The sequence below is a fragment of the Pleurodeles waltl genome, chromosome 3_1 (assembly GCF_031143425.1).
Source record: "Pleurodeles waltl isolate 20211129_DDA chromosome 3_1, aPleWal1.hap1.20221129, whole genome shotgun sequence".
In the NCBI taxonomy this organism is placed as follows: Eukaryota; Metazoa; Chordata; class Amphibia; order Caudata; family Salamandridae; genus Pleurodeles; species Pleurodeles waltl.
Window position 1 is genome coordinate 833,216,828 of NC_090440.1, and position 72,089 is coordinate 833,288,916.

The 72,089-nt window shown below is 44.8% G+C and overlaps 1 long non-coding RNA gene across 2 annotated transcripts; it reads left to right on the forward strand.

Annotated features, from left to right (window-relative positions):
- Positions 1–3,040: 3,040 nt before the first annotated feature.
- Positions 3,041–54,427, forward strand: LOC138284675 (uncharacterized). Of its 2 annotated transcripts, none has more exons than XR_011201441.1 (4): positions 3,041–3,147; positions 12,305–12,362; positions 12,801–12,896; positions 53,286–54,427. It is a non-coding gene; the product is annotated as an uncharacterized lncRNA (long non-coding RNA). The 2 variants fall into 2 exon arrangements; XR_011201442.1 differs by lacking the exon at positions 53,286–54,427 and adding an exon at positions 48,223–48,869.
- The last annotated feature ends 17,662 nt before the right edge of the window (positions 54,428–72,089 follow it).

Sequence of the window (72,089 nt, forward strand, 5' to 3'; positions counted from 1 at the left end):
TACAGCAGTTTAAAAAAAGTACTTTTCAAGGGGTTGGCCAATATGCTGCTGATGGTGGAAGTGGCAAAAACTTTCTTGTGCTCTATACGGAGTATAAATGAGGGGCAGGACAGTAGTTTAAGCAGTTGAAAGGCTGACAGGTTTAATACTCATAGCTCATAAGCATAAGGATCATGAGATATGCAGATGCCTCGCTTATACCCTAGGAGATATGGTTGCCATGTCAAGTCACCGTTACTGGGTTTGTTGGGGGCGGGGGGTGTTGCTGGATAGGTCGGTGGAGGCAGGGGCACTTGGTGGGGCTGAAGGGGGTAGTGATCTTAGAGTCCCCAAACAGGGGACCTCAGGTGCAGGTTTCTCAGGGAGGGAAGGTGGATGCACAGCGAAGGGGTGTGTATGGGCATCAGAGGGTATGCGTCGTGGAGAGGAAAAAGAAATGAGATCTTAAAACTGTTTCATTGCATGTGGCCAATGTATCTTCTTCAAACTAAGGCAGTGGCCCTATAAAGCTGGGCAGTGCACAAGGATATGGATAGTATTGGGTGCAGGCCAGGGAGGATGATGGTGGAGGGCAGGAGATATGTTCTGCACTTTTTCAGCCGGGTTCTCCTGAGATTAGACAGCACATTTAACTTTGGCATTTTTAAGGCAACAACACTTTGTCTTGGAAGTCTGAATTACAGTCATTTTAAGCGTATGTACACCATTATTATATTTGCTCTTGATTCTTCTACCTAACTAGCTATGCCCTTTGTGGGCAGCGCAATAGCCATATATCAGAGCAACACTTTAGTGACTTTAGCGTCTTTTTTTTGCATGTCTGAATGGTTAAATTCAACTGTATTGTTAAGGTAGCCTCTCTGAATGTGAATGGTCTGAATAATAGAAAGAAGGAGGGTGCAATTGAAGAGTGGATTAAAGCTGAGAATCCCTCTTTTGTATTGCTGCAAAAGACCCATGTTCCAACTAAGAGACTCCTGGAATTCTCTATGTTTAAAAATTCAGCATATTTTCAAGGTTTCTCTACTGCCCAAGTCGCATATAGATGAGGCCCTGAGAGAAGGGTGGATTTGTAAAAAGGAGTATGATTTTCCAAACCAAGGTAACACGCGTACACCTCTTATGTATATCCTTCCAAAGATTCACAAAGAGTTAGATAATCCACCTGGAAGACCAATAATCTCAGCATGTGGATACATTTTAGAACCTTTGGCACAATACATTGATACCTTTTTGAAACCAATAGTGTGGGTGACTCAAGCATATGTACGAGATTTGATGCACATGATAAATACATTAGAGGGCAGTGCCTTTGATGAACAAACACATATGCTTGTTACATTAGATATTGAGGCACTGTACACAAATATCCCACAAGACGAAGCTTTGGAAGTAATGAAGACATGTCTGAAGAATAGAGATCTACCACACAAAGTCCCAACAGCATTTATCTTGACCCTGGCTAGATTATGTCTCAAGAGTAACTTTTTTTCACATTTGGGAAAGACATGTATCTACAAATTAAAGGTGCAGCTATGGGTTGTAGCTTCGCCCCAGAAATTGCAAATTTAGTGATGGATTATTTTGAAAAAAAGTGGGTTTATGATAGAAACAACCCTTTTCAAAAACAAGTAAAACGATGGGTAAGATATATTGACGATATCTTCATGGTATGGGAAGGCGATGTGGAGTCACTTTCAGCCTTCCACGAATGGATTATTCATCACTCTCCTGATTTAAAATGTAGGATGGCATCAGATCCAAGACGGATTAACTTTTTGGATCTGTGGATTGAGTCAAAAGAGAGCCAAATTGTAGTCAATTTATAAAAGAAACCTACAGATAGAAATACTTTAATACATTTCTCTAGTTACCATCCATGCAATCTAAGGGAAAACGTACCTTATGGACCTTCCTGAGGATGTGCAGAAATTGTACCAATAAGGAGGATTATTTCAACAATGCAGAGAATTTTGTCACTAGATTGCTGGACCCCAGGAAAATAGTGAAAGGAGAATACAAGAGAGCATGGTACACTCCGAGGGAAAAGAAAAAGGAGGTTCCATTGATCTGTGTTTTGATTAATAATCCCAAAGCCAACAGGATTAAGTCTATTATAGAAAAAATTGGAAAATACTGTACCCATTAGGGATACAGAAACCTCTCTTTTCATTCAAAAGAGGATGCAATATACGTGATGTATTGATGTATGCCTCTTTCTCTGGCGCTGGAAAGAGAAAGAATGATCTTAGGAAAATGTTAGATCTGCCTCCATTGATTGGTCATTTTAAATGTAACAATTGTACGGCATGCAAGTAAACAGAGAACACCAAGAATATTGAAGTGAATAGAAAAATACACCAACAGCTTTGGTTCTCAAATTGCAAAACAAGAAACGTGATTTACTGTATTAACTGTGCCTGTACATTGATATATATAGGACAGACTGTACAACCAGTAAAAGCTTGGATTCTACAACACATGTCTAGGATTAGATGTGAAGTACGTGGTGCACCTATGGTAGAACATTATATAGAAAAAGGACATAAAGATGAAGATATAAGGTGGTCAATACTGTATGTGGCAGAAACAACACAAACAGCAAATAAGTGCACTTCCATTCTAGCTAGAATGGAGGCGAGACTCATTGAAATGTACGGTACGGCCAGATGAGGTTTAAATAACCTCAATGAAATGTGGGCTCTAAGTAGGAATTAACAAACAATCAGAGACTGGCGGCAGTCTCAATTGACTTTTGAAGGGGATGAAAAAATAATTCCCATTGATTAGATCTTGTAGCTGGGAATCACAGTACACATATGTGTCAATAATATCCAGACCCATTGGTAAGAATGGTGAGGATAATCTTGAGGTCCCGAATACAAAAAGGGAAAGAGGCATGAAATACCAGCTTCACCCCTTAACTTTATAGGTATTAGGAGACATGTTAAAATGGCCGCCACAGAAACAGATAACCGAGCAGCATAGGAAGGGAGGAGCCTCTCTTTCAAATTTGTTAGATGTTCATTACACGAGCTGACGTACAAGCACAGAACAAACACGGACGCTTCAAGCGGCAGGCTGTATAGCCAAATGAAAGCAAGTTAACGATATCACACGTGGTGCTCGTTAGACCAAACAAAAAACGTAAGTAAACAATGAAACACTACCTGTGTCTAAGTATATGATGAGTCATGGATCATGGTAAAACTATGATATTTCCATTTAACCGATGGCAAGAGTATGAATAATGGCCTAACGGTGAAGGTTGAAAAGGTTGCTTGAGCTGTCAAATGTCTTGCGAAAGGGAATATGATCAGTTGGAAACAAATAGAAGGTCAGCCAAGAAGCATGTGCATGGTTAAATTAAACTAAATAAAATAAGGACTACAAAATAGATAGAGGATACACGAAAGAGGTGGAATATGAGACATTTGTGTACAATGCAGGTATTCACCGGTTGTGTAGTAAAAAAGTGCACTACTACAACAAACTATAAATAGAATACAGATAAATATTTATGAGTTAATGTGCATGTTAGTGAGATTTTCTGGTATGGATACTGAAGGAATCACGATTAGAGTTGGACTAGATGTAATGGTGAACAGGGTTTGTAATGGCCCTTGTGGCAATGACAGTTGTAGCACTGAGCTAATTAGGATAAGAGAGTAATATACTGTAAAATTGCATATATAGGCACTGTTTCCAATGTCCTAAGGAGGCTAGAAGTTGAAAGGCCGAAACACGTTGACTATTTAGTTGAGGAGTGTTGTATGAATTGTGGAATAAAGAGATGATGAAAATGGGATAGTACCACATATAACCATCAGGAACAAAGAGCCTAGAAAAGGTGGTACTGAATATCACTACCTCAGTCGAAGGACTGCGTGCCTGAAAAGGTTTAGCAGCGGAGATATTTAAGAAATTTTGATTGGAAGCTGTCAGTGCAAAAGATTTCTCAGAACTTTAAATGCCAAGTGGCATTTGTATTATGGATGGAGATGTTTATAGTTATATGTGTAGATGTTTGTATATATTGTATGTGATTAAGATGTATGTCTTTTTTTATGTTAATTACTCAAACTAAGAGAGCGAGACAAAGAGAGACAAATATTAAAGAATAAAAAGAAGGAAAATAATTAAATTCGCTCAGTGACTAATTCATAATTTCACTGTGATATAAAGTATGTATATATTAATCCACTCTGTATAGCAATATTTTTTGTGTTGATATATGGCCCAAATACAGCGGGGATATAAGGGCTCCCCTAGATGGTTTAGACAAGTCGCATATAGAGGCACAGCAGTATTCTTGGCCAAAAGACTTGGGCTCATGTAATAGATTTTGCCAGTGACAAAAATGGGTGCTGGTGCTGGGTACACTGCTCTGTGTCCTCTAAGGGACTCACATTTATTAGTTTTTATGCCCCAGTGGAATATAGTCCAGGACCCTAAGATGAACTTTTTAAATTGCTAATACAAATCCCTGGGGAGATTATTATAGGAGTGGACTTTCATTTTCTCCAAGATCCTGGCTTAGACTCCACAGTAAAATGCAGAAAAATAGTTAAAAATTAGCATTGCACAAGTTTTTTGGACCTATTTAAACATGCTGACACTTAGATTTTAATGGTCAGCAGACGGTTCCCAGTGGTTTCTCAGACCATGCCATTCTTGTTCTTGAAGTGGCGCTAGAGCGTGACACGCCTCAACCCCGGGAGGTCGTTTTTTTATAAGCTGCATCTTCAAGAGGAAGGCTGCGTTCACATTTTCAGAGAAGAGATTCAATAGTTTCTTGGTAGGAACCACTGCACAGCCCCCCCAAGTATTGTATGGGATTTGTTGAAAGCTTACTTAAGAGGGATCGTGATTGCAAGGGATACGGCCAACAGTCGTGGCATCAGAAAATGGACGTGGACCCTAGAAGGGAGGGTGCAGGAAAGCTTAGAAAAGTTATTAAGGAACCCCTCAAGTGTAAATAAGAAAAGCTTTGATCAGGCCAAGCAGGCTTTTAGTGACCAGTTCGTGAGTCGGTATGAAGCAGTAAGCCCACCAGACCCATAGGCAGAAGATTTATGAGGATAGAAATTTTACGTGCTGATTCTTGGCATGGCAAGCATGCGAGCAGGCCACCAAATAGGATTTCTGCACTGAAATGTCAGAATTCTGGGCAAGACATACGGAGTATAGTAAGATAGGGGAAGTTATGTTAGAATATTATAGGTGGATTTATAGCCTGAATCAAACGGTTGATAGCAAAGCATTAGGAAAATTCTTAGCTGGACTCACTAACCTCACTCTTTCTAAGGAAGACAGGGAAAGTATTTCCTGTCCTTTTACCAAGGTTGAACTGGTGGAGGTGGTTAAGAACCTCCTGAATGGAAAGGCGTGCGCTCCAGACGGCTTACCAGCGGAATTAATTAAAACCTGTATAGATGTCTTGGCAGACTATTTGTTGCTGGGGGCCAATTTAGTACTGCAGTTGGGCACTGCGCCAACATCGTTCTGCACAGGAAATATTGTTTGTTTCTTAAAAAAAAGACATAGATAGTGAAGATCCAAATTCATATCATCCGATCACGCTTCTAAATTCTGACTATAAGATCATCATGAAACTTTTGCTAACCACTTTAACCCGATTGCCACCAAATTGATTAATCATGATCAGAATGGGTTTGTTGCTGGTCCACGGTTGGCAGCCAATACATACGTCCTAACCAAGTCCAAGGAGTACTTCTCTGTCGACAGTATTCCAGCTGTCATTATTTTACTGGATGCAGAAAAAGCCTTTGACCTGGTGGTGTGGGAGACACTGTTTGACATCTTAATGAAATTTGGGGTTTCCTCCCAGATTACCCTAGATGTATCAGAGTGCTGAAGCCAATTTTATGATAAACTCTGCAGATGTGGGTAAAATGCAAGTTTTCCGGGGAATCCAGAAAGTGTGCCCTGCTCGCCAATATTGTTTGCTTTCTTTATTGAGCCTCTAGCTATTTCTATGAGACAGAATGCTACGATCTGCCCCCGTCAAGCAGATTGGGAAGATTAAACTATATGCTGATGATATTATTCTATTCTTAGTTAAAAACAGGAGCTCACAGGAAAACGCTTTTAAGATATTCTCACAGTTTGAGAAAGTGGGGGTATACAAGATCAACAGGAAAAAACAGAAATTACCCTAGGCAGATGTGGGTCAGACAAATTACTAGCTGAATTGTCTCCCTGCTTGAGTTCTCAACCAAAGAGGTACTTGGAGGTCAGATTTTCTTCAAGAATTGAAGACCTTTATGATCTCAATTTTGCCCCTCTCCTCACAAAAATTCAGACAATACTATCACAGTGGGGCTTGCTTCCTCTGACAATTTTAGACAGGGCTGCTCTGGTTAAAATGTCTATATTGGAATCATCCAACTTTCTTCTGATGGCCATCCCATATGTTTTAGCTACTTTAGAAAAGTAGAATCTATGTTTGCCTCCTTTATTTGGTAAAACAAGATAGCTTGAATTGCACTGAGCACTTTATAGGCCCAACCGGAGAAGGGGGGGGGGCCTGGCACTTCGTAATATTAAAGAGTATTACTTTGCATACTTTGCACAATATATGGCCAGATTCAATAGAAAGTTGCAATATTGAGCTCTTTTCCCGCAGGTCTTCGTAGAAGTAATCTGCAAGGAGTACAATGTATGGGACGTGGTAAAATTATCGAAATCCCCAAAGAAAGTTTGCTATATTATCCTTAGGTGGCTGTCCAGGAAGTGGGATGATCTATATTGTAGGTACTCAATACCTCATAATAATATCTTCACCCCTTTGTCAGAATTGTTAACTGAATCCGGCACCCGGGTAGATCTTGACATGATAAGAAACTGGGAGCGTGACGGATTCCGGAAACTTGGTGACTTTATGGCTGGGGATAAGTGGAAAAGCCTTTTGGAAATGTGGGTAGCAGTGTGAGGGGGATTTCATGATTTTAGGGTCTTATAAAAAGATGCTCGATAACTTTGTTGGTTTCCAGTGCAGCAGATGCCGGACAGCCAAAGCAAAGTCAAAGAGCTGGTTGATCCATTGGGTTATAAGTGGGCGGGTGAGTGGAAAAGGCTGCTCATAGAGCTGAAGGGCTCTGACTGTTGTCTAAAAGTGATCAGAAAATGGGGCAAATATGAAGTGGTAAAATTAACTGTGAAAATGTGGGCAGAAATTAATCGGTTGAACCTTAACATATTGAGAGGAGCCAACTGACGCATAATGCAATATTTTAGTAAATGGCTGTTCTATTGGACCCCGCAATTTCTAGCACAGGTTAATCCTAATCAGTCCGGGCATCATTTTCGATGTAAAGCTACAGTCATCACAAACTGGACTCACGTCATAGGTCTCATTCAAGAATTCTGGAACAAGGTTGTTAGGTCACTTGAAACAGCCTTACAGATAACAATTGTTCCCAGTATCTGTCTGTTAGTGTTGGGTTATGGTCATATTGAAAAGTGAGACCCCAAAGTTACTAAATTGTTATACTTCACAATGGCAGTGGCTAGATCTCTCTTATTACAAAAGTGGTGTACTTCAGTAATCCCCACTTTTGAGAAATGAGTCACCAAAATGCATCAAGTCAGGAAACAAGAACTGCTGTATGCACTGAGATGCGTGAGGAACAATAGATTCTCAAAAATTTGGGGAAAGTTTATGAAGACACTATAGCATAATAAATAACGTTTTAGGGGATGGTGGGACAATTGTTCAATGCTATCATCAGAGGTGGTTGTGTTGTAAAATCCCCTTGAGGCAGTTGCTTAGGAAAAGGGATTTGCAATAAAATATGACTTCAGGAAATTGGAGGTCCCAGGTGCTTCTGGTGATAATTGTGCAATATAAAATGCTTCATATAGATGTTCTGGCCCATATTTATACTTCTTTAGCGCCGTTTTTGTGCTGCTTTTTGATGCAAAAACTTTGCAAACTTACAAAATACAATTGTATTTTGTAAGTTTGTGCCGTTTTTGCATCAAAAAGTGGCGCAAATGCGGCGCTAAAAAAGTATAAATATGGGCCTCTGTTTTTTCTGTTTCTTTATGCCACTATTTGTGGAACATGTGCAATGTATCTTGGTACTGGATCTCAATAAAAATATAAAAGAAAAATAAGTTGAACCCATAAATTGAGCACAATGTGACCTTAGACCCATCAACTATATACCCTGCCAGCACCCAACAACCAAATTTATCAGTGAATCTCCGGATCGGTTCTACCATTTCATTATGGGCAGGCACAGATACCTCTTTAGTAGTGGTCCCCTACGTAGTATATGCCAGTAGTTGGTGGCCAGAAAACTCCAACAAATGTTTCTTGAAACTTATAATATGTGTCTCCTGCATGCATATAACATCAGCACTGACTGATTTTAAGCCTTCCACCACATATCCCCTTTTGTTACTGTTGTTCAATCCACAAATCTTTAACATAGCAATTCGTAAACTACTTATTCGGGCCATTTATATTTTGCCACCGGACAATAAAGAGAAGTGTATCTGTTTTTCATTGTCTTCCATTGCATGTTTTCCATGTTTTGCCCTTACTTCTCTTGTGCACTTCCCCCTTGACCCACCCCCTCTGTCCCCTTCATGCCCCCCTACCCACTACCCCTCCCAAAACAACCAAACCTTCCCCATAACCAGCCACACGAGATAGCCAGACCACTTGGTCTGTAAGATGGATTGCTTGCCTAACCCCTTCCTAACATACAATTACGAAGCTCATCTTGTACTATTAGTGAATGACCCAAAAAAGAGAAAAAATGCTTATACCAGAAACTCAAAACCAAGCATGAAATCTCAATTTGCCCACTAATTGACACTTACAATTGGGCAGAGGACAAGTTTTTAACCCCATCATGGTATAACTCACCACCTTGCTATAGCACATTCAGCAATTCATAACCTCATTAAGGTAGTTCTTCCAAGTACTCTTTAGCCTTTATTTCTGAAGTCAACACATGCACAGCACTTTTGTACACAGTTTTTAGTCAAGCAGGATTCAATGAACATGTTTCCGCCCCTTACCACTAAAAGGGGTTAATAAGTTTTCTCAATCACCATAATTTCTCCACTGTTTTGTGACAGTAATCTGATCCAGTAAAAAAGGAAATCCTGTCAAAATGTCCCTTAGAGTCAGGGAGGGCCTTCTCAAATGCAGCCTTCCTTAATAAAAAATTGCCAAAAATATGCAATAATGGCCATGGGTTGCACCTGACTATCATCAGCTTCACCCCTTGGCCTTCTTGTAAGGAGTGGTAACCAATGGGCCCTTTGTACCTCCAACTCCATGTTCCAATTCTCGACTCAGGAAAGACGCCTTTAAATAGTTTATTTAGAAATGTCCTCATATTGTTGCCCTCCACACCTTCATCAATCCTTAATATGCGCAGATTATTGCACAATTGATGATTTTCAAAATCATCTGGTTTCCACTGGATATCCGTAATCTGCAATTCTTACTTGGAGGACTGTTTCAACACTGCATTTACATCAGTCTCCAATGTCATGGTTCGAGTTTCAGTTGCTGTTATATGTTCACCAATCTCTGTACAGGCCTTGGCAATTCTCCTCAGAGATGCTTGACGTTTCTTATTGGCAACCCTAGCTTTTCTATTGTCACATTCATGTTCTTCATGGTTTTGCATCAAGGTACGATAAATCAAATCAAGAGACTGAGACTCTAAAGACCCGACTGGGTGCATAAGAGAATCTTGTGAAGGATCATCGCAGTTTACATAGGTTTTTTGGGTTGAGGAATAGTCCCACTTCATCACATGAACATCAGGCTTTCTAGTCCTTCTCCTTTCCATTTTTCCCTTCAAAGATTTCCTTGAGCTTGCTTTCTCTAAAGGCCTCCCCTGATTGAGGTACTTTAGCTGCCATCGAAATAATGCTCAACCAAAAACCTGGAGTCACCTGAGTCCCTGGAACAGACCGACAAGGAAACAAATTCTATCCAGACTCTACCGGTCCAATGTCAGCTGATATAACCACTTCAGACCCCGTAATGCTAGGTAGATCAGACAGACAAATACACATTTGAAGCTGAAAGCGAGCTATCATGCACACTGACCTGAGGTGGATGCCCATAGCAACTGTTTGCAACCATAGGCCCTGTGCAACTGGATCCACATTAAATCCATGAGTGGGGTTTGGTTCTTCTTCCTTTGCCATTCCCTTCTGCTGATCCTCTGAAGGGGGACAACACAGTCCAATGGCTCTATCTCTCGCAGCTCTGTTACTTGTTTCAACACGCTAGGAACCTTAAAGATATCTGCTATTGCAGGTCTCTTTCCATTCTTCACTGAGGCTGTCTCGCTGGGTCTGACTGCCGAATGAATGTGGTCCGACAAACTAAAATGTAACTTGTTCTCAATTTGCAAGGTTCTGCACAGTAATTTCATCACTTCACTCTTGCAGTGTGTACCTTTATTTGATTTTAAAGAAATTTGCAAACTGAATCTAAGTATCAATTCCCTCATCATTGGTTTGGCTATTGTCATGCTGTCAGCTTACTTAGTTCAGCAGGCTTCCGCCCACCTGGAAAATAAGCATGCAATTATAAGAATGCACTCAAGACTATTGTGAACAGGCATCTCCATGACGTCTAATTGAATCTTACTAAACGGGCCTACAGACTTGCATATATGACTCACTGATCAAAGTTCTGTTCCCAGCATGTTCTGCTAGGAAGTAACACGGCATTGACACAAACCTTCAGCTACAGATTTAAAGTGAGGGTTGTACCAATGTTTATGAAAGAGCCTTACCATTAAATCTTCAAAAATATGAGTTGGAACATGAGTTAGCCTAGGTATAGGAAACAACATAGAATTGGACAGAACATATTGTTTTTCAGCTGTTATCCATACATCATTATGGTCCTTTGTACAACCTGCTCTTTCCTATTTTTCATTCTTATCTTCTGATGCCTCACCCCGGAGTTCCCCTTAGCTCACTCAATGCCTGATTCACAAAGGTAAACATTCACTCTTGTGTAAGTTTACATTTGTTTTGGAATACACAAAACTTCAGTTTATTAGTAAGACTACAAATACGAAGCCTGCGCAGTTGGGGTGTAGTACTCCACCTAATAAAATATAGCCTTGTCATATCTTTTTATGTGCGGCTTACTCCGCCACGACTGTAGAGCCTTTGCGCTCATAAACTTACCATTAAAATGTAGGTTTGTAAATTTTAGAACAAATGAAAACTTATACAAAAGTTTAGGTTAATCTTTTTGATTCATATTCTCATTGTCTGAACTGAAGTGAACAAGAAACAATTTGTATTCTTATTTACATTGTCAATCTGATTATCAATAAAAGTTTATTTTTAATTGATTGTCACACATTCACAAGCAAAATACTTTGCAACCTTATCTGCATAACAGTTGCCTATCCTTATCTGTATAACATATCGCTCCCAGTTTGCGATTTGCAAAAGTGTTGCCTGATTCAGGGTATTCCATCTTCTCATCCTTCATCGGGTCGTGGCATGCTTATAATAAAAGATCTCCGCCACAGAGCCCCCTTGCAGGGGCCCGTCAGGCATTGCAGTACCAGCCCGATGAGGAGCACACCCAATGATGAAGCATGACATCCAATGGATGTGTGAGGGTTCTAGCTTCTAAATTTAGAAGTACCCATGCGTCTTCTCTCTTCTTAGGAGCAGTGTGGCCAGCTTGATTGTTAGCTTTCTGTATACCCTTGTGGAGTATGACTCTGCACGAAAACTTTAATTAAAAATTTTAATGCAAAACTCTGGTGATTTTATTTTAAATTCAGTCTTCAGCCTGCATTTGAATTGTCAGGCCATCCAGTGTGCAATAAATCACACTATTCATCTTGCAGAGAAGATCCCTACCTAATACCTTTACAGGACGTATTTCACATATTATGAACTTATGATTATTTTCCAGTGGGTCAAGTTTTTACAGGAACATTTGCTGAAACCTGATTAGTAATCAATTTATTGCTAATGCCTACCACTTGGACTTCTTTTTCTAAAAAGGGTAGATATGGAACCTCCAAGGGATCACCCATGAAGTATATAGCATATATAACGATTATAAATAATACTGGGTGGACTTTCACCTGTAGGTGCTGTAGGAGGTATGGTTAAATATATGGTCTTGGAGGCTGTGTTAATTTAGTAATCTTGACAATCTTTTGGTATTACAGTACTGACAAACAGATATAAGTTTGTTCCTCCAGGATGGGTATAGGAGATGACGTAGGTTGTTTGTTTTTTCTCTCCCCTCTCTCTGAAGGTCTTTGGACGAGGTTGACATTGCCAGTAACCTCAGGGGAAAATAAGTAAAAGGTGTGGTATGTAAAATCTTACTTATGGGGTTTCTGTCTCCCTTGAACATATCACCTGTGAGTTCATACCCAGGCCTAAAATAGCACGGTTTGTTTTCATCATGTCCTCAGAGCAATAGGAATGCCCAACTCCCGGGGTGAAAAGCGAATACTCCTTTCACCAATTTGCTAACCATTTGCTTACTGACTTATTGTGGTACAGAGGGGGTCTGGACCTTTTGATGAACAGTGCCCTTAATTCTCCCCAAAGCAGAACAACAACCTGTCTTGGTGTCTTTCCTTGAGATCCTGCTGCACGCTGTCCCCATACTCATTCCTTCCTTTTAGATCTGTTGCTCTGCCTCCCTGCACCAGGAAAAGGAGTCCTTCCTTAGTGTTTGTGATGCTTTTGTTTGTCCTAGCCCCTCCTGTGCCTTAACTTCTGTTTTCTCATTCATTTCCTAGGTATGATTGGAGTTCCTGTATTGAGAGGATGTACTCCCCGCATATCCTAACCGTAGGTTTTCTGCCTGCCTGGGAAGGGGGCTCTCCACAAGGCAGGTATGGTCTACCACTAGTACACCAAACAATCTTCCTCCCCTTCAGATACAGTTGTTGTGACTGATTCAGTCCAGTAGGAAGCAGTGCTTGAAATGGAAAAATTAAAGTGCCGGTACTCTGTACTAGAGTACCTGCTTGTTTCTAAGAAGTGCCGGTACTCCCCAATTGAAAGTATTACGTTTTTCTTGAGATGTGCCGGTACTCTCCTTCTCAAAATAAAAAAGTGCCGGTACTCAGTACCGGACAGTACCGGCCCATTTAAAGCACTGGTAGGAAGTATGAAATTAATTGAAATCTGAGGAAAATTATTAGTAGTCATTAAACCACTTTGTTTAAAACCGTCAGTCTGTTGCATTTTATTTCTCATGTTTTGCTGCATCACTGGAGCACCAGGTATACTCACATTGAACTGCCACTGGTTCTGCATAGAAATCAAGTGGGCTGAGGCAGTCGACTGTACCATCCCTTTTTCTGTGCTATGCGGTGTGGAGACTGCTGCATTTGGGACACAAAATCATTTTGAATTTGATCTTGATTCTGACTACATTCCCCTTTCCAGCTCCCAAGATGGCCAGAAATAGTAACACAGAGTTTTTTTCAACAACATTTTAACATTCACATTAAATCTGTTTGAATTATTCACAAAACGTCTACCTCTACCATGAGGAGCAACATTCAACACACTATTTCCCTGCACACTTGGGGCCATATGTATGGCATGGTTTGCGTCACTCTTGCACTACGGACCGTGGTACAAGAGAGACGCAAACCTTAAGTGAGATTTATGAAGCCACGCAAGGCCACCTTGCGTGGCAACATAAATCTCGAGTAATGTAACATAGCACAAATCACTGCAATACAATACTCTGTGCCAGGGAGGTGCTTCCATGTGTGTTGTGTGGAAACACCCACACAACACTCATGGATTTTGAAGCATTCCCAAATTTACCAGAAGTGGTAGACCAGGGCATGCCCCAAAAACCTACACCTCCCCAGGTGAGGCGTAAGGCACTCTGCAGCACACATACAAAGAAGCAAGCGCCTCTCAGGATTATTTATATGAAGGAATAAGTCTCTTCCTGCACAAGAACAATCCTGATGCAACACAGACACTCTTGGACCATGGTGTTGACGGTAGGCTACCAAAAGGGCACCAGAGCAGGGGGGAAGGACAGGAATGCACTGTATTGGAGAAATACAGTGAATTTCTGCCCTTCTCAGTGACACAGGGCAGCGCAGCAAAGTGACTTGCTGTGCTGCCCTGCACCACAAAGCCCATAAATATGGTCCTTAGTCCCTGAAAGCTCAAGCTTGTACTATAATTTGCATGATCATCAAAAGTTGAATCAACATCCGAATCCATCACCTGATTCTTACCATTTATCTGGAAATGCTTTATCTATGCAGTCAATACTTTTTTTTAACTTTCCCTGCTTTGTGTTGAAGCAATCATTACAGTCCTGGGTAAATTTAAAAATGTCATCAATATTCTTAGTCTACCAACACATCATACTCTGCTGTATTTAGAAACTAAGCTCTGGATGCAAGACATCATGAAAACCAATATGAATTCTGCTAATGCCTTTTCTATCGAATCTACAACTCCAGTATACCTTCTATAAATATGCATTAGTCTCTCACAATATGCATGCACTAATTCCTTTCGAGAAGCTCTCAAAATCTTTGAACAATTCACTTCTATCGCTGGAACTTTCTACTTTAAATGAGTAATCACTTCTTGATATATTCTTCTATAATAGAAGGAAATGGACCATTATGTGTAAGTGTTCTTGGAAGTTCTTCTGCTAGCCATGCTACTGCTGCTTTAAACTCAGCCCACTAATACTTCGGGACAATACTTTCAAATAACATATTCAAATCTACCCAATGCACCTTGGAAGTTGTCAATAGTCAGTCCACCTCTGTATACCATTTATCTGGATCCTCTCTAAGCTTTGGCAAGTTGTTTCAAATGCAAGGATTTCTGACCTGTGCCAAGGAGCACACATATAATCATCTTCATGCACCTCTCTCAAAGGAAATCCAGACACAACAATCCCATTTCAGGTTCACACATATTTGCTTTGGGCTCTATTCTTGCTTGAGTCTTTTTCTTTGCCCTGACACCACCTTTCTCATTCCATTTATTCTTGTATCTTCTCAAATCTGACCAACTGTTAGTGCTATTAATCAATTTTTTAATGTGTGCTCGTATAGACAGCAAGCCCATTTCATTCACGTCTTCATCACCCAATCCATTCTGTAATTTCTATGTCACTCTTTTTGTCTTCATCACCCAAATCCATTCTTTAATTTCTATGTCACTCTTTTCGTTTAAATTGATCATACCCTTCCACCAACTCTTCAAATTAAGCAAATACATCACATGCAGCCCTAGTTACTTCTTTTCTCTGGAAAATCTTAGTTCAAGTTCATTATATATAGACAGTTTTTTATGATAATCTATGCAATTGTACCCTGCAATATATCTTCAAATTCATCTTACAATTGAGGGATTTTATCTTCTCTCCTTGTATGGTTCCATTGGTTGTAGTGTAGTCAGAGTAGTGTCTGTTTCAATAGTGGAGTAACTAAGCCAACAGTAGGTATAATGACAGTAGTAACAATCCTGCTGGTATCTGCTTTGTTTTTGGGAGTTGTAGTTGGCACTCCCAGTGAATGTGTACCCATACTTGGCTCTCCTTTCCCCATATCCTGACACAGTCTCAGCACTTTTGAACCTTTATATGGACGAGATTTTGAGTCTAATAAATCATCTAAAATCTATCCACATTAGAATCCTTTTGTATGTTTTATGTTTTTTTTCTTTTTCTTTATCATTTTTAATTTAATCATTCCCACTGTCTAAATTCTCCTTATTTGTCTGTTTGACCTACCCTCTCCAAGTATCATAACCTCTCTTGACCCTCTTTTTGTATTCACAATCTGAAATCTAGCCAGGGACTCACAGTGTTTTTAACCTGGCTTTTCATTTTCTTTCATTCATTCTCAATTGCTACACAGTTCCATTCAATCAATGCCTCAAACTGTACACGTGGAGGTTGTGGTTTTCTCTAATACAATGTACACCTCACGTGCTTAAGCTTTTCAACATTAAAATTAAACTCTAAATGAAATTATTTACCACCGCTTTCATGAATCTTCTCAAAAGTTTCAAAACTTATACTTTGCTAAGTTTAGCTTCTATCTTGAAAGTTTTGGGGTGATCTGTCAAGCGGGGGCAGAGAAAAAGGGGGTCCCAAAACGTGTTTTCCCATTCATTTTTCAATAGGACCTTTAGACACATTTACAGCCGGAAACACCAAACGGAATTATACCAAATTTGGCAAGAAGCTAGATTCTGTTCTGGAGATCATGCTTTTTGTAATTTGGTGCAAATCCATTCCGTAGTTTCAGAGACATTTAAGGGTAAAAAAATAGATGGAGAGGGATGCAGATCCTCTGTGGATCTAACTGCCCCCATGCTGATATCTGATTGGCTGGCAACACTTTAGCAAGGAAAAAAACAAAAAAAAAGTAAAGGGGCCAGGGTAGAGCCACCCTGACCCCTTAGCCCTGCGCTAAAAAACTTTTTTTTTAAAACATCGGAAAACTCCGTGGATGGATCAATTTTTTTTATTTGCTCCAGGTGGGTCAGGTCCCGATGGCATCATAGAGGAGGGGGGTCGATGGGGCCCTCTCCTTGGACTTTAATAAGTCCCAGGGACCGCTACCTCCCTGGTCCAAATGTGCAAATAAGAGTGGGGACCACAGCCCCCACGCCCTGGGGATCACCACATCCCAGGGCAAAAATGTTTTAAAGTAAGTGGAGGAGGCCCAATGGCCTCTCCCACAGCCCCAGGAACGGCCACTTTTGTGGGGCTATTCATGTAATTAATGCAGGGGGTATGTGCCCCCCCCATGACCCAGGGACCACCACCCCCCTGTGCTACACTTTATTTGGAGGGGGGGTGCGCCCCATGCGCTGCCACAGGGACCACAACCCCCAGGTTAAAATCCAAACAATTTGAAGGGGGCCATGTGCCTCTCTCTTGCGGCCCCTGGGACCACTTCCCCTGTGGCAAATCTTTAATCAAAAAAAGGGGGTCTCTATGGGAGCCTCTGGGACCACCACCCCCAGAATGGGGCCATTGATGGTTTTGGGGACCGCCATCCCACAGGGCCGGCTTCTGGTATGTCCTGGGGTTGCCAACTCCTGAGACATCGCTGTTTGCTGCAGCTTGGCTGCAGCACTGCAGCCAAGCCACAGCAAACACTCTGCTGTTTGACAGCGGGACCTTTAAAGCAGGCCCGCTGTCAAACAGCAGAGCTTTCATGTGTGCAGGGGACAGAGATTAAATGCTTCAGCAAGCACGGAGCTGCTTTCAAAGCTCTGGGGGTTTGAGTCCAGCTTTTTAAAAATAATAAATATATTTTTGAATTTAGATTGTACACAGAAATGCCAATGTAACTACATCAGACATCAAACCCTCAAAAAACTCTTTCTCTCTCCTCAATTTCTCTTTCTCTTTCTGTCTCTCTTTCAGTCAATTTCTCCTACTCACACACCCACTCAGACACTTATACACCCACTTATACACCCACAAACAGACCCACTCATACCCTCATGAACTTTCTCACAACCCCAGTCAGACCCTCAAGCACCCATTCTCAGACAAACTCACACAGTTACGCACCCACTCACACACCCACTCACTGACACCCTTTTACGCCCACTCACAGACCCAGGCACCCACTACAACACTGATGTACGCACTCTCACACCCAGACAGACAATCTGACAGCCACTCTCGCCCCCAGATATGCCCTCTCACACCTATTATCACACCCAGAGGGGCCGTGGACAATTCCCCCCAAGCATGGCCAAAGGGCAATGCGTAGTATGCGGTTGGGTGGTTAGGGAGGTTGGATGCAGGGTCTGGCTGCAGGCCAGGTTTTGTTGACAATCCGCTGCACATTGGTGAAGGCAGTGCATGGTGTTAGGATAGGTTGTTATAGGGTGTTGGCCACAGGGCCTGATCGCAACTGCAGAAGGCTGTGCGCGGCAGTGTTTGGATTAACGCATAGTATTGAAAATTACTATGCGTTAAAAAAAGATAGAAATTAATTGAAAAATCAAAGGTTACAGGGATGTTATAGATAGGAAATAGAATTTTTTTAAAACACAGAAATTCACAAAAAAAAAGTTACGGGGTGTAATAGTTAGGCTCACATTTTAAACATACAATGATTACATCATTGAGAATATATCAATGTAATTTTTGCAGTAACATGTTTGATGAAAAAAACTGCATGCAGGAATGCAAGTTATAGTTACATTAGGGCACGAGCTATAGTTACTTGAAATAACTCTAACTATAACTGGCACATTTCTAAGGTTTTGTACATTTAAAATGTGAGCCTGACTATAACGTCCTTGTAACCTTTGTTTTTTTCAGTGAAAATATATATATTGGAGCAGAGGGAAATACAATTTGCAAAGTGCAGTGATCTTATTTTAGGTGCAAAATGCATCTGATGTTAAGCACACATTTAATATTTGAAACGGCTTCCTCAGTGGTTAGACTGTTAAGAATGAACCTCAGAAGAACTAACCTCATGTCTGCCCCATTTCTTCTATTGACATCCAGTAGCAGTAGGCTAGGTTTGGGGGTTCATTGATGAGATGTCTCCACCTAAATGTCAGTGGTCTGCAAAGTAGTATTATCTTCATATAAACTGTTTAGAACTGCTTACAAGTTCCATTGTGATACAGGTTTTCAGAAGAAAATGCCCATTGCTCCATGATCCTATGCATGGACAACTTCCCAGCTGTCCAATACATAAAACATTTAGGGGACTCCATCAAACATTATAGCGTCCCTAGCCAATGTTCTGTGTGAGACACTCGCCTTAATTCAAGAGGTTCTGATGTGGCAATGACGATTCCCCAATCCCGGGGAGAAGTAATATGACTGGGATGAATACATTGCCCCCTCGCAAGTCCTCAAGGGGAAGGGGGTTTTGGGAAGAGAAAAAGAGAAAATGCCAGCTCCTTCTTTGTAGACTGCAGAACTGGACTGCTGGATCCCAAACTGCATGTCATATTGGGCGTCAGGACTTCTGATTTCTCAAAATACTGGGTTCTTGGGTTTAAGGATTCTGAGCTGCAAAAGAATAACTTCATTAATACATTGAACTCGCATAAACAATTGCAAAATTATACATTGTTGGTACATTGTGCATATGTTTCTATAAGGCTGAACAAGTCTCTTCCTCTTTTTACAATACTTTCAGAGTCTCTGAAGCAATGCCCAAACTCAAAAACAATCAACTTGACTAATGAGCTTCTTTGTGTCCTGGTGTAATCTCTTGCCAATTATAGTTTTGATAAACTTGCTCTATTTCCAATCTCCTAATTCTCAGGGGAGCGCTTGTTACCGGAAATACATCTTTCCTTAATGTCTGTTTAGTGGTATCTTGGATTCCCACCCAAACGATAACTCACGCTGGTTCTCTGTTTTATTTCATTTAAGCGATTAATCTTTATTTACCTTGAAATAAAGTTACTTGCTTGAAAATTTCAGAAGAACCCAAACTCATTTTTTTCACCTTTCTTATTTTCTCTCCTTTACAGGAAATATGGGATTGTGGACAGAAGATGGAAGAGGAGAGCTGGAACTCAGCAGGAAGCCATTTGGAGGGCGAGGATCGCCGAAACGCAACTGGAGGCTTTCCAAAGGGCGAGAAATGCTGGAACTCGATTGGGAGCTCGTCGGAGAACGAGGAACAATGAGACTCGACTGGAGGCAGGTTGGAGGACAAGGGACTTGGCTTGCACTGGAACACAACTGGAGGCAAGCTGGAGGACAAGGAACTTGACTTGACTGGAAACAGGTGAGCAGAGCAATAGGTACGCAGCCAAGTAAGGCCTCAGACTCACAAGCTTCCTTAAATAATCAAATGTGCACATGTGCCTTTTGGCAGTTAATTGCTTGTTAAGTAAATGAGCAATTGTCCTCCTGATTGTTGCACATGTTCAATACAGATCATATTGTGAAGAGCACATGTTTTGGCAGTTACAGTTGGAGCAGGTGGAAAGGCAGTTGGTTGCTTGTTAAGGAAATCAGCAATTATCCTCCTGATTGTGGCACAGGTTTAATACAAATCACATTGCGCATAGCACATGTTTTTCCAGTTACAGTTAGCACACGTCGGATACGATGTGCATAATCAACAAGCATTGGTTATAATAAATAAGACATTTAACAAGTATTGGTTATTGCAAACTTGATATTCAAGGATGCAATGAATATACTCAAATAAGTCTGAATGTTGCAAACAACAACATTTTACTGTAATCGGGCTCTTGGATGTGCTAGTGTACCCACAACAGCCAAACAGTTCTGGGAATATTGAATAGCTCACCATATGCCTGTGACAGAAGAATGCTTACCAGGTCACCTCAATGAGATTGTCCATTATTATCTCACATACCACAGCAATTGACAATGACACCCTCCTCGTTTTCAAGCCATTGAGCAACTCCAGGGTTCATTATCAATAGATCTCTTTGCATCTTTGGATCATGACTCAGGCCAGAATCCGGCACCTCAATTCTTCAGTTGGGGACCAGATCAATTGGAGGTAAAAACAGATGTTTTTCTTCAACAATGGGACATAGGTCTACCTTATGCCTTTGCTCCAATTCACATGAGTCCACGGTGCCTAGACAAGGTCAGGAAAGACATGGTAGTTCTAGTTTTAGTGATGGCCCTTTGGATGTATCAATAGATTATCTTGATTACTGTTGTATGTATATTATCTTCTACTTAACCATCTGAATGAACCACACAACCTAGTCTTATGAGGTCATCTTCAATTGATGGGGTGGAGAATTTGAAGCATAATATAATTGCAGAAAGTCTTTCAAAGGATCTTTCGGACTAATCAGCAAAGCTTTTGCTTCCCCCACTCCAGAGTCTATAAGTAAGATGTTCAGTATGGTCTTGCTAGTGAATCAAATTTCAACCCTTTTTCTTCACACCTTTCCACCATAATGTATTATCTAACTCCTTTAGAGATTTCAGGTACATCTTACAAGAAAGTAAACACACATGGATCAGCAATGTCCCTGAATCATCAATATATTAAAGACTCAATTGTTGGACACATGCAGACATCTTTGTGGGATAAGGATGTCATCGTCTTGATGCTAATATTCAATAATATAGAATTTCAAAACTGTTCTTCAATTCTTTATTAATTGACAAGAACCTGATTTCTTCAGTTTGAAATGTCTTTCTCATAAACATACTATGTTGTTATGCCCAGCATCTTTAAAAAGAGATTTAGACATCGAAGCATCAGATTTATTGACTAGGCGGTGTACTCCTTCTAGAGTTTATTCTATATTTCTAGAAGAACTAAGACTTTGGTTTAATCAGTGAAGTACTCATCCTTCAGAAACCAAAGTTTTCTGCTGTATGATTCCTCAAATAAGGCAAGAAAAGAACAGTTGCACCCAGATCATCTTCTTATCAAATATTGATAACCTCTGTTAAACCTCATTTTATAGTATCTTCAGCTACTCTCGCTAGATGAATGAAATGGATTATTACTCAGGCCAGAATGGATATTTCTCAATTTGTAGCACATTTGTCTAGAACAATGGATTCAAAAGCTCTTGTATGTGGTGCAAGTTTGGAAGATATTCTGAAATTAGCTGACTTCTACTTTTAAATGTTTTCATCATAAACCTATAACCCATGGGCATTTTCCTTCTATTAATTTGCTTTGTAGTAGCATAATATTAAGGCTCTCTGTGAGAAAACAGGGCTGATTTCAGAGCCCCCTTAACTTTTTGCCCCCATTTCCCACTTTTGGCTGGTGTTTTCCTGACTCTGATGGTGCCCTGGGTACTGCTAACCAGTCCCAGGGCCTGTGCTATGTGTAAAATCAATATGCAAATTAGGCTAATTATAATTGGCTAAGTCAACCTACCTATAAGTCCCTAGTATATGGTAGGGCATGTAGTTTTAGGGACCACAGCATAGGTAGTGCACCCATAGGTGCACTGCTGAGGTGTCCAGTGTCATTTTCAAGGCAAGCCTATGCAAATTCGACTTTGGAATTAAAAGTAGTTCCAAAGTCTTAAAATACTGTGGGCCAGATGTAGCAACTTACAAATTTGCGAGGTGCAAAGTGCGAGTCCATGCGACTCGCAATTTGCACCTCGCAAATTGGTTTGCAGTACGGTGTCTCAGACACCGACTGCAACTCGCTATGGGGTCGCAATGACCCACCTCATGAATATTCATGAGGTGGGTCGCAAATTGCGGCCCCATAGCGAGTATAGGCACTCGCAAACATGGAGGCCTGCTGTCGTCAGCAGACCTCCATGTTCGTGACTGCTTTCAATAAAGCATTTTTTTTTTTTTTTTAAGTGTAGCCCGTTTTCCTTAAAGGAAAACGAGCTGCACTTAAAAAAAAAAAACGAAACCTTTAGTTTCGGTATTTTTTCAGGGCAGGGAGTGGTCCCTGGGACCACTCCCTGCCCTGATAAAATATTTTTGGGTCCATTCACAAAGTGGAAGGGGTCCCATGGGGACCCCTTCCAATTTGCGAGTGGGTTACCATCCACTTGAAGTGGATGGTAACTGCGATACCATTTGCGACCGCGTACGTGGTCGCAAATGGTATTGCATACCACTCAGACTCGCAAATAGGAAGGGAACACCCCTTCCTATTTGCGATTCTGAAATGCATATTGCGAGTTGGTACCGACTCGCAATATGCATTTCTGCATTGGGAAACGCATTTAGCGAGTCGCAAACGGCAATTTTTGCCGTTTGCGACTCGCTAAACGTTTCCTACATCTGGCCCCTTATCTTTACATATAAGTCACCCCTAAGGTGTGCCCTATGTGCCCCTGGGGCTGGGTGCCATGTAACTATAAGCAGGGATCTTATAAAAATAGTTTTATAAGCCCTGGTGAGGTAAAAACAGCCAAATCTGTTTTTCCCTCATTGTAGTGAATGGCCTTCATAGGCTAGAATGGGGAGACTTTATTTTAATTTTTAAAGTCCCCTTAAATGACAGATACCAAGAGTTTGGTATCAAATTAATTGTTATAATAAATCCCACAACTTCCAGTTGTTGGATTTAATATAACTTGTTCAGGTAAAGAGTTTTAAACTTTACCTGAAAAGTTGCCAATTTCAGCCCTGCATTGTTTTTGCTGCTGTGCTCTGATTGGCCAGCCTCTGGCAGCCTGGCCAGGCTGCCTTGATGAGGTGTGAAGTGGCCTGGCTCCACACAAAGAGATCTGCCTGTGGGAGGAGATCTCCCCTCAGCAGATTGTGAAGCAGGAAGGGGGAAGGCTGCCAAACTGGTCTTCAAAGGCAGAGAAGGACATTTGGAGCAACCCAGCAACACCCCGACATCCTGCAACCCCAGACAACTAAGTGCCCCCTTGATTAGATTAATAGAGGGCAGAAGAGGGGTGTGTTTATGATTTTTAGCCACACCAGTGGGTGGGCTCAGCCAGATGTAACCTCCAAAAATAATTTTCAGCCATGATGGATTTTTGAAGAATGTTGCGTCCTGGGACTGATTTTTGCCACAGTTCCCAGGAATTGGCCATCAGAGGGGTAACGACCGTGCCCCTGATTGGAGAACCAGGACCCCCCTGTTTTTCACCAAGGAGCAAGGATAAAACTGGCAGACCTACACCCACACCTCAGATCCCCATCAGATTCCAACAAGGAAGATCCAAAGGAGAAGAAGGACTGCCCTGCTGGATCCCTGGCCTGCACCTGGACTCTGCACTCTGAAGGACTGCACCAGCTGCACACCTGGGCTTCACCACAAGAAGGACTTTGCCTGGCTTCAACTGGTTCAAGGAGGGACTCCCTGTTTGCTACAGGTGAAAAATTGATAACCAGAGTCCCCTGCACCAACTCCTGAAGAAATCAACCAGCTGACCACTGCCTAGTGGCCAAAAAGGAGTTTGTGCCAGGTGCACTCTGGGAGTTGTAGTCCGCACCCCCAAGGACCATCTCAGAACTTCTGGACCCTTGGGGTGAGCAGTGGACCCCAAAAGAACCTTAAGGGAACATCTGGGAGAAGATCCTGAAGTTTGGAGAAGTTTGGAGAACTTCTGAAAAAAAAGCTCCACAGAGGGACCGACATGCTGCGGCAACTCTAGCCGGCTTGCCTCAACCGCAACCCGGCCTGATTTGCAGGTTCGTCCCGGTGAAGAAAATCTCCAAAAAAAAGACTACGTCCGAACGTACAAAGTTGACGGGACCTCCCAGCCAGCGTATCCGAGGAGGGCTCCAAGGACGTCGGATCAAGATTCAGGTTTACCTTGGTCGAAGGATTTTCCCCTCGAAAAAACGACTAATTGCGAAGGTAAAAATCTCCACCGAGGATTCCCGCGACACGTATCCGGAGAAGGGTTCCAGGAGGTTGGATTGGACTGGCAGGTTCGTCCTGCTGAAGAAAATCTTCAGAAAAACGACTAAGTGCGAAGGAAACTTTTGACCGAGGCCTCCCGCAGCATGTAGCCGACAAAACTGACAGAAAACAGGCACAACCACAAATCTGCCAGACCCACTGAAGGTGATAAACTGTTTGTACTACTACCCATGCCATTACGCCACCAATATTACGTCCTTCAAATCATGACCCACAAATCACCATAGTGGACATTCAATGGTGGTAGACCATTGGCGGTGAACACCACCGCGACGGATATGGCCACCTAAATACAAAACAAGACAACGTTGGCCGGAACAAAAAACCCACACCTGACACAAATACACACACCCACCAACAGCACTATAAAACACACACCCACATCACCCACAATCCTTTGCTAACACAAGAAAACGGCTACACTTTCCAACACTAATCCAAAAGAGAACTGCACACACATATCATGACTACCAATTCATCCCACACACATCACATACCACACACCCCACCACATCACACATCATCCTCTGAACAACATACAAACACCACACAACACCCATGTCCCCACAAAGGCACCACCGTTTCACCGATGAGGACTTGCGGTCATGGTTGAGGAAATAGTCATGGTAGAACCACAGCTGTTTGGAGCACAGGTCCAGCAGATATCTATTGCCATGAAGATGAAGCTATGGCGGAGAATTTTGGACAGGGTGAACGCCGTGGGACTACATCCACACACAAGGGATGACATAAGGAAGAGGTGGAACAACCTACGGGGGAAGGTGCATGACATTGCAGCAAGGCACTAGCTTGCCATCAGGAGGACTGGCAGTGGGCCCCCAACTCCTTCCCCACAGCTGCCAGAATGGGAGGAGCAAGTCTTGGCAATCCTGCATCCTGAGGGACTCACTGGAGTAGCCGGAGGACCGGACACTGGTGAGTCAACATTTACTACCTATCACCCTCCCACCTGCATGCTACCACAACCCCTCACCCTGAAACCCATCACCCCACTGCATCCCACACAGTGCACCACCACAATTACCAAAAATGAAATGTCAAGCCCTGCTTGCCATACCCGCTGCATGAACATCCCTTCCAGCCTGCATGTACACCCACCACCAATGCATGCACAGCATGGAGAATTAACAATCCCACAACCCATCACCATACACAACCAAAGGTGGCAGGGCAACAGCAATAATATAGGGGAAACCAGTGATGCAGAATATGTCACAGACATGTAGCATAATACACCACTTACATCCCCACAGGTGCCCCAGCCAATCTCAGTGGCGAGGAGGTGCCATGGCTACCCAGACCCCCACCAGAAGATGCACCCAGTGATGGCAGTAACTCTGGAGCTCTGGATCGAGATGAACTCCCTGGCCCATAAGGGACCACTGATCAGTCGGCTACCTCATCCCACACTGAGACCACTACAGAGCCTCCCCCCTCAGAATCCAACAACACCGCAGCCACCCAACGTCCCCAGGACGCGTCAATCAGTAGTGTTCCCACCTGTACAGGGACTCCAGTACACACCTCATAGGCAAGACAATGAGGATCCTGGGGTCAGTGGGAGTGGGCACACCATTCAGGGGACACAGGCACAGGGGGCAAGGGGCGGTCGGAGGACAGCTGTACGCCACAGGGAGGACGGGCCCAGGGAACCGACCGACCGGGAGGCAGTCACTTATGTACTGGGGTCTTACCAACAATCCCAGGACAAGATGGGTCAGGTGGTAAACATCATGCAGGAGAACCAGTGGCTTCAGGGGAACACTACCAGGAGATCAAGCAAGCATTGCAGGCCCTGAATACCACCCTGGTTTCCATTGCAGGGATGCTGGGTGACATTGGCAACATCATGAGGGACTACACAGCAAAGGAATGGGCCCCTTCCACTAGCCAGTGTACTGACCAGCCCTCCACATCTGCTGCAGCTAGTGGACAGGAGGCACTGCCACAGGACCCACAGGCAACCAGCACCCCTCCCCCTGCAGAAGGTGAACCACCCCGAAAACAGTCCCTGCGACCCAGACAGACACCAGAGACAGTTGCCAAGACCAAGACCACTGCCAGGAAATGAGCCCCTTCTGAATGTCCCCCTTGTGTCACACTGTGTCGCCTTGTCCACTTAGAACTGTCATTGCTCCCCCTTCTAATGGGCCCTTGGACATGGACCTGTAGAACAAACAGACTGGCCCACTACACTGGACTTTTCCCAACCATCACCCCACTCTATTGCACTATGCATTGTATACCAATTGCTTATAAACTCCCTTGGACACAACTTGAGTAATAGTGCTTTATCTGAAGTTAATGTACAATGTATTGAACTGTAATGCACTGCTTAATTATATGTATCCTTTTGTCCACATCCCCCTCCTCTTCCTCCTCCTCACTGTCCACAGTGTCCACTGCTGCCACAGCTGCATTGTCACCCCCCTCCTCCTGCAGATAGGGCACATGGCGTCTGAGGGCCAAGTTGTGCAAAATGCAGCACACAAGAACAATCCTACAGACCTTCTCAGGGGAGTAGCATAGGGATCCACCTATCAGATGGAGGCACCTGAACCTGGCCTTCAGGAGACTAAAGGTCCTTTCAACAATCCTCCTGGTAAGCCCATGAGCATCATTGTGCCTATTCTCAGCCCCTTTTCTTGGATTCCTAACAGGGTTCAGGAGCCAGGACAGGTTTGGTAGCTGGAATCACTTGCAAGAAGTGAAGGACACACATTAGCCCTGCACAATGGCATGGGGGATGACTCCTGAAAGCATACACTGACATAGATTGGGTGGGGACTCAGGCTCACCTATAAGCCACACTCTCTGCCTCTGTGGTTGTGCCATCAGCTGTGGGATGCTTCTATTCCTCAGGACAAAGGCATCATGCACCGACGCAGGATACTTGGAAGTGACGTGGGAGATGTACTGGTCCGCTAAGGCATACCATCTGGACATTGAGGTAGTGGAAACTCTTCTTATTCCTGTACACTTGTTCATTGGCCCTGGGGGGACTAAGGCAATATGGGTCCCGTCAATGGCCTCAATAACATGTGGTATATTGTCCCATTTTCATAGAATACAGCCTTCACAGTGGGTAATTCATCTACCTGGGGGAATGCAATGTACCTGCACATGTGTTTGAGCAAAGCTGCCAAAACCCTTGCAAGCACATTAGAGAACATTGGCTGTGACATTCCTGCAGCTAATCCCACTGTCACCTGGAAAGAGCCAGTTGCCAGGAAATGGAGCACTGAGAGTACCTGCACAAGAGGAGTTATTACTGTTGTGCAACGGATAGCAGGTAGCAGATGAGGCTCCAATTGTGCACACAGCTCTGTGATTGTGGCCCTGTCCAGACGATAGGTGAGTATGATGTGCCTGTCCTCTAGTGTAGCCAAGTCCACAAGGGGTCTGTACACAGGTGTTCGCCTCCTCCTCTTATTCCTCTGCAGTGGATGGTACCTAAGGGACCCAAAAGTAAGAAGGAAGTAACAACGGGAACTATGAACACACTACACCAGTGTACACAGAGCATGCTTGTATGTTGGACACTGGAATTGTCTAGGTGTGTACATCCAACTACAGTGACGCGCTTTTAAATCTGTACATGTGTTCTAGCAGTAGAAAATGGCAACCACCTGTCCTGTACGCAGGGACAGATGGAAGTGACCTCACTCCGCCGGCGTTTGCGTCATGGCAGGAGGCAGTCTGCACCACTGTGCAATTCATCATTGACTAACATGGCCCTCTATGGAGTATCGGAACCAATGATGATCAACGCCGGTGGTGACGCTGTTCACCACATCGGCTGTGACCACCATTTTATTTCTACCACTGCACTTGATTCCTGACTTTACACAGGATGACATCTCCCATGCGTGTGCTGCTGTGACCTGTGTCTGGAACCTGCCATGGCCTGTGCAGCAGGGGAAAGGGCCCCAGCCTTCACGTTGGAGGATTTCGAGAAGTTCGTGGATGGGGTCCTACCCCTGTTTGGGCAGTTGTATGGGCCTCCCGACCAACAGGTGACTGCACTATGGGTACGTTGCATGCGGCATGGCTGCATGTAGATGTGTGTTTTTGCTGGCAGTGTATCATTTTGGAGGGCATGGCTGGTGGCAGAGTAAATGCAGAGGTACGGGTCATGTGTGTGTCTGATGAGGGGCAAATGCAGTTTGTAGGCCATATATGTGACAGGCTGGATTGTCTGGTTCATGGTGTCCCTCTGTGTGTGTTTTCTTTGCAGGTCAGCACCCATCAGAAGAAGGAGTTGTGGCGTGGCATCACCAAGGACATGTAGGCCCTGGGAGTCCATAAGAGGCGGAGCAGCCACTGCAGGAAACAGTGGGAGGACTTGAGATGCTGGGCTCGGAAGACGGCGGAGGCCCAGCTGGGGATGGCCTCCCAATGAGGGAGTGCCTGTCAGAACTTGAGCCCCCGATGGCCCGCATACTGGTGGTGGACTACCCAGAGCTGGATGGGCGCTTGAGGGCATCGCAACAGCCACAAGGGGGTGAGTACAGTGTGTTTGACAACTATCTCTGTTGTCTTGCATGGGATTTGGGTGCAGGGTATTAGTCAGTGGATGCCTAAATATACCAGTTTAGAAATTGCTGCATGGTCCAGTTTAGGATTATTGGGTAAAATTCATGTTTTTGATAGCTAGGTAGCTGGCTTTCCATGGCAGACAGGGCTTAGTTGGTCTCAGCTGGTGGGCAGATGGTAGTGTTTGGCTCCTGCCTGCTGTGGTACTTAGCCAGTGGTATGCCATTGTGGTCCATACAGACCATTCATAGTCTCAGTGTGTGACAGTGATGTGTATGCCATCTGTGCTGTTGGTGCTGTGATTGACCCTGTGCTCCCTTTCTTTCTTCCCCCTCTTCTGTGCCATCCTGTCCATGTGTACATTAGCATCATCTGGCGAAGGAGCGGGGGCACCGGCAAGAGAGGGAGCTGCAGTCCATGGGACCCAGGAGGCAGAGTCCACCAATGGTGAGGGGATCAGTGGGATGGAGGGATGGAGGGAGAGGGGAGTACCACAGCAGGGACAGGCGCTGGTACCACTGACTCTGATTCTTCCTCTGATGGGAACTCCCTGGTGATGGCGAACCCCTCTGTGACCACCCCAGCTACAGGTTCCTGCGCCACCCCCTGTACCAGCACCACCATTCCAGTAGCCCTCCACTGAGTTGCCCATGCCGTTCATCCAGGAGGGTGGGCATCTCCTTCACCACAGGCACCTCAAGTCTTGCCTCAGTCAGCCCTGCTGCCCTCAGTGAGGAGTCTATTGGCCTCCTGAGATCCATCTCTGTAGGGCAGTCAACCATAGTGAATGCCATCTAGGGGCTGGCATCCCAGATGCATCAATCCACTGCCTTCCTGGAGGGCATTCATGGTGGCCTGGAGGCCCTACAGAGATCGTTTCAGGCTCTGGCCTCTTCACTGACGGCAGGCAGTGTCTCTATTTCTTCTGTCCCCCTTCTAACTACATCGTCCCAGTCCCAGTCTCCTCACCTTAAACCCATCCCATGCACACATTCTGACACCCATGCACACAAGACATCAGACAAGACTTGCACAGACACAGGCAGCACACTTCAGTCCACAAGCACTCACAAAGCCAACACACAGATGCACACACATCATCCACCGCCTCCACTGTCTCCCCCTCCTCCTCCTCCTCTCTCACAGTCACATCCACACTCCCACCTGCATGCACTGCAGCAGCCATCCCTGAACCTGCCACCTGCACAGCCTTGCCCACAGTCACCACAACAGCAGACCCGCAGACATGAACCCCACACACCACATGAGCAGTCACCACCACCACCATCACCACCTCATGCAGCACACCCACCTCACTTGTAGACACCACAACATCCATCCACATGTCCTTTTTGACCTCCCCATCCTTTCTGCCCCCTCCAAAGACACACAAACGATTGCACTCAGACCCCCAATAGCCATCCACCTCACACATGCACACTGTCGATGCACCTGCACCCAAGTCCAGCATACCTCCTCCTCCTACAACCACTCCCTCTACCTCCACTCCCATCCCTCCGCCCACATCCTTCCCCATTGACCCTAAGAAGCTTTTCCTTTTCTGCCTTGACATCTTCCCTCCTTCTCCCCCTCCCCCGTCCTGCCCATAAGAGGAAGGTCCCACCCCCTAGCCCAATACCTCCAGCCACCCAGTCTGACCCTGTTCCACCCCCAAAGTCTCCAGCTGCCACTAAGGGGCACATGAGTGCGATGCTGGCTCCCCACCCCAAGGACACTCCTCCACCACCAAAATGGAGGGCTAAAGTTCCGCCCTCTACTAAACAAACAACCAAAACATGGAACCACCTCCAAAACCAAAGGCCAAGGAGTTCCCTCCCAAAACAAAAGCCAAAGAGACCCCTCCGAAAACAAAGGCCAAGGAGACCTCTCCCAAAACAAAGGCCAAGGGGACCCCTCCCAAAACAAAGGCCAAGGAGACCCCTCCCAAGAAAAGGCCAGGAGACCCCTCCCAAAACTAAGGCCAAGGAGCTCCCTCCCAATGGGAAGCACCCACCCCCCACACCACCCCACCCCCTGTCCCCTGAGGTGTCTGCCCATTTCCAACATTATGCCCCTGAACAGTGGAGTCCCGATGTTGTCAGGAGTCAAGCTGGGGCTTGGACTTTGCCCTGTGGACATTACAGACTTTGAACTGGCCATTGGGACTTCATGTAAATATGCAGTTCTGTATTTTTTGGATTTGGGCTCTTCAGCTAACAGAATTACAGTGGTTGGAAAAGAGGTATGTGTCCTGGCTTTCTTTGTTCCTGGGTCCTGTTTACATCGATTTACTCTGCAGCTGGTTCTGGGTGTATGGTGTGTGTGTATGATGTGTGTTGTGCGTGTGTGTGTCACTGTCCCATCCCACCCTCCCTCCATTGTGTACTAGGCGGCTGTACTCACTGTCGTCATCTTCATCGGCGTTGGTGCCCCAGGACGGCCATGGTCTGGTACTCCTCTGTGTCCCTGGAGGTGAGTGTCTCATTTTATATGATGTGTTTCCGCCAGGCTTTTGCTGGCATTGCTTCCGGCCCAGAAATCCTGGTGGTGTGCTATGTCATAATATGGTGGGCAGATCCTTGTCTTCTGCCTGCCTGTAGGTGGCTACCGCCATGTTCAGTGGTCGTACTGCGCTGGCGGTTGGTGTGGTACATTGGATGGCAATGGGAGGGATCACCACCATGGTCATTATTTGGTGGTCATTACTGCAGCCTGGCGACGGTACTACCAACTAAGGGGCATATTTATACTCCATCTGCACCGATTGTGCGTCAAAATATTTGATGCACAATCAGCGCAAACGTTGCCCCGTATTTAAACTTTGACACCCGAGCCCACGGATGACAAAATTCCGCTGTGTGCGTCATTTTTGGATGCGGCAACCCGCCTTGCATTAATTATATGCAGGATAGGCGTTCCTGTCAAAAAAATGGCTTAAAGGGCCGTGCGTTGTATTTATGCTTTCGGGCAAAAATGACACACGGCCGAGAGGCGGAGCCAGAAAATGATGCACAGCCCGATTTACGTCAAAAATTAACGCCTGGGTCAGGGCAGGCGTTAAAATTGGGCAAACACACCTGTATTTAATCAGAACACACAGAACAAACAGCAGAACAGCAGAACAGCAGAACAGCAGAGCAGCAGAGAAGCAACAGGGAGCCATGGAGGTGATTCTAATGCAGCATGCACGCAGACGCAGAGCCCAGCAGCAACAACAGCAGCTACAACAACACCAGCAGGGACCCCAAAGGCAGCGCAGAAGGCAGGAGAGGATATTCCGCCCAAAAACAACCCTTCAGGGCCTCAGGGAACACAACATCATCCAGAGGTACCGGTTGAACTGGCAGGCCATTCAGCAGCTGCTGCGAAACATTGAACAGCAGTTGGCCCCCACTATGGTGACACCCCGCACCATCCCAACAGAAACAAAGCTGCTTGCCGTACTTCACATGCTGGCAAGTGGCTCTTTTCAAACAACTGGTGCCCTGGTTGGCAGAATATCACAACCATCATTCTCTGCCTTTTTGCCCAAAGTACTGGACGCCATAATTCGACTGACACCCCACCATATCTGCTTCCCTAACACACTGCAGAAGCAGCAGGAAACTAAACAGGGGTTCTACGCAATCAGTGGCTTCCCACACGTCCTTGGTGCAATCGACTGCACACATGTACGCCTTGTGCCACCTGCTGCAACTGAACACCTCTACCGCAACAGGAAGCACACACATTCCATCAACGTGCAGGCCATAGTCGATCACCAAGGATTGATCACCAACATCGTGGCTAAATATCCTGGGAGTGTACATGACTCATACATCTTCCGTCACTGCACCATCAATGAACACTTCCAGGATGGACGGTATGGAAATGGACTACTTGTTGGTAAGTACAAAAACCTACTTATATACACACTGCACAGCAACCCTCTAGGACACACAACACATACGCCACAACAGCAACATGTCGACAGAAACACACTGAGGTCGTGACATCACTAGCCATGTTTCTTAAGCCACCATTGAACTTGTCACACATCGGAAATTACTGTACAGCCTAATGTTAAGAAGTCAAAGATCACAACGTGTGGAGTGGGTTGCCCAAATGTCACCTTGCAAAATGTAAGTGTCGCAATGACCTTTACATTAATCCATTGCATAAGTCTAAAGGTATGGGATGTCCAGGGTACTTTGATATGAACGTGTTAACAACACTTTCAATTTTAACTGTGCATGGAAGTATCATCTCACCCCCAGTGAAGACACACGTACACCTGTATCACAAGTCACAATGCTAGGGAGGGCACACTGTACTGAAAATCCCAAAACATACTGCTGACAAACGGTTAGCAGAAAAACACTTGTTCAGCCAAGGAAACAACACAATGCAGATGGTATAGCCTACAAGCATAGGATGTCACATTAGTACACAAAAGAGTCACAGACAACACAAGACAACTACTGCCATTAAAGGTCTTTTCAATAGTGCCATCTACATCAACATGATCCCATTCATTTTCTTTTGCAGCTGATCGGGGGTATGGCATCCAGCCATGGATTATGACAACATTTGGCAACCCGAGTACAGCTGCAAAGCGTGCATACAACGAGGCCCATAGGAGGACACGCAGCATTGTCGGCATCCTCAAGTCAAGGTTCCGTTGCCTCGACATCACTGGTGGTAGCCTCCTATATTCCCCCAAGTTGGTCTGTAGGATCATCCTCACATGTGCAATATTGCACAACATTGGTATCAGAAGAAACATTCCCCTCCTGGAACCAGAGCCACACATGCCTGAGGAGGAGGAAGAGGAGGATGCTGGCCTGCAACAGGAGGGGGAACTACAGAACACAGCTGCTGGTATACGCAGGCGGCAACAGATTGTAAATAATTAATTCTAAATATGATCATCTTCACCACTTTAGTTAACTAATGTAAATAAACACCTATTATAATCACCATATCATGGTCTGGCTATTCCTTTTTACACACCTTCATCTCTACTTATCAGAATAAGAGTGTTGCCTCATGGAGCATTGCTGAGATACTGAGTAGGACACGGAACATCCCAGAGCTTATGTGATGCCTAACATACAATGGTCACATACACACACACTCTTAATGACATATATCATGTACATATCTCCTTTGAAGGCCTATAGCAGAGGACCACAACTATTTCACACATACATGTTGAAAGCAAGGTCCAATGCAGCATATAGCACACAACTATGACACCATCACTCAATAAGGGGAAAACAAGCCTCACTAACAGGAATGTCTGACAAGACCCTTGACAGCAGTAAGTCCAACTGCATCCAATATTTGCAAGGAATATCTGTGAGTAGAGTTCCCTAGAAGCAGAACATAGACAGCACAAGTGCCACACATATGACATGCATTGCGCACATGACATTCCATGTACATGTCAGCCTATTTCCTAACTCCTGACACACCCATGCACCTGGTCACAACCCACCTGTCGGAAGAGGTCCCTGGAATACTAAGATGTGTACCCTGATAATACCTCCTCTACAAACACAGACCAACATTAGCAAACCAGTGTGCTACACCCTTTCCTAAGGTATGCCATTGTCAAAGAACATCTGACTGCATGGATGTCAGGTCAATTTATACACTGTCTTCTAGTTTCAAAGCCCTGTTAGGACATATAGGGGGTCATTCTGACCCTGGCGGTCATTGACCGCCAGGGTCAACGACCGCGGGAGCACCGGCAACAGGCTGGCGGTGCTCCCAAGGGCATTCTGACCGCAGAAACGGAAAACCGGCGGTCTCCCGGCGGTTTTCCGCTGCCCTGAGGAATCCTCCATGGCGGCGCAGCTTGCTGCGCCGCCATGGGGATTCCGACCCCCTCACCGCCATCCTGTTCCTGGCGGTTGTGACCGCCAGGAACAGGATGGCGTTGAGGAGTGTCGTGGGGCCCCTGTAAGAGGGCCCCTAAAAGATTTTCAGTGTCTGCCATGCAGACACTGAAAATCGCGACGGATGCTACTGCACCCGTCGCACCCTTCCCACTCCGCCGGCTCCATTCGGAGCCGGCTTCCTCGTGGGAAGGGGTTTCCCGCTGGGCTGGCGGGCGGCCTTCTGGCGGTCGCCCGCCAGCCCAGCGGGAAACACAGAATAACCGCGGTGGTCTTCTGACCGCGCAGCGGTATTCTGGCGGCTCCCGCCGGCACCGCGGTTACCGCGGCCGGCGGAAGTCAGAATGACCCCCATAGATTGCTTCCCCTTGTGAAAATGTCTGTTGGCCCTTAGAATGCAAGTCTCACCTACAGGACTGGTGAGAAACAGATGCAGCCCACACCAGTGATCACCTCCATGCACACCACCCATTACAAAAAGCACTGCCCTGATGATGCCTGGAACAGCATAGGAGTTGCCATTATGTCAAATACATCGTCAACCATTGATAGTAATTAAGCCGTGTAACACAGCCCTTGGGTTCATTTGTCACCTTCAAAAACACATTACATACACAGATTGACATGTCAACTGTCTAGTTTGCCCTCCAAACAGTCTCAGTCAGACCACTGATTATGTAACTTGTCCAGTAGCTGGCTCCTGAATCATCTTGCATTCTGTCAGCCTGACTGGCAACTGTCTGTGCGTCACACTAAAGTATCCCTGTGTCTACATATGTTCCACACTTGCGTTAGCAAACCTGCCATTCATCAGGGGGCATTGGGCATGGGCTTCTACCATGCATACACAAATACATTGTATAGCATCATCTGCCTTTTAACCGTACCATTTGAGTTAAATCCTCTTGGAAATGCAAAATTCATGGCCCATCCCTTTTCTGGGTTGCATTTATGCATGAATGACAAAGTGTGACAGTGTCCCAGGGTCATAGGCAGGGCTTGGGTACGGAGCTTTCAGCACAACCAGCAACCTCTGATAATGTACATGACTAATACACAAATGTCAGAACCATGACAGTTCACACACAGCATCACAGTGCGCACAACATAGTGATGGGCCGTGTGTGGTGAATAGCTGCGAGAATAAACAGCACAGAGGCTATGATGTTCCCAGATGCAGTGGGAATTGCAGAGGCCAACCTGTGTACAAATGTTGTAATGACACCTGCCGGAACATGACAATTGAGACATTATCTAACTCAGCACACCAAGGTTGCCCTGCTGACTGTCTCATTACACGTCTTTAGTGACAGGGTGGGACCATCCACATGTTGGTTCACATGTCCACATCTACTTTACTCACATTGATCAACAAAGGATACTCAGTAGTTACAGGAATAGCTGCCACTGACTCATGATGAGTCCTGGTCCGAACTGTGACAAATTACATCCCAAACAATCTACAGGATCATCATTGGACCACACACATGAACAAGACACCTTTGTGCAATTGATCACTGGAAATATGTGGACACGTGCTGTCTTGTATGCTGGTCCATCACAGCCACTTGATAGTTGGGGCTTACTTCTATGGCCTCAACTGTGGTGTCATCATACATATGAGATTGACCATTGTCTGTCTGTGCAAACAACATGGTACCCACTTCCTCAATGCATGTGTATGACTCACTGTGGGATTCATCAACCAGTGCCTAGGAAGCTCTTACCAATACTCTAGGACATAGGATGTAGAAATTGTGGACTTTTGACATGAACATGTATCTGCCATCCATCTGGTGCATGCTATGTCACATGTGGTGTCTACATGACCCTAAAACTTGGAAGTATACTTTGCGGGTGTTGTTACATGTATGACTAACACATGCCCTTGCTCATTCCAATTTTTACTTGCATCTTAGGGTTGGACACATGGACGTCACATTCATACAACCAAATGTACAATAATGCTTCATGTGATGTACACACACACCTGGTCAACCAACAAATTAGTTGTCAAAGCGCACATTTTGAGCCAAAGGCAATTAGATATTGTACATATGTGCGTCACATTGCTATCCTCTCCTTATGGCAAACATGCACAATTTGTGCCACACATATATGTAGGCCACACTTATGACCATCTATGACGTCAGCCAACTGTAAACATACTGTAAAGGGTGTAGTGGATGATGTTCCGATGCAGTATGATGTCACACATGTGAACATACACCATCAACACCATACTGTCTTCAATTAGCCAATCTCTGATGTGTTACAAATGTAAAATAACCAAAAAACAAGTAAAAATGCCCCAAACCAGTTAATGCACTGTAATTTTGACGTTCCTAGCGGTGTGCGTCATTTTTTGTTTACCAAAACTGTATTTGCGTAATTTCTTTTGATGCACAGGAGTGAAATATAGCCCGCATTCAGATATTTGTACAGTCCATGTATCAGAGGATGCGGATGCGGGTTAATATTCACGTCTGTGCGGCAAAACAAATGACGCAAATACAGTTTTGTGTAACAAAAAATGACGCATTACGCGAAAAAAGGCAGGACTTTTCATTCAGGAAGTGATGTAATAGGATATCCTGTTTACAGATCATGTACAGTGGGTGTACTTTCACTTTCACTTTGCAGTCTATGATCCTTCTAGACTGTGTGGCTGTGTAGAGAGTGTTGTCCAGAGATTTTGTGCTGTATTTGTCCTGTGTGATATCTGTAAAGTCCTTTTGTGAAATACATTTTGTTTGTGTATACTGTAGTACTGTGTTTTGTCTACATTTGTCCATTTATCTTGTGTATTTCTTGTTTGTGGGAGTCTGTTGTGGGTAGTGTTAATTTGGGGATAGTTGGGCGCTTTTAGTGTTTAGTTTTACTTTTTTTCTGTCTTTTTACCCCTACTTTCACCCATTTCCCCTTTCTATTTCTTTTACCCCTATTCCTTCTCTTCAATTATAAGTATGTCTGGTAGGCCACGTCTTGGCAGGATGGGGGAAGAGGAGTTGGGGGGCTTCATCTGGCTGGTGACACATTTCTTGCCGCTCATGATCCAGGCAGGGGGCAGGGTCATACAGGGGTACCCGACAGAGGCGCGCAGAATCCGGTGGGGAAAGGTGCTGCATCATCTGCAGCGTGTGTATGCCAGCCAGAGGAGTGACCACCAGCTGAAGCACTGGTGGGCTGACCTCATCACCAGGGAGCAGGATCTCTTGGACCACCTGGGAATCATGATTGGTGGCACTGTTGGTGAGTACAACTATTGTTATTGTGCACAAATAAATGCTCTGTAGTGACATCAGTGGATTAGTGCAATGTCTGCCAGCTAACTTGATGACTGTGTGTAATTTTGGGGACATATAAGGGGATCATTGATGCACTTTGGCAAGGATCACAATTGCTAGCTGTCAGGTAGCACATACTCAGCAAACTTACAGGTAACTTTACCATGAAGGAAATTGGTGCGGCCTTTCTGTCAGCACAGCTAACAAAATAGGAGCCAATCATGTCTATATAGGGTATTATTGACAGAGAAGTACAGATGTACCAACATTTAGGCCAACTATGGTGACGCAATTGCTAGACTGACTTTAGAATCACTACATGATGCTGAAAATGAGTGCTGCCTTCACGACAATTTATAATAGCAAAGTGGCTCAAACATTGGTCTCATGTGAGTCTGGTGAGTGTGGAAGGAAAGCGTTCACAGAAGTACTATGAATGTGTGGGATTATTGTGTTTCTTAATCTTTTTGGATAAATGTCAGTTCATGATTTGAATACATTGTGTAAAGGTGTAAGGTGCCTTCAGCTAACATCGTAAGATGTTTGTTGGAATTGGTTGAGCCACAATCCAAATATGGATGGCAGTCCAAGTGTATGCACATGGCTTTACATCTCCATGGTTGGTGCAAATCACCATAGCTGGGCCACATCAATTGACTATACTGTAACAACAGGATGGCTTACAGGAGTCCCTGCCCCTCCCTCTGTACATTGGGCCTATGTGCACTAAATGTGTCATGGCCACAAGGCATGTTTGACTGGTAATGCAGTCCTCAAGTAACCAGGCGTTGGATGTTTCTCTTGGATGCACATGATGAGACGATCACACTCCATATTTTTTAGTGCTCACCAATTATGGGGCAAGTTTGCAACCACATGATAGTTAGGGCCAATGTATGTGTGCAGATATGTGTGTAACTGTCACAGGAGACCCATGCTATGTACAAGTTGGCCGTGAAATATCAGATGCAGTACCATCATGTCTGAATGGCTGCCATTTACTTATTCAGCCTACACATTGTAAATGATACTGAAAATGTTGCACTGTGCCCAGATTTTGAGCACATTTCTTCCTTCCATACCTTACAGGTGGACCGGCGCCCTACACTGTGGGAGAGGTGGCGGCATTTGAGGACCCCGACCACTACAGTAAGTGTTGATATGTCTGTTATGTGTTGTGTTTGCTGGTTAACCCCTTAGCTGCTGGGCCTTTTCCCCCCCAGTGCTGAGCCCTTTTTTGGCTATTTGGGGTAGTTCGCGCTTAGGGCTTCATAACTTTTTGTCCACATAAGCTAACCATGCCAAATTTGCGTCCTTTTTTTCCAACATCCTAGGGATTCTAATGGTACCCAGAGTTTGTGGTTTACCCTGGAGGAGACCAAGAAAATAGCCAAAATACAGTGAAAATTTTGTTTTTTCCAAAAAAATGGGAAAAAAGGGCTGCCGAAGAAGGCTTGTGGTTTTTTCCCTGAAAATGCCATCAACCAAGGGTTTCTGGTGCTGAAATCACTATCTTCCCACCTTTCAGGAACGGGCAGACTTGAATCAGAAAACCGAATTTTTCAACACAAATTTGGCATTTTACTGGGACATACCCCATTTCTACTATATTTGGTGCTTTCAGCCTCCTTCCAGTTAGTGACAGGAATGGGTGCGAAACCAATGCTGGATCCCGGAATGCTAAACATTTCTGAAAACTAGACAAAATTCTGAATTCAGCAAGGGGTCATTTGTGTAGATCCTACAAGGTTTTCCTACAGAAAATAACAGCTGAAATAAAAAAATATTGAAATTGAGCTGAAAACAACAGCCATTTTTCTTTATGTTTTACTCTGTAACTTTTTCCTGCGATGTCAGATTTCTGAAAGCAATATACCGTTTTGTCTGCTGGACTCTTCTGGTTGCGGGGATATAAAGGGCTTGTAGGTTCATCAAGAACCCTAGGTACCCAGAGCCAATAAATAAGCTGCACCCTGCAGTTGGTTTTCATTCTATACTGGGTATACAGCAATTCATTTGCTGAAATATGAAGAGTGAAAAAGAGGTATCAAGAAAACCTTTGCATTTCCAAAATGGGATCAAGATAAGGTTTTGAGGAGCAGTGGTTATTTGCACATCGCTGAATTCCGAGGTGCCCATACTAGCATGTGAATTGCAGGGCATTTCTCAAATAGACGTCTTTTTTACACACTCTCTTATATTTGGAAGGAAAAAATGTAGAGAAAGATAAGGGGCAATAACACTTGTTTTGCTATTCTGTGTTCCCCCAAGTCTCCCGATAAAAATGATACCTCACTTGTGTGGGTAGGCCTAGTGCCCGCGACAGGAAATGCCCCAAAACACAACATGGACACATCCTATTTTTTTTATAGAAAACACAGCTGTTTTTTCCAAAGTGCCTACCTGTAGATTTTGGCCTCTAGCTCAGCCGGCACATAGGGAAACCTACCAAACCTGTGCATTTCTGAAAACTAGAGACCTAGGGGAATCCAAGGAGGGGTGACTTGCGGGGCTCGGACCAGGTTCTGTTACCCAGAATCCTTTGCAAACCTCAAAAAGTGGCTTAAAAAAACAAGTTTTCCTCACATTTCGGTGACAGAAAGTTCTGGAATCTGAGAGGAGCCACAAATTTCCTTCCACCCGGCGTTCCCCCAAGTCTCCCGATAAAAATGATACCTCACTTGTGTGGGTAGGCCTAGCGCCCGCGACAGGAAACGCCCCAAAGCGCAACGTGGACACATAAAAATTTTTGGAAGAAAACAGAGGTGTTTTTTGAGAAGTGCCTACCTGTAGATTTTGGCCTCTAGCTCAGCCGGCACCTAGGGAAACCTACCAAACCTGTGCATTTCTGAAAACTAGAGACCTAGGGCAATCCAAGGAGGGGTGACTCGCGGGGCTCGGACCAGGTTCTGTTACCCAGAATCCTTTGCAAACCTCAAAAAGTGGCTAAAAAAACAAGTTTTCCTCACATTTCGGTGACAGAAAGTTCTGGAATCTGAGAGGAGCCACAAATTTCCTTCCACCCGGCGTTCCCCCAAGTCTCCCGATAAAAATGATACCTCACTTGTGTGGGTAGGCCTAGCGCCCGCGACAGGAAACGCCCCAAAGCGCAACGTGGACACATCAAAATTTTTGGAAGAAAACAGAGGTGTTTTTTGAGAAGTGCCTACCTGTAGATTTTGGCCTCTAGCTCAGCCGGCACCTAGGGAAACCTACCAAACCTGTGCATTTCTGAAAACTAGAGACCTAGGGCAATCCAAGGAGGGGTGACTCGCGGGGCTCGGACCAGGTTCTGTTACCCAGAATCCTTTGCAAACCTCAAAAAGTGGCTAAAAAAACAAGTTTTCCTCACATTTCGGTGACAGAAAGTTCTGGAATCTGAGAGGAGCCACAAATTTCCTTCCACCCGGCGTTCCCCCAAGTCTCCCGATAAAAATGATACCTCACTTGTGTGGGTAGGCCTAGCGCCCGCGACAGGAAACGCCCCAAAGCGCAACGTGGACACATCAAAATTTTTGGAAGAAAACAGAGGTGTTTTTTGAGAAGTGCCTACCTGTAGATTTTGGCCTCTAGCTCAGCCGGCACCTAGGGAAACCTACCAAACCTGTGCATTTCTGAAAACTAGAGACCTAGGGCAATCCAAGGAGGGGTGACTCGCGGGGCTCGGACCAGGTTCTGTTACCCAGAATCCTTTGCAAACCTCAAAAAGTGGCTAAAAAAACAAGTTTTCCTCACATTTCGGTGACAGAAAGTTCTGGAATCTGAGAGGAGCCACAAATTTCCTTCCACCCAGCGTTCCCCCAAGTCTCCCGATAAAAATGATACCTCACTTGTGTGGGTAGGCCTAGCGCCCGCGACAGGAAACGCCCCAAAGCGCAACGTGGACACATCAAAATTTTTGGAAGAAAACAGAGGTGTTTTTTGAGAAGTGCCTACCTGTAGATTTTGGCCTCTAGCTCAGCCGGCACCTAGGGAAACCTACCAAACCTGTGCATTTCTGAAAACTAGAGACCTAGGGCAATCCAAGGAGGGGTGACTCGCGGGGCTCGGACCAGGTTCTGTTACCCAGAATCCTTTGCAAACCTCAAAAAGTGGCTAAAAAAACAAGTTTTCCTCAGATTTCGGTGACAGAAAGTTCTGGAATCTGAGAGGAGCCACAAATTTCCTTCCACCCGGCGTTCCCCCAAGTCTCCTGATAAAAATGATACCTCACTTGTGTGGGTAGGCCTAGCGCCCGCGACAGGAAACGCCCCAAAGCGCAACGTGGACACATCAAAATTTTTGGAAGAAAACAGAGGTGTTTTTTGAGAAGTGCCTACCTGTAGATTTTGGCCTCTAGCTCAGCCGGCACCTAGGGAAACCTACCAAACCTGTGCATTTCTGAAAACTAGAGACCTAGGGCAATACAAGGAGGGGTGACTCGCGGGGCTCGGACCAGGTTCTGTTACCCACAATCCTTTGCAAACCTCAAAAAGTGGCTAAAAAAACAAGTTTTCCTCACATTTCGGTGACAGAAAGTTCTGGAATCTGAGAGGAGGCACAAATTTCCTTCCACCCGGCGTTCCCCTAAGTCTCCCGATAAAAATGATACCTCACTTGTGTGGGTAGGCCTAGCGCCCGCGACAGGAAATGCCCCAAAACAGAACGTGGACACATCACATTTTTTCATAGAAAACAGTGCCTACCTGTGGATTTTGGCCTCTAGCTCAGCCGGCACCTGGGGAAACCTAGCAAACCAGCACATTTTTGTAAACTAGAAACCCAGGGGAATCCAAGATGAGGTGACTTGTGGGGCTCGGACCAGGTTCTGTTACCCAGAATCCTTTGCAAACCTCAAAATGTGGCTAAAATACCACGTTTTCCACACATTTCGGTGACAGAAAGTTCTGGAATCTGAGGGGAGCCACAAATTTCCTTCCACCCAGCGTTCCCCCAAGTCTCCCGATAAATATGATACCTCACTTGTGTGGTTAGGCCTGGTGCCTGCGACAGGAATAGATCACACAACGGTCAATGTTGGTCCTTACGTGAGCAGCTGTTGACCCTGGGGTGATCCATTCCTGACACAGGCACTAGGTGTAGGCACTCAAGTGGGGTAGTGTTTTTATCAGGACAGGTGAGGAGTCACTGGGTGGTAGGAATGTTGTGGATCCCAGCATATTCCTGTAGTTTGTGTGACAGAAATGCGAGAAAAATAGAGTTTTTTCTCAACATTTCAGCTTTGCAGGGTATTCTGGGTAAGAAAACTTTGGGGAATCCACACAAGTCACACCTCTGTGGACTCCCCCGAATGTCTAGTTTCCAGAAATGTTTGGGTTTAGTGTGTTTCTCTATATGGCCGCCGAATCCAGGACCAAAAACACAGGTGCCTGCCTTACAAAACCAGTTTGTTTTGCCATAGACAATTTTGATGTCTCCACAATATGATTTGGGTGGTGGAATTTGGGGCTGAACTAAATTGGTGAGCTCCCAAGAGAGCACTCTCTCTCTGCTTGCCGCCACATTCACCTGCTCTCTGGGTTGGCCTAACCCACTATTACCCAGTTGCACGAACAGCTTGCGAAGGGACAGCAGGACTGTCCTCATCACCTCCCTCATAATGTACTGGAAGAGGAGTTTTCGAATGGGACTCCTCTGACTGAAAAATCACTCCCAGAGTCTGCGCCATTGTCATATCCCTCAGATGCTGTCTCAGTATCTGATGTCTCAGTCTCTGATCCTATGTCAGAGCGGTCCTCTATAACCCGAGTGCAGGCAGCAGTCATCCATCAAGATGCCATCTCTGCTATTGGCTAAACTGTTGCTCTAAAACACTAGCCTACGTAGACAGTCACAAAATCGATGGTGTGTGTGAGATACGTGCAACAGTAGAGGCCACCTTACCTGCGCTTCTTCCCTCAATCAGCACGTACTTTCAAGACACTCAAAAAACACCTTGTCACATACCATTCGTCACAGTCTTTAGCACCTCCTGCGCCCAGTCCAACAATCATTATTGGTGCTCCCACCCCCTCCTCCTCGGATTCCCTCATTACCACCCAGCAAAAGTGCCCTTCATCTCTCCATAGACTTTACTAATGTACTCAGCTATTTACATAAAATACAGATGTGCTCTTTGCAGTAGGCATATAAACCTTCTGCGCTTCTTTATGGCACTAAAACTGCCACTAGACAAGTCGGACCCTTTTCCCCCCAGGGAAACCACACACATATTGACAAAAGTGATGTATATATGACAGCCAACCACCTGAAACTCAACTCAAGCAAAACCGAAATAATCCTCTTTGGCCCTCACCAAAAAAACCTGGGACCCCCCATGGTGGCCCACCACGCAAGGCCCTGCACCCACCCCCGCCAACTACGCACGCAACCTCAGCATCATCCTAGACTCCTCCCTCTCTATGACCCAACAAATCAACGCTCTTACCTCCTCATGCTTCAACAAAATCTGTATACTGAAAAACATTAAAATGGATCCCCACAGAGACCAGAAAAACTGTCACTCACGCACTCATCAGCAGCAGGCTTGATTACAGAAACGCCCTCTACGCCGGCACCACTCTAAAACTCAAGTGCAAACTACACGCATCCAGAACTCAGCAGCACGACTCATCCTCGACCTCCACCGACACGAACACATCTCTCCACACCTCAAATCCCTCCACTGGCTCCCCATTGACAAAAGGATCACCTTCAAGATCCTCATCCTCACACACAAATCACTCCACAACACAGGCCCTGCCTACCTCAACGAGAGTCACCTTCCACACCCCCACACGAAACGTCCGTTCAGCTGACCTCTCTCTCGCCTCTGACCCCCGCATCAAACACACCACCACCGGGGGCAGATCCTTCTCCTACATTGCACCCAAAACATGGAACGCACTCACAACCCACATTCGCAAGACCCAAAACCTACTTCTTTTCAGGAAGGGCCTCAAAACCTGGCTTTTTGAACAGTGAACCTCCTAGCCCCTTTCCCTCCCCCCCGTCCCCCCCCCAGCGCCTTGAGACCCTCACAGGTGAGTAGCGCGCTTTATAAATCTCTTTGATACAGATCTACCAATATATATATATATATAAATATATATCTACATAGATATATCTATAGATATATCCATGTACCTAGATATATCTATCTACATAGATATATATATATAGATATATACATATATTTTTTTTTAGTTGTTGTATGGTTTCCTTGGGGGCCAAAATGGCCCCCAGGGAAACCCTACAACATCTAAAAAAAAAATTGCCACGGGCGACCCCCTGTCATTTCATTGTTTTTTTTTTAAATCCCCTGGGGGGGGGGGGCGCGATCGCGCCCCCCCCCCTCCCCAGGGGGCACCTACCTTTTTATTTTTTTCGGAAAATTATCCGGGGGGGGGCGGCCCGTTTTCCGGGGGGGGGCTGCCCCCCAAAAGTGAAATCCCTGGAGTCTAGTGGGGTTTCCTGGCCCCCGATCGCAGCTGTGCTGCGATCGGGGGCCAGGAAACCGTTTCAGAAGGCCTCATAAGAAAGGGGAGACTCTCCCCTTTCTTACGAGGCCTTCTGAAACTGTTTCTGGCCCCCGATCGCAGCACAGCTGCGATCGGGGGCCAGAAACAGTTTCAGAAGGCCTCGTAAGAAAGGGGAGAGTCTCCCCTTTCTTACGAGGCCTTTTCAAAATGTTTCCTGACCCCCCCGATCGCAGCTGTGCTGCGATCGGGGGAGCCAGGAAACCTGAAAGTGTTTCCTAGCCCCCGATCGCAGCACAGCTGCGACCGGGGGCCAGGAAACACTTTCAGGAAGGCCTCGTAAGAAAGGGGAGTGTCTCCCCTTTCTTACGAGGCCTTCCTGAAAGTGTTTCCTGGCCCCCGATCGCAGCTGTGCTGCGATCGGGGGCCAGGAAACACTTTCAGGAAGGCCTCGTAAGAAAGGGGAGACTCTCCCCTTTCTTACGAGGCCTTCCCGAACGTGAAAAAGGCCGTTTTCCCCATGAAAGCAGGAAGCGTCCGCAAGGCTGCTTCCTGCTTTCATGGGGAAAACACCTTTGCAACGTCAGCGCGCCTCGCGGCGCGCTGACGTCTCAAAGGGGCGGGTGGGGGGCGGGGGGAGACACGGTAGCTTCCGTGTCTCCCGGGGGGGGAAAAAAAATAAAAAATAAATCCTCGGGTGCGACGCACCCGAGGATTTATTAATGCCCTTCCTGGTGTCGGCCACTGGTCGTGACCCGCACCAGGGAGGGTGTGTGGGCGTCGGCCAGTGGCCGACGCCCGCACCTAAGCGGTTAAGGACTCGTGTGAGTTGGACGCATAGCAAGGTGTGATGCTGTGGCAAGTTTTTCACTTGTTCCATGAGTGGGAATGCAGTTTTCACATGTTTTGAGTTAGCCAATGCGTATCCAATGGTATCATGTAGGGATTGTAGGACATCCTTGTAGGCCCCACTGTGAGTACAGGGGATAGTCATGTCTCTGACACTTGTATCACCAAGAGTCGCAATGGAATTCAGCCCTTATTTAGTCAGCCTGTCAGACCCACATTCTCTAAGATTGGTGGAGCTAATAGCTTCCCAATAGACATCTGCTTCACTATTTACCTACGTAATTTTGAAACAGTAGGCAGAACCTCCTAGCATCATGTACTTCCACATGTAGTGCATCAAGTCTGTGGAACCTGAGTGTAATGGCCTAGGTGTGCATGCAATTCATGATCATGGGTGTTCTAGCAACTCTGTGTCTGATGTAAGTCAGGCCTCACTGGAAGTATATGTTGTGTACTAAGGGCCAGATGTACCAAAACTCCAAATTGCGACTTGCAATTTGCGAGTCCGTGCGACTCGCAAATTGCAAGTCGCAATTTGGAATGCAGAAAGGTGTCTCAGACACCTTCTGCAACTCGCAATGGGGTCGCAAAGTCCCACCTCATTAATATTAATGAGGTGGGTCGCAGTTTGCAACCCCATTGCGAGTAGGGGCACTCATGGGGATGGTGGCCTGCTGGAGACACCAGACCACCATGTCCGTGACTGCTTTTTAATAAAGCAGTTTATTTTTTTCTAAGTGCAGCCCGTTTTCCTTAAAGGAAAACGAGCTGCACTTTGAAAAAAAAAAACGAAACCTTTAGTTTCGGATTTTTTCAGGGCAGGTAGTGGTCCCTTGGAACACTGCCTGCTCTGAAAAAATATTTTTTTATCCAGTCACAAAGGGGAAGGGGTCCCATGGGGACCCCTTCCCGTTTGCGACTGGGTTACCATCCACTTCAAGTGGATGGTAACTGCAAATGTAATTGAATTGCATTGCAAGTCACAAATAGGAAGGTAACACCCCTTCCTATTTGCGAGTCGGAAATGCATTTTGCGAGTCGGATCCGACTCGCAAAATGCATTTCTGCATAGCAAAGAGGCATTTGCGCCTCGCAAACGGCGATTTTCGCTATTTGCGAGGTGCAATCTCTTTGCTACATCAGGCCCTAAGTTTTGATTTTCCTGACATGTCTGACCCTATGAGTGCTCTAGGGTTTGCTGCCTCCAAAATGTAGATAGACCTTACCTGTGGTGTGTCTGTAGAGACAAACATGTGTGGATTAGCCTATACACTCCTCGGTGTACATGTTGTTGGCAAATTATAGTTGTGTATCCACCGCCCCCCCCTCAAACACGGCCATGGGTTTGTGAATGGGGTACCTAGTATTGATGCTACCAGTATGTTACACATACCTGTGAAGAAGTGACGGTTTGGTTGCATACTAGTATACACACTCAGGTTTGGCACTTGGTACCATACTGGAAAGTCCAGTTACAACTTGCAGACCATGTGGCTTTAGTTTTACTTTCCGTACACTGACATTTGTAGCCCAGCTCTTGGTGGAGGATATGCAGCATGATTCTTAGATGTTAACTGTCAGAACTCAGATTGCAAGTCAAGGCTAGTTGTTACCCATCTTGTGGGTTATGAATGTGCTTTGTGTGATGTGACCTTTGTTGTCTGGCCTGCCATGCACTTCCTCAGGGACATTCGATGCTCTGTATCGTGATATGAGCTGTTAGAAGTACAGTAGATGTAATCTCTGATTAACTTGCTGTGCTGTTTCACACAATGCAGTTACTAATGTGGCATATCTGCATTTGTCTTCACAGCAGCTAACATGACTCCAGACCAGGTCCATGAATTTCAGCGTCAGGCCATGCAATACCAGCACATCCTGCTGGTGGTGTCGGGGTTCCGATTGATGGCCCGGCGATATCGCCATGAACGTGCCTCCGGGGCATGGCGAGCCTTCCCACAGGGTGGGCCTACTGTGCCCATCACAGCCACCACAGAAACAACCACCAATCTGAGCCAGGTGGCCCCACCCACAGCTGCCTCTGTTGAATCTACATCTGCTGGACTTCCTGGCCCCAGCATTGCCTCCGGTGCCGGACAGCCCACACAGACCTCTTCCACCGGTACCCAGACTGCCACTGCTCCAGCTGTTGACCCTGCGGCCTTCAATAGACTTGAAAACAAGATGGACAAAGTGCTGCGCAAGGTGAGCCACCTGAGCCGGGACGTGCAGCACATTAAACAGCGGGTCAAGGATATCAAGAGGACCCTCCGGAGGGCCAACCTCTAGACAGTTGAATAGATGGACATGATACCCTCCCCTCCCTCCTCTTTCCTTGTTCTTATACTTAGTGGGCTTAGGGGGCTTAGTGTTAGGTTAGTATAGGCTGTTAGTTTAGTCAGTGTTAGTGGGTGGGGGGTAGGTGGTCATGCTTGTTTCTTTTTTGACTTATTACATGTGTGGGTGGGTAGGTGGTGGGCTATGTTGCGGTTCTTGTGTGTAAAAAAAAGAAAAAAAAGCAAAAAACATTAAAAACAAAATTACCAAAAAAAAATATATTTGTTTAGGATAGTATAGTATGTGTTTAGGTTAGTATGTGTTGTCCTCAATGTGTCCCGTCTCATAAGGGGGGTGGGGGGTAGATGTTTAGAACGTTTCGTTACATGTGATAAGTAAGTGTAGCTTAGGTTAGTTAGGAACAGTTGTGGGTAATGAGTAGTCAGGGTAGATAAGGGTAGGTAAGATTTTTCCCTCAGTTTCCTCATCTATGGTTAGCTTTTAATAAATATTTGGTTACCCCTTAATAGTATGTGTTGAATGGTACTTGATCGTGGGTTTGGATTCCGTGTACATCTCTTTTGTACTATAACATCTGTGTCCAGTGCTACAAACAAATCCCAACTGAGCTGTACGATTGGCAGCTAACCCAGAGCTACCTTGCAAAGTGTCTACCCTTTGTTGCAACCACCAATCACAGTTAATATGGATGACAATGTGTTTCTGTTGATAAGTGTGTTTTCAAAGTCCCTAACAGTGCTTCCAGACTTGATATTGGGGAAACAGTTTTAGGTCTGACTGCAGTGTGATGATCATGCACACCCTTATAAGATGAGTTCTCATTGACAATCTTGTATTCTTGTCTTCATGACCCTCATACATCATTTGTGACACAGTTCGGCATGATTACCTATTTGTATGTTAACTCAGACACCTTCATTTGTGCAGTTTTTTTAGTGTTTACTTAGATTAGTGTGGCATGTTTATTGTGTTATTTTTGCACGTTGACAACATTTAGCGGGTACTATTTGATGACTTAGTTATCCCCTGGGGAAGCATTCTTCTGTCCAACACAGCATGGTGGTGTATGGTTTCTCACTTCATCAGATTATTCCCTCAGGATGGGCAGAGTATGATGCAATCATGGTCACTGTGCAGATTTCTCTAACTACATAATATCTGGACAGTTGTATTGACAAGCTACATTATTTGACAGTAGGGACATTTCAATTATCTACTGCGCAGTTGATATGTCACATTACCCAGAGACAGATTTGTTGTGTAAGTGCTATTTATTGAAAAGTGCTGTAGTGCTATATGTACATTGTCCATGATTGTGAGTCCATTATAGTGATATCTTCCATTGTGATCTAACACAAGGGTTTACCAAAATGCTTTTGTCATGCTGGGGTTGCTGTTTCAGACAGTGCAGAGGGACAGACTTAGCCAATGAGTAGGAGAGAGACAATGACTGGGCTGGGTGACAAGTTATACAGTGGTTAGCAGAACAGTGCTTGAGTACAGTTGTGGTAAGACTGTCATGTTTCAAAATGCAGGACTTTGGTAATAGTTGGCCATGTGGCAGGGACTAGTGCTTCCGGGTCATTTTCCTTGTGAATGTGATCTGTTCCATGTCTTCTTCTTCTGATGTGTGTGTTGCCTGCTTTGTCCTTGTTGTTGTTGGTTGTGAAGGGGCAACACACACCTCAGTGGAGTCAGACATCCCAGTGGCTGCTCCCTGTGAAGGTCTTAAGGGCAGTACTGCTGCAAGGAGGGCCTGCTGGTTCTTGAGAATAGCAGCCACATCACGATGGTAGGCAGCCAGGTCGGCCCTGAGGGGTTCTATGTTGCATTCGTGCACGCATTGACAGGATTGCTGTTATAGGTGTTGGGTCAACTGTATTACAGCTGTGCTGATTTCCTTCTGGGTTTTCTGCAGTTCCTGCAAGATAGATGTTAGGGCTTGCATAGCTGCTGCCTGATCTGCAGATGACATCATGCACGAACGCACCCCCTCAAGGCTGGCTGCTATATTTTGCATCCCCACCCGCACCTCCTTGGCCAGCTCCCGCTGTACTCCAACTACAGTTCTCTCAAAGCTGGTGCCAGTGTCGTCTGAGTCCTCAGCTGTATTGGAGCTGGCAGGTCTTACAATTAGGGTGTTGGGTGGATCCTCTGCGATGGCTGCTTGTTCTGTGCTCCTCCTTGTGACTGAAGGTGGGGTCTGGAGGGTTTCAAGGACCTTTTGGATTTTCTCCTGGGGAATGTTTATCGGCTCGTCATCCATGTCATCAGGGAAATCTGGGACAGGCATATCGGCAGGAGATCCATCTTCCTCTGCAATGAAACAGGGTACAATTAGTGTGTCTGTGTTGTGACAATTTTGACGTGACGTGCCTGCCTTTTGATGAATTCACTTTGTGATCTTGTTTTGTAATAATATCTGCAGTCCTTCAGATGGGCATTGTTTCAGGCCTATGCCCCACCTGTGTGTCACATGTATGTTATTGAGTTATCAGACTTGTCAGCCTCATCACCTCTAGGTGTTGCTTTATGCCAAAAAGAGAATTGCCACCTTCTTTTCCTACTCGACCCTCCGTGTATATCCATTCTCATGGTGAGACCTTTCACTGGCTGTGGGTGTTCTGATGGCCCTGGCAGCACACTTAACTATCAGGACCTGCCCCAATCCCTGATCGTTCACATCGACTTAAATGTAATTGACATGTTGCATATCCTACGCATGGCAATGTTGTGATCTGATATGGATGTTGACATTGTTAATGGGTCCTGCTGATGTTGGGTAATGTGTGTTACATTGGATTGCCCTGATAGTCGTATCAGTGTCCTATTTCGTCCTCTGACTGTGCAGGTGTATTTCAGTGACCAGTTTCATGTGTCCCCTCCTCAATGCTGTTGTCTGAGCAGTATGACATTTGTGATGTTGCCTTGTTAGCCAGGCACAGGATGGAGCCTGACATACGCAGCATGGGTGTGTCCTTAGTGCTGTGTCGCTCCTATTGTTGTTTACTATGGCTGATGTTTGTGACAACTATGGGCATTGACATTTGAGTGTACTGGGGCCTTTGTCTTGTTTCAGGAGATTGTTGCAGATGTCATCCTCACCCCCTAATTTAGGTATGTATGTTCCATGGGGAGGTTACTGCCATTGGCTACTTGAGCTGCACACAGATCAGAGGTGGTAGTGGCAACTGTTGTCGCAGTTACATTGCAGTTGTCGGTTTGGCTAGAGGATTGCTAATAGGGCCCTAGTTAATGTAGGAGGTATGTTGGCTGACGAGTGCCAGGATGTCAGTTTGACGTAGTGGCCTTCCCTCCTGTCGTGGCTTTCCCTTTGCTCCATCGTTGACATGACAGCATGCCCCCATGGGACTGTTGTTGGTGTTGTGTAATGGTGTGCCCCAGGTCTTCTCAGAACGGGCCATGTCCCCCTGCCATGCCCCTTTACCCATGCCACTCCATGTATTGGATGACTTCCATGCATTTAGTGGTCGGTATCCCCCCCCGGTTGTAGATGACATTATTGCATTTTAATTCCCCATGCGACTTACCCTGCATGTGCGTTGTCTCCTGGTAGTCTGCGCTGTCCTGTCCTTGAATCTCTGTGACGATCTCCTCAGGGATGACGGCTGCGACCATCTCCTCCATGTGGTCCAGGGCCACCTGGTGTGCTGGACTCCCCCCTCCAGTCTGCAGTGCTGCCTTTCTGTTCCTGGCCATCTTTTCCTTGGTCCTGCATTTGCAGTCATGCCAGCGTTTCTTGCACTCGATGACTGTTCTGCGTACTTCAGCCACACTGTTAATCTTATCGACAATTTGTTGCCATATAGCCTCTCTCCTACTGATTGGCAACTTTGATGTGACAAACAGTTGGTGCTGGTGTTCCGTCACCTCTTTAACCAGGATTTCCTGCTCCTCTGCACTGAAGCGACACTTTCTTTTCTTCTTAAAAGTGTCCTGGTTCTTGTGTGGGTCCTCCTGGCTGGTCTGCTGTCATCTTCCTGGTGTCTGTAGTGGCATCTGGGATCCATTTTGGCTCTCCTCTGGTGAAATGGCTGTGTTCGGTGTGTTTTTCGACGCTATTGCATCAAAAAAAACGGCGCATATCCAGTTTGCGGTGTCGGAAATCGACCCACAGTCATTTCAGCCGCGTTAACATCGTTTTCCTTTACGACTTGACGCCGCGGTGTGCGTCAAAAATAATGACTCCCACCTGTTGTTTGCGCCGCCGTGCGGCAAAGTATAAATATGACGCCCGCACGGCGCACCAAAATGGCGTTAGCCGGCGGTAATATTTTTTACGCAAAACTGCGCCAGTGCAGTTTTGCGTCAAAAAGTATAAATATGGGCCTAAGTCTCCAGCCTTGACATATAATGTGGGGTTTTTATGTGCTAATGTTGGAAAGTCCTCATTTTATTATACACAAGGAAGTGAGCATTGCCTCACCTCAAAATTTGGTTTTCTGACTTAAATAGATTACTTGAAATGTTTCCCAAGTTTAATGAAGTATTATTTTTCATGTTTAGAATGTGCAGTCATCTAAATTATTAACTTCACACTTTTTTTTTCCTTTTCAGTTGTCCAATTCACATTTCCCAATCCTGGATCCTAACTCTACAAGTTACAATGAATGGATCAGATACACCTTCATGTTCATGGTTTTATTGATTTCATATTTTCTCAAGTAGATAAATATCTGAGCTTCTGAGTGATAACTGGCCACTTGCTATGTAGAGATTGTGGAACAGATATTTTAGGGTTCCTCTTTTAAGAGCTTTTTTGTGATAAAGGAATGTTTAAATTGTCTTCTGCATTGATTGGAAACCAATGTAAGGTAATCATGAGAGAACATATATGATCCTATATCCTCTTCCTGAAGATAATTCTAGCTGCTGCATTAAGAGTTGCCTTGGCGGTTGCTAGGTGGATTTTTAAAAAGTCCAATGAAAGGGAATTGCCATAAGTAGTCTTGAAAGTACTAGTAATTTGTCACTTGTCTGACTACTTCTGGTTTTAGGTATTTCATAACTTTCATCAGTTTGAGTTGATGTTGTGCTCTTTGGCTGTGCATATTTGGAGGATTGTGGGTTGAGGTTTTTGTCTATTATGAAACAAAGTGATTTTCCACACTTTACATTTTTTTGAGTTATTTTCTAATATGGTTTGAATGTTAGGCCAATGTTGAATGGGGGGCGTGGCCAACCACTTAAGATGGAGGCAGAATAATTCAATGGCTCCTGGACCTGGGCTGTAAAATACATGACACTAAACCCTTGATCGGCACCATCGGGCCTTGATTCTCCCAACATCGAGGGCCCTGCTGTTTTGCCAGACTCTGGTCAGTGGAAGATCAGCAGCAGTCTGCAGGAAACTCTGACTATTTCTGCCCCACATGTTGGGAGGAAGATGTTTGCTGGACCAAAGTCACCTACAACATACGGGCTGAGTACAGGGCCCAGTGTCATGGATGGGTGGACACCCTCAGCTTTGTGACGTATCGGGGTGCAAGCCTGGTGACTCAGTTACTGGCAGCTCCCACGCCAAATGAGGTGAGAAATGGTGCAGGTGGGCCTGTTAATGCTGGCCCTACCTGGCGAAGCACTGCCCTGGCCTCGAGGGAGCAGGTGCGCCTCTAGACCTGGGGCTTCCCCTGCGCAGCAGGTGATCACCACTGTATGAGGGACACAATGAGGCCGCAATCTATAGACTGACTTGCATGCTGCACTGGAGCAACCCACTATGTGGCATCTTAAAGAGGGATACCTACAGGTAGACCTGTGAAGCCTATGTGGCCTGTTGAACAGTGGCAAAACATGCAGCACGGCGGGCCCAGAGGTGGTCTTCATGGCCTTTGACAACACCTTGTGGTGAGTGCCAGGAGCACTGGGGGTAGCCCAGCAGATTACAGTTTGGCGACTCAGGAAGTACACAATCAGAGGGGGGCCCCTCTGCTGCATTCCAGTGAGACACCAATGTGCTGACCGACTGGAGAGTAACCCGGAAGAAGGTGAAGATCCCTACTGCACTGGTATCCCCTCATTGCGACTGTCACCCAGTGATCAGTTCTGACTTTCAAAACCACACAGATACCTCTGATCAAGGGCGATCAGCTGTAGGTGATCTGATGATCTGGAGTGCCGGGGGGGGCCACTGGACCCTATCTTTGTCCGTTTAATGCAGCTTGCCAAACTCATTGGATAGAAGCACCCATAATCGGTACAGTGGATTATCTGAGGAGCTACACTTTGGCAACTTTGGGGAGCTAACTGCTCGGACCAGAGTCTCTGGCATCCGGGGCGAGAACTCTTGACCCACCATCTCACCACATATGGGTCCTGGAGAGTGTTGCTGACTCAGACTCCTGCCCATAGACTGCATGTGGCTCACTCCCCCAGGTCTAAGACTTACCTGGCTGCAGTGGGCACGAGCCTCTAAAACCCTAAGGGCCCCACAGAAACACCAGGACATCTGGGAATGAAGGGGATATGGAGGGAGCACCATCACCCCCGGATGCTTGGGCCCAGACTGCTGACCAACACCATGGGTCACACAAGGAACACAACTGGAAAAGAGGCGCTCCACTCCTGCTCCCAGTCCACCCTCTCAGACAGCTCACTGACCAAGACAGCAGATGACTACGTCCCCCCTACAGACTTGGTCCCCCAAATGGATATACTTAATGTTATTCTCCAGGAAATTGAGAGTCCACATGGCAACTAAACAATGAATGAGAGCCATTATGACTGGTATCAGCCTACTCAAAGATGACCAATGTAAATTCACTGATAAAGTCAAATCAAATGAACAGACCCTGTCCACACTATCTCCATGCCAGCGGAACACTCTGCACAGATCAAACACCTGAGCAGACAGGGGAAACAGCTCCAGGATTGCATGGATGATGTAGAGGGCAGATCTGGCAGGAACAGTGTGCGTATAGTGGGTGTCCAGGAATTTGCGGAGGACTAGCTCTGAACTGTGATGGCCCTGTCAGGACTGTCTGATCTGTTTGTGGTGGAGAGGGCAGACTGGGTCCCCACGAGAAAACGTATCCCTGGAGCACCGCCACGTCCTATATTGGCTAACATTCTTAATTTTAGAGATTGTTACACTACTATGCACTGCATGTGAAGAAGCGCAATTCCTCATGAAGAACAATATAATCTCCCTGTTCCCAGATTGCAAGATTTCTGTTCATCACAGGCCCTCAACTTTCCAAGAGATCAAAAAACATTTACGCATGGCTAGCCTCAAATATGCGTTCGTATTTCCAGCCAGACTCAAGGTGATTCATGAACAACTTATCCTCTTTTTTGATACACCAGAAGGGGTATGGGACTGGCTGGATCATCCCTTCCCTGATTCCCAGAGTCAGAGGCCGCCAGGACACGAACTGCCCAAAATGCAATGGGCTCCATGGAAACGTCAGCGAGGGGTGCCCCATAGGGCTGGCTTGGAGATGGCCCCCTACCTGTAGCAGGCCATAGAAGGACAGCAGGAAGTGATCCGGTTGACGAACTCCCTGGGACTCACCAAAAAGCCCATCAGCACCAGCTCGTCAAAGGGCAGTGCCTCTACTGGCAGCATGGCATTGTTCCCCTCGATCACCCACAGATGATGCACGACTTGCTGGGATGAAGGTGGTGAGTACTGTATGTGAGGTGTGGTTCCTCTCGCCGGTTGTTATTCACAACTCCGGGATGGGGGACTGATTCCAGTCATTGATGTGCTAAGACGGCTCACTGGCTGCAAAATCTGTACCCTGCCTGCTTCCTAATTTACTAAAATATGGCCATGATGCACAGATTAATCCATACCCTGGTACATGATGCATGATGTTTTTTATGTTTAATTGTATTTAACATGTATAGAACTAGGGCCTTTGTTCTGGTTGGCCTAAAATGAAGAGCACGACTCCACCATCTAACTCTTCTGAATACCAGAGATTTGAAACCGCATACCCCAATAGAGAAGGCAATTGTTTTACATTGGTTGAAATATTCTTGATGTATGAGCAGTTTGGTCCAACAACTGATTATTGTTGGACCGAGTATTTTGAGACTGGAATTTATTTTTAACTATTGTCACCTACTGTTTTACTTGGGCATAACAGTGAAGGGCACAGGGCAGGGTTAGTGGAGGGGGGAGGAGCAATCAATCCAGAAGAAATTACTGTAATGTTGAATTCTTATAACATCATCATGTGGAATGTGTGGGGCATGGGATCTGTATCCAATAGACATAGGGTTGGGCACAATTAAATAGGCCCCATGCATACATAGTGTTCACACAGGAAACCCACCTCACCACTCCTGAGGCCCAGAAGTTGTGCAAGAAATAGCGGGGACAGTTAGCCCACACTTCCTATTACACCTTTGTGCACAGCGCTGCAGTATGGCTTCAGGTGGAGTCCTGTTCAAAGTGCTGAAAACCAGGGTAGTTTAACAGGGGCACTATGTCCTATTACGAGGAAATTTAGATGGAGCACCAATTGTGCTGGGATGCATATATGCACCCAATTCCGACCAGGATGTTTACTGAACTAACCTGTCTTCCATATTGGTGCACTGGACACTTTATCCCTGGGTACTGGGTGGTGATTTCAATGCTGGCATTAATATGACCCTGGACCAGTCATATCCTCCAATGACCAGAACGGCTCTGGTGCTTCAAACTGAGGCATTAAAATCGTGGATGGAGGGGGATGGAGGGCTGTAACCTGTCAGATGTGTGGTGCAGTTGTCATATAGCAGAGAGGGAGTACACATTTTACTCTCTTCCCACATGCTCCACTCTCACCTTGATTGATTTCTTTGCCCTACACATTTACAACCCAACATAACCAATACCACGTACATAGGGAAGACAATCTCAGATCACAAACCAGTGGGAATCAAGTTATCATGGGGTCATGTGCCGGCCCGATCCCTACTTTGCCTTGACAACTGGCCATCTTAGAGCATGCCATCTTTAGAGCAACACTTGCCACTGCCATAGATACGCATTTCTCTGAGAACACAGGTACTGCTTTCTTTCCATTTGTGGAGTGGGAGGCTTTCAAAGTGGTGATCAGAGGCACACCTATCAGTGCGATGATGGGAGCCAGTAGGGAAATCGAACAAGAGCTTGCAAGGATAGAAAACAATTTGAGCCCACTTGAAAAGATTGATACGACAATGCTGAGGCTGAAGACGAGTTACAGGAGGCCTGAATTTTCTATGCTGAGCTCCTTGGGCACCTCTGCATGATCGATTATAAAACATACACTCAGAGAACACATACAGAAGTGAATCAATCAGGAGCACTACTAACTCGCCTGGTTTGGCACGAAACTTTGCCGATTTTGTCCATAAATGTACCGATCCAGGGAGTGATTTAAACACAATAAGAAATCAATGAGTCCTTTCGAGACTTCTATTCCTGCTTATACACCGCCCCAACATCTCCTGACCCTGCATACATCGCCTTACTTTTAGATGAGGTAGAACTGCCCAGAGTGCTGGCAGAGGACAGAGAGGCCCTTGGCGCCTCCATTTCAACAGGTAAAATATGCTGGGCTATCAGAGAGCTTGCTAAGAATAAAACTCTAAGCTCGGATGGGATCCCTATTGAGTTTTATTCCACATACATGACACAATTGTTCCAGCATTTAGAAAAACTATACAGTTCTTCCATAGGGGAGGGTTTGTTTCCACCCACCACCAGGGAGGTTTAGGTGACCTGCATGTTAGCTGCATTGGATTGATAAATAATACCCCAAATTTATAACCGATAAGTTAACCTTTTGTACACTATGCCCACAGCTGGAGCTAGGATGGGCCGTCACATCTTGAATGAGTATCGGGCGTCATGTGGAACTAGGCAGGGATGTGCTGTATTGCTTCTCCTGTTCGTGCAAGCAATCAAACCCATAGTGCAGCATATTAGACAAGAATCCCAGGCATTGTGGATATCTTTGCTTCAAATGACCCACTCCATATTGTTATATGCAGGCGCCATGATCCCATATCTGAAAAACCTTTGAAATGGACTGGAAGGAATTGCGCAATTGCTTGCCAGCTTTGGAAGTCTTTCGGGCCTACATACAAATCTGGACAAATCAGCCTAATATGCAAAATGCCCAGTCAACAATTTGTTGAGAAAATGGATGCTGTAACCGTTCATGGATCCTGATTAACATTGTGAGAAATTGGGTTGTTGGTTGAGGGGGTATGAATTCTTCTCCAGCAACAGTCACAGTCTCCCTGTCTGAGTGAACTGCAAAAGCCACTGCTTTAAGCTGTGGCATAAAATCAGTCGAGCTTAACTTTGAGGCAGTATATACAGTACTTAAACAGTAATAAAGTGAAAACGCAGTACATGAAAAATCCCACACTAATTTAGAAAAATAGAGTAAAATGTAACAAACTATTTGACACCAAAGACAACAAATAGCCGACCTGTAAAAACAGAGATGTGCAATTTTAAAGATTTCAGGAAAGCACAGCAGCTAAAAGCACAAAATGCCACTCAAAGTTATCTGGCTGTGCGACACCGGGGGAAAGTTCAGGCCGACCGCGATGGAGCATGGACAAGATACAGGGTCCAGGTTAGAAACTTTTCCTTCTAAAGTCCAGCACCAGGAGGCCGCGATGAGCAGGCAGAGGGTTGTGGATGGTCATCACTGTAGAACGAAGAGCAGGCCAGGAGTCATCGACGGTCGTCACTGCAGAACGAAGATCCCATGAGGCATCACGGACAGTCGTTGCTGGAGCTTCACGTTGGTGTCACTGCTGGCTGTCAATGCTGTAGCATAAAGTGCAGATCTTAGTTGCCGGTCGTCACTGCTCATCACTGTTGGTTGCTGTAGAGAAAATATTTGTGTTTACCAGAACTTCACGTTGGTGGTCAGTGCAAGAGACAAGATCTAGGCTCGAACAGGTCCATTCGCTGTTGCAAAAAGCCCAAAAACTTCACGATTTCTCCTTTTCTTCTAGGAGGCCCTCAATTGATACTACACCAGGGATCCATGACCTGAGAGTCACCTCCTGGTGATCTAGAACTCACTCTAGGAAAGACCATCAGAGATCAGGAAGGTCCAATTGCAGGTCCAGACAGGTCACCGTGGCAGAGAGGCTCCTGGAGCTTGATATGTCCCTGCAGTTCAGAACAGGAGGTCCTGACTTTTGGAGTTGCTTCAGCCTGGGACGAATGGTGCAGGACGAGTCTCCCTTCTCAGACAGCAGGGCAGTCCATTGGAAGCAGGGCAGTCCTGCTTCTGTAGTATGCACAGGTCCAGAGTGTATTAAAGAGTGTATCTAAGGGTCCTGTTTTAATGCCTGATGCTAGCTTTGAAATAGGAGAAGCTTCTGGGATGTTCCTACCACAGAAATATTTGGAACTTCCTACCTCCCTTTTCTGGTCCCAGTTTACCTGTCGCCACAATAGGCTAGTGTGAAGTTCTTTGTGTGTGAGCGGAGTCAGTGTCTTTAAAGTGCAAGTAGGGATGTGCACTACTCCGCCCTTCCATCCTAACTTGCACGACCCATCCTGCCAATACCTAGGCCTCTATTTTGTGGCTGTCTGAGAGGAATACACACAGGGTCCCTGCTAGCTACATCTAATCCTGTGATCCAGGAAGCAGGCTCAGGAACAAAATGGTTAGGACAAGAAAATTTAGCAACACAAAAGGATGATGGACGGAGTGCTGAACAATGCAAACACTTACATCTAGTCACAGATCTGAGAGTCCAGGGGGTTCAGCAAACAACACTGGATGAGGCAAAAAGCTGGGAAAGGACAGCTCCTCTCCTGCATTGGGTCCTTCTCCTCCTGGTACTGAGCAAACGCCCAGTTGGGCATTGGTATATTAAAGTCTATAGGACAAAATAATTCATCACTTTATCAGTCCACCTGATATTGAAGGGGTAGCATACAATAGAACTCAACCATGCGACTCCAACTTTAAACATTGGTAATGTTTTTCCAGGTTTGTCATAAGACCGGTGTCCATCTGTACTCTTCCATGCAACATTGAAACAAAAGTATATACTGTCAGTCCACAGTTCAATATGATGTTCCTCACTCATGGACATTTTCCTATACTCTCTATGTGTAAAACAATAGACATCTATTACCAAGCTAGCATTCTCACGGGGCACAAATTCTGGAAGAAAGGTACAAGTTAGCAAGATGATTTCTGCACAGTCTCGAATACAGGGCCTCACAGGCCTCACTTAGGCTAATGTAAGTGAGTTAAACAGTGCATTAATACATTCAAATACCACATTTCTATTAGGCAAACTATAAATTCAACATAAATAAACTTCAATTAGCATTCATTTTACAAAAGCCTTCAACAAAATAACTTATTTTTTCACATATATTTTACAACACTTGTCATCACAAATCTAATACTGTTTTAATGAAGATTATTATTTTAGACTCTAAAATATAACATAAGAACTGATTAATTCTTCAAACATAATTTATTCTCAGTACCACATAGGTTTCAGGAATATGACTAAGCTGAATGCACACTAACATGACTTCTCAGTGTATCACATTACAATCAAGCTATACATTATTTGATTATCATAAGGTCACACATAGATGATCACTGTGACATGAGGGACAGTTCTACATTGTCTACTACAACAGATGCTACACAGATTTCTAATGTTCGAAAGGGTAGGACTGAAACTGAGAGAATGTTACTTGTAACCTGAATGTTTGTTCCTGTTATTTCTTTTTTTACTAAAGCTGAAACATGTCTTTTTTTGAGGCAGTCCGGAACTATCCCCTGAGCTAATGAGATATTGATCAGATTAGTCCAAAAAGGTTCATGAGAATGTATTATGTGTTTTGGGATACTTGGGTTAGTGGGTTACAGGGAATGGTAAGAGTGTCTAGTTTTGGCAAAAGTATTTAGAAATTCTATTAGTGTGACTTCCTTGATACCGTAACCAGATTGTCTTGAATTTTTTTTGATTGCACAATTGGTTGTTTTGTGAGAAAAAGATATATCTTTTTCTCTTTTTTTCAAAAAAGTTGACATATTTCTTGCAGCTTTCTTTAAATATTCTTGGTTAAAACCATTAAGAAGGGTGTGGTATGTTGCTTTACAGTTTTAAACCGCTTTCAATGGCACCTTTTGGTTTAATTTATTTTTGTTCCATTGTCATTCTTTTGAAAGTTGATGTGAACTCAAGCACACATCTGCTTTGGAATCTTTCCAGTGCAAAATGCTTTTTAGGGTATTTTTTGTTTGGCTAGTTTGATTAGCTTCATTCTGATGAAAGGTAATTTGACCCTAAACATAAGTTCTTTTGGAATATTTACAGTGTTAAAAGCTTTCTGGGGCAATTTTCTGTTTGGTTTATTTTAATTCTAACAATTTGATTTTAAAGGACTTATTTATTGTAATTTCTTACCTTTTTAGTATTGTTTGGAGACATTTTGACACCAAACTTGTGCCTTAGCTCGCGATGCTTTTCTTTCTTCATTGAAGTATTTTAACAATAATTGTGCTGATCTTTTGTTATTACATTTTTAGTTTAGGTTATTAATGATGTTAAACATTGTTTCTATACTGAAATGTGAGCACATTTTTTTCTTGATCGGGGGTGTCTATGGGAAGCCGTTCATGTCAAAATTACAGCTCCCTACATAGGACACCTCCTGGAATGCATAGCATGTTGCAAAATGAATATGACATACACCAGAATGAATGTACTATGTGTCAAAATGAATATGATACCTGACAAAGTGAATCTGACTTGAACCAAAACAAATATGAAATCAGGCAAAGTGAATATGCTACTTGGTGATTATTATGAATAACTCATACTCAGAATTGAATAAGAGATATACTAAAATATATATCAATCATACTGAAATAAATATGGCCCTCACTGTAAATAATAAAGCAATCACTGAAACACATGCAATATTTGTCAAAAAGAATGAGACATTTCTTGAAATGACTGACATATGCCAAGAGGAATATGACACACATTGGAATGAAAATGACAGCTTGAAATTAATATAAGGTACTGAAATGAAAATGCATTATTCTGAAAGGAATATAATGTGCAATGAACGTTGCATTTATAAAAAAAATGAATATTGTTTGCATTGAAAGTAATATGATACACATTGACATGATTATAATATGTGTTGCAATTGGTATGAGTCATGTTAAAATCAATATCACGCGTTAATATGAATGAGACATCTATTGAAAGGAATATGACATATGCTAAAATGAATATGACATGAAATGAATATGAATAATTCCCTTTTGAAATTAATTCAACATGCCTTAAACTGAGTATGACCAATGCAGACATTAAAATGAAACTTGTCAAAATGAATTTTATGCTTTGAAATCAATATCATACACAGCGACATGAATATTATGCTTTGGAATCAATACCATACACAGCAACATGAATATTGCATATATTGAAATGAATTTGACCTATGTTTACATGGATATGACCCATATTAAAATTATAATGTCAGGTGTTAAGATGAATATGACATCCACTGACACGAATATGCCATTCATTTAAAGCAGTATGACACATGTTAAGATTTATATGAACCATTTTCAAATGAATATGATATCTGCTGAAGTTGATATGACCCATATTAAAATTAACATAACATTCATTAAAATTAATATGACACTTATTGAAATGGATATGAAACTATATGAGGTAAATATAGCATGTTTTGAAATTAATAAAGCACATATCGAAATAAACACAAGCCATGTGTAAATTAAAATGCTCACTGTTTAAATACGGCTTGCCTTGAATCGATGTTGATTTGCTTTAAAATTAACAACACATATTGAAATTAATATTACATATTCTGAAAGAATATGGTATGAACACAAATTAATTAACTAAAATAAATATATTTTTTCGACTATGTGCTACATTTAGTTTTTGCCGGCTTTTGGATCCTGAGCACTTTACCACTGCTGACCAGTGCTAAAGTGCAAGTGCTCTCTGTCTAAATTGACCTGATGATTGGTTTATTCATGATTTGCATAGTTGTTTTACCCGTAAGTCCCTAGTATAGTGCAACATGTGTGCTGAGGACCTGTAAATCAAATGCTACCATTGGGCCTGCAGCACTGATTGTGACACCTACCTGAGTAGCCCTGTCAACATGTTTCAGACCCTCTACTGCAGTGTCTGTGAGTGCAGTTTTAAACTGTCATTTCAACCTGGCAAGTGCACCCACTTGCCAGGCCGAAAACTTCCCTTTTACTACATGTAAGTTACCCCTAAGGTAGGCCCAAGGCGCCCCATGGGCAGGGTGCAGTGTATTTAAAAGGTAGGCCATATACTGGGGTATTTTACATGTCCTGATAATGAAATACTGCTGTAGGAAAGTACCATCTTCCTTGGCATGTTACCCCCATTTTTACCTGTATGTCAGTATGTTTTTGCCTGTCTCACTGGGGTCCTGCTGGTCAGGACCCCAGTGCTCATAGTTTATGGCCTAATGTGTGTGTCTGTATAGTGCTTGACTGTGTCACTGAGGCTCTGCTAACCAGAACCTCAGTGCTTATGCTCTCTCTGCTTTTAAATTTGTCACTGTAGGCTAGTGATTTCATTTACCAATTTCATTTGGCACACTGGACCCCCCTAATAAGTCCCTAGTATATCGTACCTAAGTGCCCAGGGCATTGGGGTTCCAGGAGATCCATATGGGCTGAAGCATTTCTTTTGCCACCCATGGGGAGCTCAGACAAACTCTTGCACAGGCCTGCCATTGCAGCCTCTGACCTCGGATCAACCGCAGCCTGTTCCGGGAACCGCTGTAACAGCAACAAAGTATCCACAAGGGATACTTTTCTTCTGCAACTTCAGCTCCAGCCAACAACTGCAACAGTTTCCATGGTGTGCACATTCTGGGGACTTCCTGTCTTCATCCTGCACAAGAAGAACCAAAGAAATCTCCAGTGGGATGACAGAGTCACTCCCCTGCTCACGCAGGCAACTTCCAAGATGATGGCCGGTACCCTTGGACTCCCCTCACAGTGATGAGCATACTCCTAAGGACACAGAGGGTGGACCCCTTTGAGATAGGCTGTCCTGAGGTCCTGCTGACTCAGTTTGGAGGAGGTAGGACCGTGCCTTCCCTGAGAGTGATGGTACCCCTGTGTACTGCATCTTCTTCACCTCCTGAGGTCTCTGTGCACTATTTGAAGAATTCCTTTGTCCCATCGCTCCTTCCTGTTACGCTCAACTCGCTGAGTTGTTCTCTTTGTAGGTTAGAAACATATGTTAAAAGGAGTGTTTTGTGGTACAGGTACATACCACTGAAACCTACTCTGAAGTGACATGAGTCTGCACTTGCTAGGCCACATGTCCACACATGCACAGGGAAGATACTTCCCGTGCCCACCATGCCAGCCCTTTCATTCTCACTCAAGTATAAGGGTGAAGTCTGTACTATGATAGTTGCCTGTAGGGACTGTATGCATTGAGTCAGTGTTGCAGAGTGTAAATGTGTTTGTCCAGTCAGGCCTTCAGAAACCACATTGCTGTGTGGTGTTTCATTGTGGCTCACATCACAGTACATGTTGCTGGAGCTTTGAATACCTGATGTCATTAGGCTTGCTTAGTCACTGTAGGTCTTGAGCAGAGTAGTGGGTTAGTCTGCAGATGAATCCAAAAGTGTGTAGTCATGTCCCTGCACTTATTGGCATGTGCTTCACACTTGTGGTCTGTTGATAAATTGCCCATTTTATGCTTGGTGTTTCTGACGTGTGTGACACAACCATTTGAGCAAAAACTTGTGTTTGTAATCGCTTGATTTGTCTCTTGCATCCATATAGGTAAGCACCCATCAAAAGAAGGAGATTTGGAGAGCCATCACCCAGGAGGTGCAGACCCTGGGGTTCCATAGCCGGAAAAGTGTCCACTGTTGCAAGAGGTGGGAGGACATGAGGTGCTGGGCCAGAAGATCTCAGAGATTCAGATAGGACCGTCCTCCCAACATGGGCGGGCACACCTCGAAGCATGATCCCCTTAGGGGCCCGCATTTTGGCAGTAGCATACCCGGACTTTGATGGGCATTTGCAGGGAGCACAGCAGCCACAATGAGTACAGGACATATTACTGCCTGTCACACAGCCAAGTTAATGTGTCAGGTTCTGACATCTCCTCCTGATGACTAGGGATGGACACTGTGTGATACACAAGATGAGTAACTGTTTGTGAAGATATGTAATTTGGTGCATATTGATGTACCTTGCCTAGTAGCCAAGGGACCTAGATCACAACTGAGTACAATCCACAAAACAATTGCTCTCCGAGGACAACACATTGCTTTGTACAGTGATCGATCAAGGAAGGTTTGTTGTTGTAGTGGGTCTAAATTCTACACAACAGACCACTACTCCTCAGTGTTACAGTCCAAAGAAAAAGAAGTGATGGATCACTGTCCTCAGCCATGTGTCTGGTTAAGTCAGTAAATTGGCATCTGCTCCCAAGAGGCCACTTGTTTTCAGTGTGTGATGAGTGCTAGTGCCTCACTACTGTCTGACATGTGAAGGTGGCATCACACATGTGACAGAGCATACATTGTTCTTTGGGTGCAGCTACAGATCAAACCTTTCCCTTGGTAAGTGGGGACTGTCCATTGACATGATTTATGTCCCTGTTTCACTGTTGCCAAAATTCCATGTGCTGACGTTAGCATATGTCCCATTCTCTTTTAACAAAATGTGTACACTGCTGTTTCATGCTTCGTCTACCTGTGTTCATAGGAAGATTTCTGTATTCCCTCACATATAGTTGCATGCCAACCTGTCTTTGGAATTGGACATATGCAATGGGGCTACATTTTATGTGGTGCCACAGACAGGAGTGTGTCACCATTGATTGTTGGCTCACACATACTGTCACCCGTCATTGCATGTCATTTGGCATGTACAACTTCAGTAGCAATGAGAGATATGACATGTAGGACAAGAGTTTTTACACACAATGTCCATTTCCATGCCATTGATGTGGCATCAAGTGGCAAAGTGCACTACACATGTTAAATGGGAAAGATTTGTTGCCTGACTGTTGGCACACATCATCGAGTGACTTGCAGTTTTGTTGGAATCACATGTGGTTGGGTAGAACCATTCATCCACGACCAAAATGGAGACAGTGATGTAGCTTCCCATTGGGCAACATGTCCAGGGCCTTCTACAAGTTCTTGTAAATCCCTGGGCCTCTCCAATATACAAAGAACTAATGGCTTCTACTGATGCAATCAGAGTTTGTCATTGTAAGGGGTGCCATATAGTAGTTGTGATTTTCCGGGGGCTAGCTGTTTCATTGTGTTAATTATTTTAGCAACATATCTCCCTGTCAATTTTCACATTTTGGCTACAGTGTACATTTCCATTCCAAATATGTAGTATATTTGAGCAACATTAGTACTACCTCCATGACTCAATTAGGACAATTTACACATGGTGAAGTGTGCATTGTTGACATGTTTCCAGTGTGACATGAGTATTTCCATGTCACCTTCTTCAGGATGCTGTACTGCTGTCAGCAACATGGCAGGATTTGGAGCATCATTTCCTATTGTTGTGTTATTGAGTATGTGACAAATAGATGTCTGCATGACCTTGTGTGGGATCTGTTGGAATGAACTTGGCGTTGGCCTACTATTGTATGACAACAGGTAACAGGTTTGCTCCATGAGGCAAAGCATTGAAGGTGATATGGTCTTCTACTTGTTCATTGGTTATTATGATTGCACAACTTTACCTATGCAATTGGAGATCTGAGACCTGATTTTTCTGTGGACAACTGTTGACAGTTCATATGACATACATGCATATGTATGATTCATGTAGGAGCCACCTTGAAGTAGTTTGTTGGCCTACTTGACATCATGGTACTGTTTGTTAATCACAGCTTTTGTTCAGGTGTGATCAGGAACATGTGGAGACCCTTTTCCCCTTTGTATTTAGAGCATCATCCCAGGCAAGTGAAGGAGACAGGGCGAAACCAAGTGGGGAAGCATCTGGCCACGGTACCTCCAGTCATGACACCACTGACATGGAGGGACCCAGTGGCCCGGAAGGTGAGGGGAGTGCCACTGAGGACACAGGATCAACCTCGTCATCTTTAGATTCTACCTCCAGTAGCCACTCTCTAGTGGTGGGCGACCCATCAGGACCTGTTCCTGTACCATCCTTTTCTGCCACCCCTAGTACTGGCACCACCCTTCCTCTTTGCTCCCCACCCAGTTGGCCGTGCCCACTCACCTAAGACGGTGGGCATCTCCTTTGCCCTAGGTACCTCAGTGCCAGCCCCTGTTACTCCTGCTGCCCTGAGTGAGAAGGCTATTGACCTCCTGAGGAGTATCAGGAGGTCAATAGCCTTCTGTGGGGCAGACTGCCATTGTGAATACCGTCCAGGGGTTGGTAAGCCGACTTCAGACAAATGCTTTCCTGGAATACATTCATAGTGACATGTCAATCAATCAATCAATCAGGAATTTGTAAAACGCACTACTCACCCATGAGGGTCTCAAGGCGCTGAGGAGGGGGGGGGAGAAAGTGGGAGTGTTCCTACTGCTTAAACAGTCAGGTCTTGAGAGGTTTCCTGAAGGTAATGAGGTCTTTGGTCTGGTGCAGGTGGTTTGAAAGAGTGTTCCAGGTTTTGGTGGTGAGGTGCGAGAATGATCTACAGCTGCTTGTAGTTCTGCGGATGCGTGGGACGCTTGCGAGGGCGAGGTCGACGGAGCGGAGATGCCGGGTGGGGGTGTAGATTTGGATTGCAAGTTTCCACCAGGAATCCTCTGCAACTCCTGCTTCATCCTCTGACCTCGGATCAACCACAGAGTGCTCCAGGAACCGCTGTAACTGCAAGAAAGTATCCAGAAAGGCTACTGCGACTCTACAACTTCAGCTCCAGCCAGCAACTGCAACAGTTTCCATGAAGTGCACACTCTGGGGACTCCCTGTCTTCACCCTGCACCAGAAGGACTGAAGAAATCTCCTGTGGAGTGACAGAGTCACTTCCCTGCTCCAGCAGGCACCTTCTAAGACGATGACGGGTTCTCTGGGACTCCTCTCCTGATGACAAGCGTGTTCCTTGGAACACAGGTGGTGGATCCCTTCGACACTGACTGTCCTAAGGTCCAGCTGTTCAAAATTCGAGGAGGTAAGAGCTTGCCTTCCCTGTTTGCAACAGTACCCCTGTGCACCACATCATCTTCACCTCATGAGGCCTCTGTGCACTATTTGCAAGAATCCTTCATGCATAGCCTGGCTCGGGTCCCCAGCACTCTATCCTGTGAAGCTCAACTCGCGGAGTTGTTCTCCGGCGGCATGTAACCTTCTTTTGTAGTGCTGCAGCAACCAGAATTTGCACCTTCTTTGTCCCCATGTCCTGGGACCTCTGTGGGTGCTGCCTGGTCATCTGTGGGTTCCCTCCAGTGTTGGGAGCCCCCTCTGCCTACTCGGTCTAAGTTGAGGCCCCCAGGTCCTTCCTGTGTCCAGGCAGCGCCATTTTGTCACAATCCGCGACATTGCTTGAACCAAGGCTTGTTGGACTAATCCAGCGCTACAACTCGCCTGCATCCAACTTCTCCAAGTGGGACATCCTTTGTATCATGCAGGAACCCACAGCCATCTTCTTTGGTGCTCTTCTGCAGACTTTTTCCAACTGGAGAATCCTCTTTTGCACCATCTTTTAGGTTGGCAGGGGCTCCTGTCCTTCCTGGAATCTTCTGCGACTTCTGGACTTGGTCTCCTCTCTTTACAGGTCTTCAGGTCCAGGAAACCACCATTTGTTGCTTGCAGTCTTGCTTGGTTCTTGCAATAACTCTATTCACGACTTTTAGTGTGTCCTAAGGAAACTTGCAGTACTTTACTCCTAGTTTCTTGGGCTCTGGGTATTTTACCAACTTTTGTGGTTTTCTTACAATCTCAGTGCCACTCTACACACTACACTTGCCTAGGGGGGAATTTGTGATTCCCATTCCACTTTCTTAGTTTATGGTTTGTGTTGCCCCAAGGCCTATTTCTTCCTATTGCATTCTATGGTATTTTCTATTGTTTGCACTATCCTATGACTATTTACTTACCTGATTTTGGTGGCTAGTGTATATATTGTGTATAATATTAACCTCCAGAAGGAGTATTGCCTCTAAGATAATTTTGGTCTTGTGTCACTAAAATAAGGTACCTTTATTTTTGGTAACACTGAGTATTAGTACTGTGTAACTATAAGTGGTATTGCAGGAGCTTTGCATGTCTCCTAGTTCAGCCTAAGCTGCTCTGCTACAGCTACCTCTATCAGCCTAAGCTGCTAGAACACTACAACATTTCACTAGTAAGGGATAACTGGACCTGGTATAAGGTGTAAGTAACTAAGGTACCCGCTACAAGCCAGGCCAGCCTCCTACAACAGCTCACAACCCACAGCCCCAAACACCTCAGTCACCATATCCCCAGACACCACCACAACACCCACAGACACATCCACCACTTTTGCTGTTTTTTAATGTCTGACTTTGTGGGAAGTGTTGGTCACCCAAGACAGGGGTAGATGTTCACTGTATGGATATGTGGGTGTTGATACAATTGGGGTGTCATTACATTGTGTTATGCTTGCTAGGGTATGTATTTCATCTTGTGTTGGCCAATGTCAGCATGTATGGTGTAGATTTGTCCCCTGATATAGATTATATTTTCTTCTCATGTGCGGGAGCTAGAGTTTTGTTTGTCTACACATGGAGGGTGTTAAATTGTGGTAGCTTCTTTTGGATTTGACTGACCATGTGTCCACTTTGATGTGTGTACCTTGCAGCTACATCATCTAGATATCTGGACCATGCTGTTGCCGTTGTATGTGCTTTCTTGCCTTGCACTTACACATTTGGCAGCTAGGCATATCACTTGGCTTAAATATTGTTTGTCCCTGAGATACATGAATGGTCAGTTCCTATGCAAATGCTGTTTTAGTGGCATGTGCTAAGTGAAATGTGTCCATGAATGCTCCTGATGTCACCATCACTATTATGCAGGTATTGTTTTCATTGTGAGCTTTGGACATTCGTTTCACATCCTATTGTGCATCCCATTGACCTTCCATTGTGTTGCAATGTGGGTGCTGTGTGGGTCCATCTATGAGCAGCACCTGTGGCAGGACGTGTGTGTGATGGGCTCCCTGGCGGCACAGATCATGTAACACTGCCTGCAGGTGAGTTGCTTCCTTTATGCTTTCCGTTTCCACCCGCTGGGATGTGGTGGTTGGACTGCCACGGTCACGCTGGTGGTAGGCAACATTGTTATGTTTCCATCCAAAACACCTGCTCCGTTGGCCTTTTTGGCATGCCTCACCACCGTGGTGGTCTGCGCTGCCTAGTGGTGCTGGCAGGACTGTGGCAGTCTTTCCCTATGGGACTGCCAGCATCGTAATACTGTGGTCTGACTGCCAAGCAGATGGCGGTCACTCCGCCGCCATGGTGGTGCACAAACCTCCAAACTCGTAATGCGAACCTTTAAGAATATGTAGCATTCATTTCATTATGTAATATTAATTTTAAAGCAAAGCCACATAAGTTCAGAGCAAGCCATATTCATTTAAACAGCAGTCATATTCATTTAAGCATGGCTTGTGTTCATTTCAATATTTGCCTAATTCATTTCAAAGCATGTTACATTTATCTCACAGTTTCATTTTCATTTCAAAAAGTGTGATATTTATGTTACAGAATGTCACATAACTTTTGATGTGGGCCATATTAATTTCATCAGGTGTCATATTCATTTCAAAGTGGCTCATATTCATCTTAACATGTGTCATATTCCTTTCTATGAATGTCATTCATTTCAATGGATGTCATATTCACCTTAACACCTGTCATAATAATTTTAACACGGGTCATATCCATTTCAACACGGGTCATATCCATTTCAACATAGGTCATATTCATTTCAATATATGCAGTATTTATTTTGCTGTGTATCACATCAATTTCAAAGCACAACATATTCATTTTGACAATATCAGCATTGGTCATATTCACTTTAAGACATGTTGAATTCATTTCGGTGGAGCTCATATTTGTTTCAATGCATGTCAGATTCATCTTAGCATGTGTCATATTTCTTTCAATGGATGCTTCATTCATATTAACACATCTTAATTTTAACATGAATCATATCCATTGCAACATATATTGTAATCATGTCAATGTATATCATATCACTTTCAATGCAAGCCATATTCGTTGTGATAAATGTCATGATCATTTTAACGTTACTCGTATTAATTTGTAAACATGTCAAATTCATTTAAATGAAGGTCATATTCATTTCAACGTAGGTCATATTCATTTTAACATGTGTTATATTC